The following is a 63045-nucleotide window of genomic DNA, read 5'->3' as shown; positions in this document are numbered from 1 at the left end:
GGCTGCTTACACTCAGGCTCCTTTTCATGGGGGTTTTGGCAGGACAGAGGTCCTTGACTAACCATCTTTGGCCTTGGAGGCCTGGTCTTATTGGTGAAATGGAGACATGGGGTGCTCTGATGGTTACTGTGCTTGTCTTCTGGTGGTGTTTTCTTCTTCTTATCTGGAGAGTGTCTGTGCTTGGAGACCTCTCATCTGGGTATGTTTTTTTTTTTTCATCTAGGGAGTGTTTGAACATTCCAAGCACCTCCTAGTCCTTGAAACTTCAACTAATCTGTCTTTTCTGGCTCTCTGGTTAACTCTTTGAGTCCCTTTTAGTGAGCTTTACTGGCTTTATTCTCCCTCTATCTGCTTATGTCTACCTTTCTAACAAAGTGACTTGCCCAAGGTCACACACTCACTCAGTGATGGAGCTGAATTTACACCCAGGCCACCTGGCTCTGTGAATCCTTGCTCTTAACCACTAGACTATTTAACACAAGCTCCCAAATTACTGTTAGAACCCACACTGGAGTTCACACAAATACTTTCTAACATCCCACCCACTTCATCTAATCTGTCAGCAAGTCCTGTCAGTTCCTCCTTAGAATTTATCCAGCATCTGACCTCTGCTTTCCATGCACACTGCCACCACTGCTGTTCCTGGCAGGGACTACTGCAGTGGCCACTTAACTGCTTCCGCCCTTGCCCCCTCCCCATCTGTCCTCATAGCAGCCAGAGCATCCTGTTCCAACCCAAGTCAGCCCTGGGCCCTTCTCTGCTCACACCCCTGCCATGGCTCCCTCTCTCTCAGAGAAAAAGCCCAAGTCCTCCCCATGGCCAGTGAGGCCCTACAGGACCAGGTAGGTCCCTGTCACCTTCTGACCTCACCTCCTGCCACTGACCCCTTGTTCACTATGCTGGGCCACACAATCTTTTTGCTATTCCTCACACCAAGCAAGCTCCCACCTCAGGGCCTTTGCACTTGCTCGCTTCTCCTTCTGTCTGTAATTCTCTCCCAGATGTCAGGGCAAAGCTGACCAATTTGGAAAGTGAAGAAACAAGGCCCATTTGATTCAGATGTTTGCTACTTACAGAGACAGAAAAAGAATAGCCATAGATGCCAGCTCATATCCCCTGTGCTGGATTACCACCAAAATAAAAGAGGTCAGATGACAGGAGCACCGATGGTGGTACACCATTGTCAAGGAGCTCATTCCCTGCTAAGCAGTTGTACAGCCCCAAGTCAGGGGAAGGGAGGGGGCAGAAAGCCCCCTCATACCTCACCAGAATTTCAGGTGATGAGAAGCTGTCTCATGACAGCCTTTTTGGCAGATGGGGAGTTGAGTGAAGAAAGGCCTCATGGCAGTTCCTCACAAGCCTCTAATGCTGTGTTCCAAGGATTACAGGGTGTTCTGACAATACTTAGATCAGTTTGCCTGCATGAAGCCATGCAAGGCAGGAGCACCAAGGCACAGCTGTGACCTATGTCTCATATCCTCCTTGCTTGCTCTCCATCTGCATCTTAAAAGGTCACCTCGAGTTGCTTTCCCTGGCCACCCTGTATAAAATAGAACATCCCATCCACTCTCTACACACCCTGCTTGCCCACTCCCTAATGTTACATTACACATCAATTTATTACTTGTCTTTAGACCTCACCAATACAGGATTCCTGAGGGAAAGAATTGTTGTATCCATTGCTGTGTCCCTACTGTCTGACACACATAGCAAACACACTCGGCTACATCTAACAACCAGTTTTGGGTGTTTCCCACATCTTGGCTCATTTAAGCTGCCTTCATTATCCCCATTTTAGAGGTTAGATGGTTACGGAGGAAGGCAGGCCCTCTGGGGCTGGGCAACGGTATGGTCCTTCTGTCAGGAGAAGCTAGACCTGGTCTGTGATCACGTGGGAAAGCAGGACTGGGTTCTAGGGCCAGTATCTGAAAAATCTCTCTTTAGGGATGTCAGGTATCAAGAAATGTAAGTTATTACTCATAGAACTATTTCTGGAGGCCCTTGGAGATAACCTACAACTAAGGAGAGGGTTTGCAGGGACAGAGCGGGCCAGCAGAAAACCAGACAGCTTCCCACCTCCCATGCCAATGCAGGGAGCCAACTAACCACACTTGAGTTTACTTTGTATTATGGAACATCTTTCAATAGTATTGATATAACTTTCATGTACCTATTACCCAGATTCAACAATCATACAGCCTTTTCCACACTGCAGGCTCCATCAACATGAGTGGTTTGGGGCAGTCTTTGTTAAAGTACAATAAACTAGGAAATATCAAGGAACTTGGCACGTTTCCTTCAGTAAATCTTTCTTCCACTTACACAAATGGGTGGATTGGACTCCAATGAGAAAAATGTACTTACTATGGATTGCAGTCATAAAGTTTAGAGACTGCAAATTCTGTCCTCAGGTAACTATTGAGCTTTAGAAAGAATAAACTTCCAGAGCCGATGAGTTTTACTTACAGCTTAAAATTGAGTTTAAGTTTGACCCCACAGCATATTAGAAATGCTTATGCAGATCAATTCCATGGGCTAACCATTTAGTCTTAACTTTCTTTGTGCATTCACTGTACGCTGAGCTCCTCCCTACAGGACCTAGGGCAGCTTTCCATAACCAAACACTAACATTTCTGCAATATACTGTATGCATATTCACATTACATGGGAAAATAAGATTATGAAAAGCTTTAGGCCTTGACACTGGGTATGAAAAAAAATTTTTTTAGATCTTTGTGCCCTCTGAATTTTAAGGGGTCATGGCCCTCATGCTAGCTCAGGGAGGGGTGCAGGTGAAGAGGAATGCAGATAGACAGAGACTGTGGTGTTTCTTTGTCTTGATTAACAAATGTAGAAACATTGGCTACTGATCACTATCCAAGATGCTGTTCTTACATATTTCAAGTATTCACAGAAAATTGTTTTAAGGAGTTTCTTGAAAGGAATTCTTCTACCCAAATCCAGAATGTGGGGCAAATGTGTGGGGGTAGTATCAGAGACCTGCCCTGCTCTAAACATGTCGTTTCTTACCCTTAACCTGTGAGGTGCACATGTCCCGCTTTACACATTGAACCTGAGGCAAAGCAAAAAATAAGCTAGGAATCAGGGTCTGAATACTGATTCCAGCCCACATCGGGTGGGACTTTGGATTTATACTGAACCTTGAAATGCACAAGAGATGTATCAAAGTTTTCAGTACAGGCAAGATCCAGGGCCTCAAAATACATGTATTTGCAGGCCAAGGGTCTACAAGCATTGGGACACAGGTTTCTCAATGCACCATTTAATCTGTTTCTGGGGTTGATGGTTTTTTGGGAAACATGCACATGATATTCCAGTCAAACCGAAGCAGAGAACTAATACACGTTAAAACGGGCTTTGAAACTCCCATCTGGTTATTTCATTGCTCAACAATTGTAGTATCAGAAAAAAAAAACTTGAGTCTAGGCCCCTTTCTTTAGAGCAAGGTACTAGGCTTCTCTAGACTGGAGTACCACAAGGCACCTTCCCAAATCCGGAGCGCAGAGCAGGTTGATCAAATTGTCATTCACATATAGAAAGGCTATTTATGGTCTTTGTTGATGTCACTTAGGGTATTGTTTTACTGCAGGAACTTTGTGGTTGATTATGGGACCCTTTCTCAGGCCACACTGGAGGGTCAAAGGGATATTTTTTACTTCCTGAGAGGGCAGAGGTGCTCTCCACCCCAAGGCAGTAATGGTGGTCCTGCCAGCTCCCATTGCATTAGTTCCCATAAGGCCAGCAAAGAATGCCATCTCAGACCAAGTACTCAACTGGTGGGGCTAGCCACAACACCATTACAAGGGTCTGGCACAGTGGGCCAAGCAGGACGTCTGAGAAATTTCCTTAGTTTCCATCCACCTGCCAAAGCAAGTTTCATGAGCATTTGGGTGGGAGGAAGAAGGGTCCATGGGGCCTGACACAACTAGCTGGGAGACCCTGGGAGGCAGGCTGCCAACACTGGGACTTAATACAGGGGCCCATACTGTCCCAGTTCAGGTTGCTGTTAACAGTACCACAGACTGAATGGCTTATAAACCACAAACAGAAATTTCTCACAATTCTGGGGGATGAAGTCCAAGACCAAAGTGCCAGTATGGTTGAGCTGACCTCAATCAATCACCCCAAAAAGGCCTCACCCCCTAATAACCATCATATTAGGGAGGGTTTCAACTTAAGAATTTTGAGGGAATACATTCAGTCCATTAACACATGTCTCATAAATGAGGGACTAAGGCAGGTTAGAATGTCTTAGAACTTACAATCTGGTGGTACTTGCCTCAACATCAACTAGGTAGTAGAAGCCATGAACACAACTGACTACAAATTCCAAACAGAGGGAGATAAAGAACTCAGGAACTAACACCAGCTACAAGTATAAAAACCGACCAACCACTGACACGACTTTGCCAATGGAAGACCTTCAGACCATCACAGATGGAATCCCTGTGACTGAAGGCTTTGCCAACTGTTCTCAGGAACTGTATATACCTATTAAGTGCACTTAATTAACCCTTAACAGCAAAGGTAAAACACCCACAAGGCTATAAGGCACACAAGTTAAATGACGCACTTGAGGTCAAATAACTGGGCAGCAGCAGAGGCTGGATTTGAACCCTGGAATCTGAATCCAGTCTGATTTTACAACCGTTTCCAAACCAGGGTTCTCCCGTGTCCCTCACACCAAGCTGAGTTTAGTACACCTCTCCCACAACCACCATTTCAGGGAAGGAACTGGAACCGGTTTATGGCAAGGTTCACCTTACATTTTCAGAACAAACCTGTGAAGAAGGAACCAACATGATGCTCAGAGAAGCTAAGGAGATTCAAACCAAGCTGCCACTGACCAAGACAATGGGACCAGACCATCTCAGCAAACCCAATTCAGCCATTAAGGGGATTTCACGTGTACCCACGACCCCCAAGCCTCAGGTATATACCTAAACCAATTCCCAACTCAACCAAACTTTGAACTTAAGGTCTCTCCTCAGTTTTAGCAGTCCCTAACCATGCACCTCCCAATTCTTTCCTTAAAGTCTCCCTCCAGATCTATTTTTAATTTGCAAACTTGGTTGAGTAAGAAAAAAGCACTATCAGTATTAGTTTTCAGATTTCAACTTTTTAATCAACTCTATGAAGAACATCCTAAACACTACATGAAACACAACAGAATATTTTTTTCTTCCAGTATTAAAAAAAAATGACATTCACAAATATTTTTAAGCAACTTCTATATAATCAGGGCAGTGATGTTGAGTAAAACACACCTCTAAGTTATTCTTGATGTCTTGTTCGGAAACTGCTTCCTAACCATGATAAACATTGTGTACAGGTTTTTTAAAATGTCCCTAGATACACATTATTAAAAAAACAATCAGTCTGGCAATTTTTTCTTGCCAGAACCAATAATCCTGAGAGCCCAAACTCAAAAATTGGGAAAATGAAAAACACCCAGACTCTACAAATGTCCCAGAATTTGTCTTTCTTTACATGGGAGAAAAAAATTTTTTAAAACACATTAACTTTCCAAAAGGTCTTTAACAAACCACCTTGGGAGCTCAATTCAAAAACAAAGTTGGTGTACTTAAACCAGACGTTTTTCAGTGCAGCTCCAAAAACCTTTATAAATATAGCCATTTGGAAGGACGATCCTGGATCAGAAGTTGTTTTATTCCTTGTGTATCTGAGAACAGTAAGAAGGGGGAGAACTGTGATGTCAGGAAGAAACAGGCTAACAAGGCTCACCTCCTAAGGCTGGTAAGGATTGCTGAGGGCTGGACACCAGGGACACCCCTTCATTTCCACCGGGGCCAGCAGGAGAAAGCGACTGCAGGGAGACAGGCTTCTAGACATCCCTCCCCTACCAAACCGCCAAGCTGTCTAGCCCTGACAGGCACCAGAGAGCTAGGGAGGCCTAGGAATGGTGTCAGGTGGGCCAGGTGAGGAACACAGCAGGGCTGATGGACAGGGGTCTGCTCCATGGTAACATACAAGTCTCACTCACAATTAGGTGCACATGCTCATCTCAGTTGTCGTAATTGTCTCTGTAATTTCCTCCTGAGTAGCGGTCATAACCACCCTGGCTTCTGGGAAAAAAACATACACAGGTGTATTACAGGAATGTATTACATATCCCCTGATGATATTAAAAATTATGTATTTACATATCCTGTCACATTTTATATGCACTGTAACTTTAATGTGCCAAATAGAATATATTAAACATGCACATCATGTAAAAACCAGTTATATGGTACATAACTTACATATAGCAAATTAAATCATATTAAATGTTAATTCAGTTAGCCAACACAGTACAACTTAGATATCATCTACCATGTATTAGAATTATATAATCTTAAAGTCTTTTAACATATTACTGTAATTCAAAATTTTAAGTTTCATACTTATGAACACTTGGGCAGCCAAGCTCTTGAGGAGAGGGAAGCAGTACCACCAGAGTACCTGAGCCCCTTGGTCGACCCACCTGCCACCATAGTCTCTGGACCTTCCATATCCGTATCCATATCCTCCAGGTCGACTGTCATACCTGCCATTCCCATAGCCCTGGTCCCCACCACCTACAGCAGATAAAAAATATTTAAATGGCAGTTGTCCAGGCATAGCTCAGTTAACAGACAGCTCACCCCCACACCCCATGTTCAAAGTTACCACTGCACTTACCTCTAGAGTAGCTGCGACCACGCCCAAGGGGCCCAAAGGCACCCCCTCTGGTTCCACGGGCAGACTTGCCTGCGTGATCAACACGGATCTGGCGACCATCCAGAGACTACGTGTGGGGAGACACAAGGAGGATGGATTGGTGGTCAGATAGGACAGTGGTGAGGGAAGAGTGGGCAGGGCAGGCAGGCATAAAGAGCCCAGAAACTCCTTCTGAGCACCAGATTCTGGGTGCCACGTTCCAAGAACAAGCTCCTTTGACCAGAATGGCTTTAGCAGGAGCTACAGAATCCCACAAAATGACCTGAATCCACCGTGTTCCCCTTGCTACTACTTACATCTTGACTGAACTCAGGCTGAGTTCTCCTCCCCACTCCTCTAAGCTGCCCAACTATCTGGGCTAGATAGACACCTCTCTTGATTTGAGGCTTCAGAGTCCATCCCAGAAGACTCACGAGGTCCTCTCCGGGCCAGGCCCGCAGGTCTGCAGACTCTACTACCTAAGCCCAGGGCAGGTCAACCATCCACAGGTGGCTTCTCGGCCTCATGCAGGACCAGTCGTCGCCTCCCAGGCAGCCTGGCTCTGTCTGCCGCTGCCCTCCACCCCCTAGAACAGAAGGCAGTCACGCTCCTGTGAGTGGGCACTGCAGGCTTGGTAGCCGCGCTGCCCCTAGCAGACACAGAGGGAAAAACAGAAAGAATGGTGGAAGTCGGAGAGGGGCAGGGCCCCTATGCAGGTAAGACGCCTTACCTCTCCATTCATGGCTCTCATTGCATCTGAGGCATGCTCTGGATTGGTGAAGGTGATGAAGCCAAAACCCCGGGATCGCTGAGTCTCCCGGTCCTTGACAACGACCACTGGTGAAGGGAGAACGAGGAGTTAAGAGAAAACCTGAGTGCCAAGGGCTATCAGGTAGAGAATAGACCCCTCCCCGCAGTTTTCAATTCAAAGTTATCAGATTCTCCTTAGGCCTAGGAACAAACATGTAAAGAAGTCTGTGACGGCCTGGGGTCCTGACCTGTCAGTCAACGTTTCTTGAAATTGAAGAGCCTCAGAGGCTTCCTGTCCCACAGAGCCCTCACCATGGGTCTGGCCCACGTCTCACCCTCAGAAATAGGCCCGAAGCTGCTGAAGTGGTTTTCCAGAGCCCGCTCATCGGTGTTGAAGTTGAGCCCTCCCACAAAGAGTTTCCCTTCTTCAGAGGACATGGCAGTGAATTGGAGTCCTGTGGGGGAGAATGGTGGGAAAAAGTGGATGTGGGAAGGACAAAGACGTTGAAGGAGACAAAAGCAAAGGGGGAGACAAGAGTTAACAGACACGAGGAACGAGATAAAACGTAAAAGGCCGAAAAAGCGGGAATCTGCGGGGCCGGCTCACTGAGGAAGCCATTTGAGGGCCGCCATCGCGCATGCCCACATCATCCCTAGCCGCCACGCCCGTCATTTTGTGCTGCCGCGCAGGCCCAGACCGTCCTTGCGTTCCCTCTGCGCCCACAAAACAAAATGGCGGCGGTCACGTGGGGAAAAGGGGCGCCCGCATGCTCTTGGCTGTCGCGTGGTCACTGCGCCACGGACGCGGCCAGCCTCTCCCGGCATTCCTCACATTCGGACAAAACGCGTCAGCTTTCTGCCTACCCAAAGGTTTCGCCTTTGAGCAGGGGGCCCGCCCAACCTGGAGAAACCCGAGCCTATATGTCAGAAGCCGCGCTCGCGCACCGCGCTCTCGGCCGGCGCGGCGCACATCAGAGAGGAAAGGAGTGGTAGCCCCACATCCGTTGCTTACCTGGAAGTTAAGAAGTAAAACAGCCCCACAGACCGCCACCGCCGAGGAGCAGAGAGACTGGGAGGAATGCCGCGCGGGAAGACGCCTGATAAAGCACACGTAGCGGATACGTCACGGAACGTTCCCTGTGCGTGCTGGCGTGCGCATTCATTAGTTGAGGCCAGTGAGGGGCGGGGTGGGAGGAAGGAAGGAACGGCCCACCGAAAGAAGCAATCCGCTCTGCGCGCTTTAGTCTCGTAGGCGGCCTTTGTGATGGTGCTGGGCTCTGATGTCGGTGTCCCTCCGCTGACCCAGCAGTCTTCATTTCACGCACAAACCTTTTCCCTCTTACACCCCTTTTGGTCCCTGACATCACCCTCACTATCCTTGACGTCATTTCCCTTGTTTGTTCTGACGTCTCCCTCACCATCTCAGTCGTCTTCCTCTAGGTCCCTGAAGATAAAATTACCAACCGTCCTCGGACAACCTCCTTCACCTTCTAGTCCTCTAACTTCATATTATAGCTCGAGGGCCTGTTTTATTCCCCCCTCCTCCACTGCCCCCGATACCATCACCCTTCACAGTCCTTAACGTCAGACCCTATGTTTTCTCAGTATCTAATCTTGACCCTTACATTTTCTTCTCTGTGCTCAACATCTAGCCACCTGTCACGGGTCTCTTCCCTGTCGTCATTTCTTCTCATTTCTGACTTCAGCCCTCATCCTTATCTGATAGCCTCCTGAAGCCAGTCTCTTTATTTCCTCACCAGCAGACTGCCTGAGATACCTTCTACAAAACAGGATGCTCCATTCTTCAGAGGGAGTAAATGCCAGTCCATGGAACGATTTTTTGCTGTCACTCAGGGTTGCCGAGCCCTTGATCCACAGAAAGGACTTTCACAGTACACAGTGGACTTACCCAAAGCAAGGAGTGTCTGAACCCACTGCCCACAGTTTGGTCTTGTCAAGCCTTCAGAGTATGCGAGATACCTTTTACAAGTAAATGGATTTGACCAGCTTTGTATTTCTGAGCTTTCCATCAAGAAAGAATGGGGTAGTTTGCCCTCAGAGACTCTAGATTTCTTATCCATAGAATGGACTTGTCCAGCCTTTTAAGGGTCAGCCTCCCAAACACAGACTAGATTTATTAACTTTCAGAGTACAGTATGGTATGCATCCACAAAATGGACTTTTTTTTTGTCTGGCTTTTGCCATATCCAGACCTCCTATGCTCAGGATGGACATGAGTAGATTTCACATTGTCCATATTATACATTAGTCTTAGATAGCCCTCAGAGAATCTGAGCCCCCATGCAAAAAAAAAAAATAGAGGTCCTGGTTTGCCTCTCAAAGTATCTAAGCTGTGATCATATTCCACAGTTCATGACACATGCAAAGCCCCTCATTTTATTTATTCTTTTTTATTCCTGCACCCAACTACCATTCTCTTCCTCCCACAGATAACCACTATATTGGGTTTAATGTGTATCTTTTTGTGTGATTTCATAGAAAATCTGCATTTTTGTCTATGCTTTTAATTGAAGTAAATGGTAGTGTCATTCTGTTTTTCACTTTTCTTTCAACCAACATTATGTTTTTAAGATCCATCTGGGTTGTTATGTGTATATCTAATCTATCCATTGCTTCTAATGGTTGCAATAAACACCAGTATGTGCATCCAGTGCATTATTTTGCCCCTAGGTGCTCCCAACAAGGGACACTTGTGTTGCCTCCAACACCCATTTAGATAAATAATGCCTTGTAAATGCCCCCTTATGAGCCAATGTAAAAAAAATTAGGATGTACACACAGAGAAGAATTGCTGGGTCAGAGGGAATGTACACTACTGTAAGCAATGCCAGATTGTTATCTGAAATGGATGGAGCAACAAATGAACGTGCCTGCATTCCTGTCTCTGCTGACACTTAGCATTATGTAGCTTTCTAAAATTTTCCAGTGTTAACAGGTGTGGTCACACTTCATTAGTTTTTTATTTTTTATTTTAAAAAATTGATGATGTCTTTGAGTACTCTTCATGTGCCTTTTTGATTTTAGGTTTCCTCATAAATTCCTTGTTCATATCCACATTCCTATTGGGCCAATTCCCATATTCCTTTTCTTATTGATTTCCAGGGGTCCCTCACTAGTCTAATTACAAATCTCTTGGGTGTGGGAAGTTGCAGATATCCTTTCCCATTCTGACATTTGTGTGTTATTAACTAAGTAGTATCCTTAGTCGAATAAAGATTCTTAATTTTGATATAATCAATTTTTCTCCCTTATGATCTATGCTTTTAAAGAAATCCGTCTCTTTCCCCAGATCACAAAGATATTCTATATTTTCTCCTATTAACTTTAGAGTATTGCTCTCACATTTAGGTCTTTAATCTATTTAGAGTCCATCCTTGTATGTGGTGTGAGGTGTAGCGATCCAGTTTTATTTTTCTCCATATCATAAGCCAGAGTCCTGTCACTATCTACTGAGCAATCCATCCCATCCTTTCGTATATGCGGTACATTTCTATCATATATTAAGTTCCATAGGTATACAGCTGTGTCTCTGAATCCTTTTATATGTTCTACTGGTCTATTTAGGCCAATATCAGGGTTTTTTTTCTTTAATTAAGAAGGCCTTTAGTATGTCTTGGTATCTAGTGGGACAAGTTCCCATCATAACTTCTTGTTGAAGATTATCTTAGCTATCCATAATCCTTTATTGTTCTAAATTATAATGTTAAGTTTGTTGCAATTCTAAAAAAGAAAGTAATGGATGTTTTATTGGGGTTGCATTGAATTAATAGATTTGGGGAGAAATAACATTTTAATAATATAACCTGTGGAGGTTTTAAAGATATGTTCACTAATTCTTTGATATTGTTCCCTTCAAGAGTTGGAACCTAATTCCTTTGCTCTTGAATGTGGGCTGGACTTAGTGACTCAACTTGTAATGCACAGAATGAGCATGTCACTTCCAAGACTAAGTCATAAAAGGCACTTGTATGGTCAGAAAGGTGCTTTCTGTCCTCTCTCACATATTGCTCTCTGTGTGGGATAGGAGCTGGTATGTCAAGAGTAGCCCTATGGAATAACTGGGGCCTCCTGCCAACAGCTATGTAAGCGGGCCTTCTTGAAAGAGGTGTCAGGCTTTCAAATAAACTGCAACCTCGTCTACAACCTGACTGCAACCTCATGAGAGACTCTGAGCCAGAATCACCCAACTAAGCCACTGCCGGAATTCTGCCCCTCTGAAACTGTGCGAGGTAATAAATACTCATTGTTTTAAGCCAATAATTTTGAGAGTAGTTTGTTACCAATACATAATTAATATATCACCAAAATCTCCCCAGCAAAGAGGATGAATTGTTTCCTTTTATTCAGATCATCTATTTGTCATTAGAGTTTAACATTTTTTCTTATAAAAGTCTTTAGATCCTTTATTTTCTTGTTGGTTATTGCTGGTGTAGAGAAATACTTCTGATTGTTATAGATTGATCTGGAAACCTTGCTGAACTCTCTTATTATTCCTAACAGTTATTCTGGCCATACTGTTGGTTTTTTAAAGTAGTCAGTCATATCATTTGCAAATGTGTTTTATCATTTCCTTCCAAAACTTACACCTCATTTCTTTTTCTTTCATTACAGCATTGGCCAGTTGTATATTAAACAGTAGTATTGAGAATGAACATCCTTGTCCAATTCCTGATCTTAAAAGAAAAATGCATTTAAAATTTACTAGGGCATTTTTGCTGTAAATTTTTGCTACATTATCTTTATCAAGTTAAAGTTCTCTTTGTTTGCAAAGAGTTCTTTTTTTAGAAAATATAAACAGGTACTGAACCTTCTATTTTTTTTCTGCTTTGAGATTATCACATGATGATTCCCCTTTATTAATGTGGTAATTCACTCATTTGTTTTCTAATTTGGATCATGTTTGCATTCCTAGTATAAACCCAACTTACGAACTGAAAACTGCTGAATTCAAGTAGCTAACATTTTATTAGAATTTTTGCATCTGTATTCCTAAGTGAAATAGGTCTATAACTTTATTGTTTTGTGTCTTCTTATCTGATTTTAGAATCAAGACTACCAGCCTCAAAAAGTGAGGTGGGCAGCTTCTGCTCTTTTCCTTTTCCTGGAACAATTTGTATATTTGAGAACTAACAGTTCCTTCAAAGTTTTTGAGAACTACATCTGCAAAACCATCTGATTCTGGGCCTGAAGCCTTTTGTTACAATGAGATGGGGTGTCTTTGACCAATAGTTCAATTTTTTTTAAAGCTTGTTATGTTCAAGTTTTCTTTTTTGCATCAATTTGAGTGCCTTTTAATTTTTCCAAAAACGTGCCTTTCATCTAGGTTTTCAAATGTATTAGTTTACAATATTTAGCCTCATTTTGTCTGTAATTTTCCTTTTTGTTCTTTAATTTTTATTTTGCATTCTTTTAAAGCAGTCTCGACAGAGGTCTATGACTACTATTTTCAAAGAACCAGCTTCTCATTTTGTTATTCTTCATCATTACTTTTTAAAATTCTCTATTGCACTTATTTCCTTTCTTATATTAGTTCCTCCATGACTCATGGAGTAGCAGGTTTGTTCCTCAAATCTTTTTCCAACTTCTTGAGTTGAATGCTTAGATCATTTATTTTTTAACCTTTCTTCTTTCCTGATAAATGTATTTAAACCTGTCTTCTTCTATTTCTGAAGTTCTTTTATAATTCTTTCATCCAAGGGTTATTTAGTAATGTTAGTTTCTAAATTTTTAAAATATTTTTGTTATTGCTAATTTTATGGCATTATGGTCAGAGAATACGCCTAATTAATGTTGATACTTTTGAATTCACTGGGGCTTTCTTTGTGCCCTAACATGGCCTATTTTTATAATTTTAAGTGCGAGCATAAGAGAAGTCTTCTCCATTTGTTAAGTGGTGGTTACATGGGAATGTGATATATATGTATATTATATGTACATATGTATGTATGTAATGATTCTGTATCAAACTTAAAAAATGTATTGTTCAGGGCTCCTTAGCAGTATATGTATTTATAGCAGATATAGCTTCCTTGTCAATGAGTTTATGTCCTTCTTTGTCTTCTGTGATCTTAAATTTTGTTTTGTTAGCTATTAGGATGGCTAGCTCAGCTTTCTTTGGGCTTTTATTAGTCTGCTATATCTTTCCTTTATCCATATTCAATGTTTCTAAATCTGTGTGTGTGTGTGTATGTATCCTGTAGAACCATTTTTTTAACCCAATGATGGTCTCTGTGCTCTAAATATTTTTGTAATTACTATTAAAACTTTTGATATCTCATTTCATATTCTCCATTTACATTATTTTTCTGTTCCTTTTTTCCTACTATTATACTCATACCCCAAATTTCCCTTGGGAACTTTTTGTATCTTTTGTTACTGTTTTACATTCTAATATTATCCCTTATTTATTATACTTATTTTATATTCTTCATCTGTCTGGCCTACTACTACTGCTTCAGATATTGTATGTCATCCAGTGTGGTAGCCAGCCTCCAATATAGCCCCCAAAGATTCCTGCTTCCTGGCGTTCACATCCTGTGTAGCTCCTTTCCATGTTGTACTAGGGTTGGTCTATGTAGCCAAGAAAACACAGCAGAAGTGACCTAATGTCACTTCTGAGGTTAAGTTATAATAGATGCTGCAATTGTGTCTTGGGTCAGTCTCTCCCCTGCTTGCTGGGATCATGTTATGAGAAGCCCCATGGCCCTGAGAGTGGGCCATGTTGGTCGTGGGTCCTTCAGCCAAGTCACACCTTTAGACTGACTGCAGTCCTAGCTGACAACTTGACTGAAAACTCAGGAGAGACCTTGAGGCAAAATCACCTGGCTAAGCTGCTCCCAGATTCCTGACCCTCAGAAACTAAGAAGAGAAATACTTGTTTTAAGCTGTTAAGTTTGGGGGTAATGACAACTGCAATAGATAACTAATACATGCAGTTCATTTTTCTCTGGAGGCAGTTATACTGCCTGGTGTCTAGTTACTTTGGTGGTGAGCTAACATGAGCAGCTCTTCTGGCATATGAAATGGATTGAGGGAAGGGTGAAGGCCAGACTCACTTCTGCACAATCACTGGGAGTTCAACAGGTAAAGGTACGTGTGGGGAGATGAGCCAGAGGGTGGGCACTTCCAGGCACCACCAAAGCAGAGCTGTCACTCCCATCTGCTGTCACACCACCTGATGGTTCTTCTGGAAGGGGTTTTATCTTTAAAGCCAAAGAGGAGGCCACCTCCCCAGTTGTCACCACCAGCCTGGTATCTGCTGTGGGACAGAATTGCCTCTGGCTGCTCATTTCCTCCCCTCAACAGGATTCTTGCTGCCCTAATATTCAGCCCCCAGACACCTGTACCAGTGATTCTGGATGATTTCTGCAGTGAGAGAACAGACAAAGACCTTCCCAAGGCAACATGGGGGAGAGGCAAGGAGCAGAATTTAAACCTCTAACCTATCCTGTACTTGCTGCCTCCAGCCATCTGTTACTCAAAACAAGAGCAGTTAAAGACAGACTTCCATTTCCCTATAGATCTTCATAGCTGTGCTGAAGTTTCTGGAATTCATGTTTCCCTCTCTAGTTTCTCTAGAGTTGCTTTCAGGCACGGGAATCAGTGCCCTGCACAGTTTGCCATCTCAGAAGGAATCAGAAGCCCCAGGTGTCCTTGGGGACTACTAGAGCTTTCTGCCCTTCAGGGTACCTGAGCCTCCCATTCACAGAAGGTACTCTTCTGGCTCTCAGAGGTCCCAAGCTGCCTTACAGACTTCTCTGGTCCCTCAGGTATCTGAGCTCATTAATCACAGAAGGCACCCAGAGGGTATCAACTGGCTGAGGGCCGGCAGCCCCAGATTATGAATGGCTGTCAGGGAGGTGTCTGAACCCCTTATCCACCCTTAGACCCACAATCTTGGAGCTCCCTAGACACAGAATGGTCTTGTCCTGCTCTTCCAGCGACTGAACCCTCATCTGAGGAATGGTCAGCTTCCCCTTCAATACTGGGGGGTGATAGGAACATTTTGAGAGTTATCTCCTGCTTTATATGGCATTCTTGGGTGAGACAGGTAAGAGGATGGCTGTCTTGATGCCTCTCCTCTCTGTGCACACTGCCTAGTGCAGCAACTTCTGGCCAGCCAGGCCACAGCCTGAAGGACCCCAGTCACCCCACTCATTGTCTGCCACACCCTTTATGGAGAATTGCACCAGGTCTGTGAGAGAATCTGCCTTCTGAGAAGGTAAGTGGGAAAAAGGACCTTCTTTTTATCACTACCTTCCAAATAAGCAGGTAACTTAGGGCCTGAGCTTTATTGCTGCTTGATTTGTTTGTCCATGTTCATGGGAAGGAGAAAGCAAATAAATAGTTTCTATTGCTAAAACAGTTAAGAAAGGTATCCATGAGCTGGAAACCGAGTTTAGGGCTTAGAGCCCTAGGCATGGCAAGGCCACAGTCTCTCAAGCTGGCCCCAAAGCAAGTGACAAGAATATGAGCCGTAGACCCCTGTCCAGGACTGCCAGCATGACTGCATAAGACTCACAGGGAAGCATCTGGATCCTAGAAATGGTGGCATTTGGAACACCAGAGGTGGCTGGCCCAACATATCTAAGTAGTCTCTACTTGCCAGTTTGTGTAATGAATCTTTTCCTTTTTGAGTCAGGAACCCCCTCTCATCCCTCATTCAGGGACCTGTCCTGAAAACATTCACAGCCATAATCCAGACACTTCCAGGCAGACAGATGTACCACAAAAGAGCCTCAGGCCTTCCTCAAGTAGTCCTTGACCTGGGCTCATCTAGAACTGATTCTCAGCATCCAGTCTCCTGTTATGGGAAGCAGGAGCCACCCTCCATCAAGTGAGAAGTGAGGTACCAGCCCTGCCACATAAAGAGCCCTTGGCGACTCCATCTACAACCAAAACCAGGGAGAGGACAGAGAAATACACGGACCACAGAGACCTTCATGTGTGCAAAGTTCAGTTGTTAAAAACATACAACATAAACAGAAAGAGGCTGTGGCCTCCATGGGGCAGTGCTGAAGCAGAGCTCCATACTCTCAGACCTGGGGAGAAAGGGCCCTATGCCCCGACAGGTCTAGGGCTGACAGGCAGGGAGGTGGTGGAATGTCATGTGTAGGTCCTCATGGCAAAGAACGGAGATCTGCTGGGGCTGATGGTGGGCTGGAGGGAGCCTAATCAAGATGGGGCTGTAGCCTCGGCTCCCTCCTCTGAATCCCACACTTCTGACTGCAGGTAATCGGCAAAGAGAGACTTGGCCCGGCGCAGGACGCGCCCTAGGTGGTGTTTTCGCACAAGGCGGTCAAAGTGCATGGCCAGCTCATTGTAATCCAGCCCATTTCGCATGATGTGGTCGCGGTGTTCCAACAGGATGGCGAGGCAGAGGAAGAGCATGAATGGGTTCCCCCGGCCAAACTCCTGGGGTGGTGGCAGGCCTAGTTGGGGTGGGGGTGGTGGGGACTTCCCAGGGTCTTGTGGGGAGCACACCTCTGGCATCAAGGGGGACCCTGCAGCCATGTCACCAGCAGGGGAGGCCTCCTGGGAGGATGGTGGAGATGAAGAAGATGGGGAATCAGGGCGGGAAGAGGAGGTGAGCAGGGGATCTGGGGAGTTCAGCAAGGGCTCAGAAAGGGACTTGGAGCTTATGAGGGCAGCTGGGTGGGAGAGCCGGACCAGAAGGTCCGTCCTGGGGCCCATGTTATCCCTGAGTTGCTGGAGGTCATCCAGACTGGCTTGTCTCAGGAGACGCCCCCCGCCACCAGGCCCCTTGCTGGTTGTGGCCAAACGGTTAATAGCATCATCGAAAGCACTGCCTCCTCCACCAGCAGGCCTCAGCATGTGCCTTTGTTGTATAGGCCGCCCCCTGTGGCCACCAAAGCCAGTGTCTGCCACTTGGCTGGGGGGTCCAATGAGCTCTACCTCATGTTCAGGAGGATCAGGGGGCAGTGAACTCCAGGTGACCTCAAGCATGCGGAGGGCATCATCAAAGGCAAACTCGCGCTTGAGCTCAAGCAGCAGCCAGCGGTAACAGAAGAAGAGGTCGTCGGCACCAGCTTCTTGCAGGTAGTGATAGAAGTTGGGGTCAGCATGTCGCAGCAGCAGCTTGAGGTGGGCAAACTTGGTGGCCATGGCACGTCCATCAGGATGGAAGTTTGCAGCCAGGCGCTTCATGATGCCACAAAAGCAGACGAAGGCATGGCCTTCATGGTCCATGACAGCAAGGATGGGTGAGGCAAGGTCGCTCATGCCCTGGCAGTAGGACACCTGGGGGTGGGTAACAGCATAGGTGGTAAGCAGGTCGTGCAATGCCCGCAGGTGGGGGCCATCCTCAGGCCCTGCATAGTAGGGGTGAGCCCGGTCCGTACGCAGCACATCCTTAAGGACTGTGCTGCGGATGAATTCCAGGTCTTCGGGGCTGGCTCGCTGGGCCCACTCACTCTTGAGCTGTTCATACTCACGACTCTTGCGTTTCATGTAATCCATCCGCTCACGGCCAGTTAGCCCATCTGGGTACACGTTCAGCAGGTACCGCCACACCACCTGGTTGGGGCAAAAGGGATGAGGCTGAGGTTTTACATATGAGCCACCATACCCCAGTGTATCCCTGTCACCACCCACCCACCTGCTTTGGGCCTCTGTCTTCCTTCAGGAAAATCCATGTTCCCACCTCTGCCACCTCTGCCACCTAGCCCCTCCTGAGGAGAGCATGCTGCCCTGGAATTCCTCCATGCCATCCCACAACGGTGTGGTTCACTGCACCATGAGTTAAACATGACTGTGGGAGTGATGGATCTGGTGATGGCTGAGGAGGCTCACCTTTCTCAGGGAGGGCTCGACACCACCATGATAGATCCGCAGGCGCAACTCCTCAGGGCGGGAAAGCTGGCCCTCATGGTTCAGGTACATGTGAAACTCAGCATCGCTCAGGGGTGGCTTGAAGGGCTTGACATCTTCCCCATATGACCAGCTTAGCACCTGCTGGACCTTTGACAGTGTGCGGCCCACCTGTGAAGGAAGGAGGGCCGGAAGCCACTGATCAGCTGAGCAGTCTAGCAGCAGGTGCCAACGAGCATGCTCAGATTTGGGGTGGTCAGGTTGGCCCTGCTTTCCAACCCCATCTGGGCCCCAGGCGTCCCTGAAACCACCTGAGAGAGGATGGACTGTGTGAAGGGCAGGGCAGCTGTCGTCAGCGATGACCGTTTCTCAGCCAGTAGCATGTCAGAGCCAATGACATCCTTGGGGCTGATTATGTCCCAGTCTTCCAGCAGGGGGCCTGGGCACACAGAATGATGTGACATGAGAATGGGGATAGAAACCCCAGACCAATGGGCCAGATTCCTCTCCTACCAAAGCCAGGCCACCCACAGCGCAATGAGCAAAACTACCCCAACCCCCTTCCAATGTCATCCAAATCATGCAAAAAAACCCCCAAAAAACCAACCATGAATGATTCTTCTGTGATAACTGTCTCACAAAATGGCTGGACAGACTCTACCAGAAATATTTTAATGATATAAAGTAATATATATTGAACACTTACTATGTACCAGGGACTGTGACAAGGGCTTAACTTTAAATAAAGAGAACATGAGACAACACTTCCATAGTGCTAAGTGCCAGGAAGTGTTCTGAGCCTTCTGCAGATATTAACTCATTTAACATTCGTATCCATCCTATAAGTTAACACCATTATTATCACCACTCTTTCTGTGACAAAATAGGCACAGTCAGGAGAAGACAGCTGCCTAAGGCCTCACAGCTAGTGAGTGAAAGAACTGAAATTTGATGCCTGGGCCCAAAGCTTGAGAGCCCAAACTCTTAATCTTATAGTCACACTAGTCCCCCTCCCATAATCAGTATTGATTACCACAATTATTCCCATTTTACAGAAAACAACAAAAAGCTGGAAACAATTAGTAAGTTGAACAATTAGTAAGGTACCAAGATTCTACAGCCCATAACTGGTAGGGCTGGGATCTGAACCTTACTTTTTAACTTCACTCCTGAGCCCAGAGTTCAGAGGAAGTAAATGTGAAACAGGTATGTCATGTATGTTAGACAGAGGAAACAATGCTATGCTTGACTTTATCCAGTTCTGGCCCTTGGAATATCAGAAGTCTCACCCTTCTCTCTTTTTACTCCCTATCACATCCTTTCTTCGCATCTCCAGTGTGATGTGGTGGCTGAAGTGGCAGTGGCCAACTTAAGGTAAACTGGGGAGACTTAAGAAATGCCAGCCCTGGCCCCAAAGATCTGCTAAGCTGACAACAGCAGTGTCCAGTGGCTTTCAAGCTCTGTTATATGATAACAAACCATTTGCGGGCAAATACAGTGCCTAAGCAGCTGTGAACTCCATGGAGTTCACTGTACCTTCTACCACAAGAGCTGACGGGGAAGCAAACCCTAGGGCTACATTTGGATGTTACTACCTCTCCTTGGATGGCTCACAGCACACCACAAACCTAAGAGGTCCAAAAGCGGAGCCCAAGACCCACTCTAGACATGGCTGCCCCCTCTGCTCCTCAAGTGGGTGAACAGTGTCTGTGTCTGTTTAGTTGCTTAAGCCAGAAACCTGACAGACATCCTTGCCACCTCCCATTCTCACCTCCTAGGGCCAGAATGTCACTAAGCCTCGTAGCTTTTGCATGCAGGACATACTTCAATTCTACCTCTTCTCTCCACCTTATCACCCTGTCTGCACCATGACATCGCTCACCTGAGACTGCCACCTAACCAGTCCCTGCTTCCCCTTTGCCTCTTTCCACTCTCTCTCAACAGCTACCAGAGTGGTCTAAAACATTAAAACACTTACCAGGTCAAATGAAGAAGGTCACACTATTGAACAGGTCAAACAAAGAAGGTCAATGAATGATCTGCAAGACCAAATAGAAGAACCCCTTTTCAAGGCACAGAGCTAAAAGCTTGATGATTTGAGTAAAAAGGTAGAGAGAACTGTAGGGCAATTCCAAGAGACCTAATATGCAAATACTGGAAATGCAGGGGGAGAAAGGGATCAGGTGGAGACTTATAATCACACAGGTATGAGTAAAAATGTCCCTGAGAAGAATAAATAGCTCACCAAGTCTTAAATAAGATTTATCAACAAACAGCACATACAACAGGCCTCCTGCCCCACTCTATTCACATGGTGGTCAAAAGCTCAAATTCTAAAAATGAAGAAAAACTCTTGCTAGTTTCCAAAGACAAAAGAGCAGGTACATACAACTGAAGGGAGGTCAGACTGGTGATGGACTTCTGTTCCACAATGCTCAAAGCAAGAAGGCAGTGGCTCATGGCATTCATAGGGCACTGAGAAGAAATGCCAGACATCCAAGGGCTCCATACCCAGCCAAGACAGTACAAATCTATCATGGCCAAAGAAAGATTTTTGGATCATTACAGTCCCTCTAACTCATGCACCTTATTGGAGGAAAGCAAAGAAGTTCTCTAAACAAATGACTACTGAATGACTGTACGGGCTCAAGGTGGGGGAAGGCAAAAGGGAGGGTAAATGGTGAGAGGCCACAGTTTTTAATATATAAAGCTAAAAATAACATGACAAAGATACTGTGATTTGGAGTTTGAAACATTAAATATTAGATAAGGACTCCTGAAACATAAGCAATTTACTATAAAGAAAAGATGATAGCCTGAAACTTAAAAAGAGAAAACAGCAAAGGAAACCATCAACAAGATGAAAAGGCAACCTACTGAATGAGAGAAAAAAATTGCAAATAATATACCCGTTAAGGGGTTAATATCTAAAATCTATAAAGAGCTCATACAACACCAAGAAAATCTGATTAAAGAATGGGCAGAGGACCTGAATAGACATTTTTCCAAAGGAGACATACAGATAGCCATCAGACACACGAGAAGATTTTTTCACATTGCCAATCATCAGGGAAATGCACATCAAAACCGCAGTGAGATATCATCTCACACGTCTTAGATTGGCTAGCATCAAAAAGACAAAAAATAACAAGTATTGGGGAGGATTTGGAGAAAAGGGAACCCTCCTACACTGTTGATGGGAATGTAAACTGGTACAGCCACTGTGGAAAGCAGTATGGCAGTTCCACAAAAAACTAAAATTAGAAATTCTGTACAACCCAATAATTCCACTTCTAGGAATCTACCCGAAGAAAACAAAATCCCTGATTTGAAAGATATATGTACCTCTACGTTTATAGCCACATTATGTACAATAGCCAAGTTATGGAAGCAACCTAAGTATCCATAAATATATGAATGGGTAAAGAAGATGTGCTTTAGAAATCTATTCTATTGTGTATATATATACACAATAAATATTATTCAGCCATAAAAAAAGAAATCCTGCCATTTGCAACAACATGGGTGGACCTAGAGGGTATTATGCTAAGTAAAATAAGCCAGGCAGAGAAAGACAAATACTGTATGATTGCACTTATTTGTGGAATATAAAAACAAAGCACAACAAAATGAACAAAATAGCACTAGACTCACAGACACTGAGAAGTGACTGGTGGTTGCCATGGGGGATGGGCTGGGGTGGGTAGATGGGGAAGGTCAGGGGTAAAGGGGCACAAAAATTCTCAATCATAATGTGGGTTGGTCACGAGGATGGTAGTAGCATGAATATAGTCAATGATTCTGTAACATCTTCCTATGTTGACAGATAGTAACTGCTTTAATGGGGGTGAGGATTTAATAATATGAGGTAACTGTTGAACCACTGTGTTGTATACTTGAAACCAATATACAATTGAATATCAACAATACTTCAATTAAATAAAAAAGAATTACAAGTGTTCCAAAGCTTCCATTTTAAGGGCCAGGGAGGATGAGAAAGACTGGTGGGAAAAAAGCAGTCTAAAGATTTCACTGTCAGCTGTATAAAAAAGCATAAATCCAGCTACGGAATTTTTTTTTTATGAAACACACTGAAAACCAGGTGACAAAGCAAGGTTGGAAACTGAAGAAATCTAAAGATATACCTAGCAGACACAAACATAAGGTGAGTGAGTGTACCCATGTGAATGTCAGAAAAAGCACTGCTCAACGCCAAAGACATTACAGAAGACAGACATTCTGTATTGATTTTGAAAAGAAACAAAGAACCCATTAATAAAATGAGCAAAAGGATTTCTAAAGCACAAACTCACCTAGTGGCACAACGTGCTCTGATGTGAGACTATAGATAGTCTTTATGTAACCCACTAAGTGTGATTCTACACTCATTTCTCTGTAGAACCATCCAAGCACTTAATTATGGGGTGCTATCCCAGGCCCCACTTGTAGCATTACATAACATATGCTGTATGTACTACACTTCCTTGTTATGAAATTGTCAAACTTGCCAAACCCTAAATTAATATATAAACTCTGTGCAATGCCAATCAGAAATCTAATGGAGTTTTTCCTGGTACTGGATAAAATCATTTTAAGGTTCATATGAAAGAATTCACATTTAAGAATAGTTAAGAAAAAGAAGAACCAAGAATAAGAACAGTGGGAGGACAGCAGTGCTTGCCTTATTAAAATTTACCACAAAAGCCACTGATAAAAATATGCTGTTAGCATAGCAATAGACAAGAGCCAATTGGTGGAATGCAACAGAAAGCCCAGAAATAAGCCCAAGTACCATATGGGGACTCAGTATATGACAAAAGTGGCATTTTAAATCAGTGTAGAGAAGGTGATTATTTAATAAATGATGCTAGTATAATTGACTATTTATCTGGAATTTTTTAAGGTCTACTAAAGCTAGGTCTACTTACCATAATGTTCATAGAGTAGAGATTTACATATGTAAAAAAGACAATAAGCATATTAGAAGAAAATGCAGGAGAATACTTGCATAAGCCTGTGCATGAGGAAGGTGTTCTAAAGTAAGAGAAGAAACTCAGGACTCATAAAGGCCTGTATACGAATTTTAACTTTTGACAGGATTAACAAAGACACCATAAACAAGGCCATAATACAAAAAATAAGCTGGGAAAAATATTTGCGATTCATATGACCGAAAGAGGATTCATATCACAAATCTACAAACTGGTTGAAGGTCTAGGCTTTGTCATGTTCTACCTGTAGAGGTGACTGAAACTGACTTCTTCCCAGAAAGAAGGACTGGGTCCCCCAAGTGGTCACATCATGCCTGTTGCTTTCACAGTCATAAACAGGATCATAAGAATGCCATTAATAATATTTGTTACAGCTCCATCTACTGGATACTTACTAATGCAGAGTATGATACCATTTGTGCATACATACAAATGGTAATATGCTTATGTGTCACTGTATGTGGGTAAATTTGTGTATGTGTGTGTATATGTGAGAATAAATAAAGGAACTGCATAGTTACACATCAAACTAATCAAAGTGGAAATCAAAGTTCCTACAGGGCAAAAGGTAGAGAATCAAGTTTATGCATAGTGGTTCCAGGAGACCTCAGCATTATTTGAAATGTTTTCATTTTTAAATAAAGAGAATGTATTTACTGGATAATTAAAAATGAGTTTCTTTTAAAAACGCAAGTCCAATCAAATTCCCATCAGGATTTTAATGGAATGAAAAATTAATTCAATTATATGAAAAGAATAGTAAGTGTACAAGAATATTCAAGACAAATTTTAAAAAAGGAAGACATTAAAACATCATAAAGCTATGTGATTAAAACAACATGGAACTGGCTTAGGATTTAACAAAGAGATCAGTGTAAGAGAATCAGGAGTTCAGAAACAAACCTGTGTATATGCAGGAATTTGGTAAATACACTAAGAGTAGAAGAACTAACTCATCAATAACTGGAAAGGTGATTCTCCTCAAAAAGATAACTTCTAAAAGTCTTTTTGCCAAACTGATGTTTCTCTGCTTTATTTGCATTCCTCTCAGCTCTGATACACCTGGAGTTTCTTCACATGTTTATTAGCCAAGCAGATTTTATTTATGTACTAAAATAGTGCTACTGTATCTGTTTTACAGGTGAGGGAACCAAGGCTTGTGGAATTAGTTAAGTGACTGACATAAGCACGTAGGGCTACTCATTGGCAGAGGTTCTTGTGTCTTTCCGTTTGTCTCTCTGCCTGTCTGTCATTCTTTCTGACTCTAGCTTCTCTTTCCTTGCCTCTTTTTCTCTTGTCATTTTTTCTCAATGCTGCCAATCTTAACAAGTCCAAAATTCTGTAGTGTCAAATGGTTAAGAGCAAGGACTCTGGAGCCAGTTCAGCCACCACCTGGGTTCAAATGCTGCTCCTCCATTTACTGTTTGTGTGACATGGACAAGTCCTGTTCCCTCTCTGAGCCTCAGTTTCTTCATCTATAACATGGGGATAAAAATTATCCCGAACCTATAGGATTGTTTTGACAATTCAGTGAATAAACAATATGTGTGTAGAATGGCTCCAAGTGTTCAACCCATGTCGGCTATTTATATGTTATGATGATGATGATAAAATGCCTCAGTCATTCCAAGTGGGCACATGAGTTCCTTGAGGCTATGAACCATGTTTTCCACTCTACAACTTTTTATTTAAAAAAATTTCAAATCTGCAATAAAATTACAAGATGAATATATTGAATACCCATACATCTTTTATTTAGCTCCCCTAACTGTTCACATCTTGCCTCATTTACTTCATCTCACACTCTCTATATAAATACATATAATTGTTCACTGAATTATTTGCAGACATCGTGACACTTCAGCCCTTGATACTCAAATGTGTTTTTTCCAAGAAAAAAGGCATTGTCCAGATAAATTATGACACGGTCCCAAAAATATGATTACGGACCATACATTAGGTAATTATACCAGTGTCGGATTTCCTGGACGTGGTAATGGTATCATGGTTATTGAAGGACAATGCCCTTGTTCTTGGGAAAAACACATTTGAGTATCAAGGGCTGAAGTGTCACGATGTCTGCAAATAATTCCGAGAACAATTATATGTATTTATATAGAGAGTGCGAGATGAAGTAAATGAGGTGAAGAAATGAGCCAGGATGTGGACCTAGGATACCTTGCTCCCTAGCTTACTGTAAAGGTGTGTATTGCAAGGGATGGGAGTCATCCTATGGGGAAGGGGTGGGTCCCATAGCAGTGCCCCTGGGGCACCAGGTACTCACTGTCCTCAGTGGGCCGAATGTCTACACGCAACTGCAGGTAAGGTTTGGAGGCAGTGGTGAAGGCTGTGCTGAGGTCCCAGTCTGACAGGAGGGAGAGGTAAGCTTCCTGCCCCAGGCGATCCCAGCCCAGGTAGCTAATGGCAAAGTTCTTCTTCCTGGACAGAGGAGGTATGGCAGCACTTAGTGTCCCAGGGCCCTGGAAGCCCCAAGGACACTTTCCAAAAGAAGTAGGGGAAGACAGTGCTGAAAACAGCTTACTACTATGTGCTGAATACTGTGCCATAGACTGCAGGCAGCCTGAGGTCTGATCATTTATCTCTGCTTTGTTACATAAACACAGAAACAGAAACACACCTGCTTATATCTGGAAGTCACAGTGGAAAATGTTGGTCCCTTCTAGGGAGGGTAACAGGGTAGCTGAGGGATAAAAGTGGGAAGCAGCCTTCTCACTGCACAAAAAACAAAGTAACCTGTATATGTAGTATTTTTCACAAAATATTTTTATGCAAGAAGTCAAATAATAACTAAGAATTTGTTTTTCAGATACATTTGTGCAACTATGCAAAGTATGTTGTGTGATAACTGTGGAAATATCTTACCTATCCATCCCTTTTGTACTTTTACTTTATTTACCATGTACACGTATTCTTGCAAAATAACAATCACAACAAAATAATCACCATACTTGACCCCAAGAGACACCACCTTTCATCTAACAGGATGGCAAATTTTCCCAGGTTTTCTAGTAACCAGTGTATGAGGGTGTGAGAGGGAAACAGGCATTTTTTTATGCTGCTGGTGAGATGGTGAATTGGCAAAACCTTTCTGTAGAGCATTTTGGAAACACTCATTAATTCTAAAAAGCATACAATCTTTAACCCAGCAATACCACTGCTAGGGATTTATCCTGTGACTAGATTTCCCCAAATATTTCAAGATATGCATATGTGGCTGTTCACTGTTCATTACTGTTTATAAGAATAAAACAACAAAAACTCTACCAAACAACAACAAAAAAGCCAAACAACCACTATTGAGGTTGCTGGCCCATTGGTTGATCCCCAGCATGTGTTACCCGTTCAGGTCAAAGGCTCGGATGAGGATGTGCTGTAACACATCGAGCGAGGTGATCTGGGGGTCAACAGCGAAAGAGCGGAACTCAGGTGGCAAGAAGCTCTCACATTTCTAGGGAGAGAAGACAGGGTAAGCCATCAGGGGCCATATCACCATGCTGAAGCGGAGTGAGCACTAGGAGGCAAGGTCAGAGAAGTGGCGGAGGCTGGGTTGAGATGGGAGTTCTGGGCCACCATGAGGACTTTGGTTTTTGCTCTGAATGAGGAAGGTTCTGAGCAGGGGAGGGATGTGGTTTGACTTAGGATTTAACAGGATCCTTCTGGTTGCTCTGTGAAGAATGGACTGTTGGTGGGGGAGGCAAGGGAGGAAGAATCGGTCCAGTGAAAAGAAGGCTACGGTAACAGTCTAGGCACCCAATCCTTCTATATCCCCTCAAGGATGGTTGCCAGGATCACCTTGTCCAGTCTGGCCCCTATTAAATCAGTCCTCCACGCTGCAACCAACCTTGTTCATCTATCTACAACATCCAGTGCTTAAATCTCTTCAAAGGCAACCCCAGGGTCCTCAGCAGGTGGGCCTATAGGACCCCAGCCAGCCTCTCTCCAGTCAGTTTTTTTGAACTTTACACTCTGGTACTACCAAACGGCTGGAAGTTACTTTGAACACATCCTGCCTCTAGGCATTTGTCTGTGCTGATGCCCATCTGGAACATCCTTCCCACTTTCTTTCACTGGCTTACTCACAGCTCAGGCATCATCTCTTTTCTGAACTCCCAGACCTTCACCTTAGTGGTTTCTCTGTTACACTGAGGTGATCTGGTTACTTCTCTCCAGAATCTACCCTCTTCTTATAACCGCAGTGCCCCTACCCTAGTTGGAGCCACCATCACTGCTTTGCAACTACTGCAACAGCTTTCTTACTCAGAGTACACACCAAAGGCCCTTCACAATCTGTCCCCTTCTTACCTCTCTGATTCACCTCCTACCACTCTTCCTCTCACTCTCTGGGATCCAGCAATATGGGAACCTCAGGGCACATGCCAAACTCATTCCACCTCCCAGCCTTTGCCCTTGCTGTTCCCCTGCTTCCACTCCCAACCCCTCCCCACCATATGCAGGTGGCTGCCTCCTTTATTCAGGCCTAGTAACTCCCTAGTTCAGAACTTTTTTTCTTACTTCCTCATGATATTCACCAGTGTCCGAAGTATCTCATTTATTTAACTGTTTGTCTCCCCCAGGAGCATGTCAGCTTATTCAGGGCGGGGACCTGCACAAAAGTGTACTCTTAACACATATGTTAACTGATTTCAGCACCTCCTTTTCAGACAGCAGCAGTCCCCGTCATTCTTCAGGGCCCCACTCAACTATTAAGTCCCCCCAAACCTACAGCCCCTCCTCTCTATCCGTAATCTACCCATATCCATTCCACAGCCCTACTCCTCCATTTTCAGTCCCCACGCCCTCAGGCCCTGCCCCGCATTCCCAGGTCCAGCCTGTCCCCCAGCCCCCATCACTCTTCCCTCACCCCTCAGGAAACACCCCAAATCTCAGGTCCCGTCCTCCAATCTAGGACAGCCACGACCTTCCCCTCCACCGATCGGCCGCCTGCCTCACCTTGACTCGGACCCGTACCACCTCTCGCTCCTCCTCTTCAATCGCCGCCGCCAGGGCTCCCTCACCAGGCGGGGGCGCTCCAGAGCCGGTCAAGTCGGAACACCCAGAGGCCGTCGCCATCACGCCGCCACCTGTTTCAGGGTGAAGGTTGACAGTAGCCCCCCCCAAACACTGCGGGAACCCCAGAATGCGCGCGCTAGCAGCCCCACCTTGCGCCTGGGCGCAGGCGCAAGAGGGCGCCACGCGACCCTGCCCCCTTCGCACCCTTTCCACCTGGCAGAGGGCGGCTGTCGCCTCTGCGCATGCGCACCTAACGCTGTTGCCAGGAGCTCCGCCCCCCAAAGCCGAGCCCTTTGCCTCACTTGAGCCGGTGCGCAGGCGCTCACTGAGGCCCCGCCTCCCCTAGTCCGCGGTTTGGTTGAGCAGTTTACTTCCGGATTCACCTAGGTGTGTATTAAAGTGAGGACTTCTTCCTATAAGAGAAGTGGACGGGGAAAGGAAGCTGCTGCGCGATGACGTTAGGCCCCACACCACACCACACCCCAAGTTGCCTTACGCCTTTGCTGACACATGATATCATCTATTTCAATGGCCTGCGACCCTTGCTTCAAATTAATCCGCTGAACGGAAAGAATCTTTTTCCCGGAATCTCTTAAAAAGTAGTTTACACGTTGTGAAAATTCGTGAAGCTGTACACTTAGGAATTTTGCAGTTTCTGTCTGCATGTTATACGTAAATCTAACAAAAAAAGCCATTTTTTTATGCTCTCTGGAGGTCCGAGCTTTTTAAAGTTTGCCTTCATTTTATTTAATCCTCACAACACGTTCAGGTTCGGTACTTTTATCAAATGGTTTGTGTCCACTATATACTGGCTGAATGATTGAACATTACCTTAGACGACTTTGAGAAATCTGGAGCGTCATAAAATGCAAAAGGCATGCTCCTCACTTCATAGCACAACATACAAATGTAATATCTAACAAAGGAGTCCTGTAAAATGCCTGGACTTCAGCTATTGTTGCAGTGTTGTGTAGATGCTAGAAACTAACTTTTAAGATAAGCCTGCAGTTCTATTTTGGTGTGTTTTAAACTAATTTTGCCTTGGTATTAATATTAAATAGACACCTACTTTTTGGAAGGTATAAATAATGGGGAATTTTTTTGAAAGCCAAAGAGGGCTTTTGTCTTGTCTGCTGGAGTCAAAAACACTTCTTAAAGCATTGCCAGATTTTCTGATGCGAACTGAGTTTGAATGTGCTTCTCATTAAAATTATCATAGGGTGGGATGAGCAACACACTAGCTGGAGCTTGCAGTCTATGCTGAGGGCACTGGATCACAGGCTTCAGACAGGAGTATGATGTGGTCAGATGCCTCTGTCTTGGTTGTGGAGAGAGCCTTAGATGGAAAGATACTGGAATCAAGATAAAAAAGGAGGTCCTTGCCATAGTCCTGGGGAGAATTTCTTTCATTTGTTTATTTATTCTTCCATTCAGCAAACACAGTGTATGCCAGTCTACATATATTGATTTACTCTCCATAAAAACCCTATAAGGGAAAAGGGCTGGGGAGGGTGGGTGGGAAAGGAGGGAGAAGGGAATTAAGGGGTATTATGATCAACACACGTAATATAAGGGGGGCATGGGCAAGGCAGTATAGAACAGAGAAGACAAGCAGTGACTATAGCATCTTACTATGCTGGACAGTGACTGTAATGGGGTATGTGGTGGGGACTTGATAATAGGGGGGAATGTAGTAACCACAATGTTGCTCATGTGAAACCTTCCTAAGATTGTGTACCAATGATGCCTTAATAAAGAAAAAACCTATGAGGTAGGTACTATTATTAGCATTCTACAGATCAGAGCACTGAAGGTCAGGGAGAAACATGCTCATGGTCAAAGGGGTAGATAGTAAGCAGCACAGAGTAGACAGTGCAACAAATGAAAGTGGGGGTCCCGGGGTGTTTGAGGAAGAGCAAGGAGGCCAGCATATCTTAAGTAAACAATGAGGAAGTAATGGATGTAGGGTGAGAAAATAATGTATGGTTTTGGCCTCAGTAGTGAGGCATTCCTCAAAAAGCTATACTATAGGCTCTAGCAGAGAACTAGGATTCGAACCAAAGTCCTGCTCTGCACAGGTCACCTGGAGCCAGTCTGTAGGTATCTGCCATTTTATTATTCATCCTTTGTCATCTCAAAATTCCTCAAGTATCCATTTGTTTTACAACTGAAAATCTATGTACTAGTTTAATGAGAGAGACTGTGGGATGCCTGATGGGGTCTGTTGAGGGATATCTGTGGGGTGAGTGATGGGAATCTGTGGGTACAGGATAGGTGGTCTGTAGGATGAGTAATGAAAAATCAGTAGGGTAATTGGAGATCTGTGGGGTGAGTGACGGGGCTTTGTGAGGTAAGTGATGGATGCTGCAAGGTGAGTTATGGGGAATTTATAGGGTTTGGAGGACCTGTAGGGTGACGAGAGGCCTATGGGGTAAATGATGCATGTGGGGAGAGTAATAATGTCTATTGGGGGGGTACATGATTAGGGGGTCTATAGGGTGAGTCATGGGGTTTTAGGGTGTGGTGATAGGGTCTATGAAATGAATGAAAGGCTGTGGGGAGAGTTTTGGGTGTCAAGGACTAATGGTAGGGTCTCTGGGGTAAGTGAAGAGTGAGTCAGGTCAGTGATGGGGTGGTCTTTAGAGTATGTAATGGGGGGCATTGTGAGGTGAGTGATGAGGGATTTGTGGAGTTAGTGAAGGGGGTCTGATCAGTGAACTGAGGCACTTGAAAATTGAGAAAACTCTTGGCCTGTCCATATTGCTAAAATGAAAGTGTGTTCTGGAGAAAATACCAAGGGTGTGGGCAGATCACTCCTTAAGAGATTATGGGTGTGACTCATGGGCCTAATCTGCTATCTACAGAATCTGTGGAGTCAGTGATAGGGGTTTGAAGTCACAGATTAGAGGTCTATGTGATGATGATGGGGGGGGGGTCTATGGCTGAGAGAATGGTGGTCTGTGGAATGAATGAGTGGAGGGATCTGTGGGGTCAGTCATGGGGTATCTCTGGGTTAATAATTAAATCTCTCTCAGTGTTAGGGTCAGTATCTTTTATTTCCTGATTTTTAAAACTGCCACCATCATGGACCTCCTAGGACTCTTATACCTTTGTTCCAACAGCTTCTGGGAGTAGCTTCACACAGCTCCTTTCTTACCCCTCTGGCCCTTTTGGTGTCCACCCATCAGCCCAGGGTTGGACAAATCAATTTTCTTTGTCCCTCCAACCTGTGGGGGCAAGGATTAGACTTTTCTGGCATGTGCAGAGTTCCTCATCCACCAGTCTTCAAACTCATTCCATCACCTATTAATTCTGCCTTTTCTTGGTTTTTGTGGCATTGGCATCCTGCACGCTCTGGGCATGAGTGAGCTGCTTCACAGAATCGAGCACAAGGATTCCGGGCAGCACCAGCCACAGGCCATTCATGAAGACAAAGTAAAACCAGAAGTAAAGTGGGTGGCCCAGCTCCCCATGCTGGAATCCGTCACGTTGCTCTGTCAGGAAATAGAGCACATCCCCATAGATCTGACCTGTGGGAGGTAGAAGGGGAAGGGGGAAAGCCTGTGAGGATGAGTAGCTATTCCATGGCATTTTCTAAGTCATTATTCATGGTCTCAGAGCTCAGGATCCCCAAATTCACAGAGCTGAAAATTCTGAAATTATACAGCTGAACATTTGAGAAATTAGGAAAGTGAGAATTCCAGAAGTCAGATGCTGACAGCTTCTGAACTCGAGAGTTCGTATCTCCAGAGTTTGAGGAAGCTCAAAATCTTTTGGTTCACGACAGATAGGGAATCAAGGACTAAAGAAAACTCACATTTCTAGGACTGAAGAAAGCTAACAAGGTAAGAACACAAGAGGGCTAAATCTGCTGGAGGGAGCTCAGCATCCTGACCCTGACCCTGGAAGACCCGGAGCTTCCGAACATCATGGGCCACCTCATGTAACCTTCACAGGAGACTTTATGGTGGAAGAGGAGGAGAAATGAACCCTCCCTGTGTGAGAATGCAGGTCCAGAGGGACATGATGGGTCCAGAACCTCAGGGAGTTTGCCATTCAGTCTGAGTCTTGGATGGGCACAGTTGAGATGCCACCTGCATGGATGCCCGTGTCTGTAGATCCCCCAGCAACCCCTCCAGCACTCAGTGTGGGCCTCTCCTCACCCACAGAGACCACAAGCTGTAGGACAAAGCGGAAGGGCTGATGGCGGAGGAAGGCAATCACCACCCACAGGCTGAGTGGTCCCCACAGGCAAGCTGTGATGGTCTCCATGCATACTGTAAAGTTGTCATTCCTGTGGGACAAAGGATGGAGGGACACTGGCATCACTGTATTATACCCATAGGGTACCCCATCAATGCTTCCTGACTAACCACTCCCCCAAACCAATGAAGGTCACCCTTGACAGAGGCAGACACTTACAGGATGTATCGGCTGTCTCCCTTGGCATACTCTTTCCCTGAGGAAGACAAGAGACATACATGAAGAATAAAGGCAGGTAAAGGAACTCAGACTTTTGAGAGCTGAGGGCTCTCAAAGAAGGCAGGCTTTATGACCTTTCGATGCCCCAGTTTCCTCACCTGTGAAATGGAATAGCCCTTTGGATTCTAGAGTTAATAGATATGCATACAAGATAATGTGTACAAACCTGACACAGAACAGTAAGTGTTGTTATTATTGTCTGGTATTCAATAAATGGCTGTGGAATAAAAGGAGGCAGGTGTAGATGATGGAGTGAGTGAAGTAGCCAATGAGAGAGAACATGCATGAAGGTGAACAGATGAGTGAGTTAGTGAGCAGAGAATCAATAATAAAAAGACAGATCACCCACTATAAAAAAAGGAAGGAGAATGGAATCGATTCTTCACAAAAGAGTATTTCCAAATAGTCAATAAACACATGAAAGGTGCTCAAACTTTCATTCATTAAGAAAAAGCAAATTAATGCCATAATGAGGTATCACTCACATCCACTCACACAAGGACTAAAATCTAAGTAACAGTGACCATACCATGTGTCATTGAGGATGTGGAGAAACTGAACTCCCATACACTGCTGGGGGACATTTTTAAAAATGGTGCAGCCATTTTTAAAAACAGCTTGGTAGTTTTTCATAAATGAACACACACCAACCATTCTACTCCTCCAGATTTACCCAAGAGAAATGAAAGCAGATCTCCATACAAAGACTGTATAAGAATGTTCGTAACAGCTTTATTCATGAGGCCAAAAAATGAGTATTGCTTAGAACAGCAAGATTGGGAGAAGATGCCCATCAAGATTGGACAAGTCAAATAATTCTGTAACAACTATGTTTTGAAAGCTCTTTATGAACCGAAGAGGAGTGACCTTGTTAAAAAAAGCAAAGTTCAGAAGTGTATACAGTATGTTAATACTTGATTATACAAAAGGGCAAAAAATGATAATAATAGAGTTATATGACATCTACTACCTGCCAAACACTGTTCTAAGTACTTTACACACATTTGGGTATTATTATCCCTCTTTCACAACTATGCCAACTGAGGCTTATATAATTTATGTGTAAATAAATGCTGGAAGGAAACATTAAGCAATGATTAACAGTGGTTAATAATTTGGGATAATAGATGAAGGTAGATTTTTCACTGCATACCTCTTTAAATGGTTTGTTTTCTGGCTCATGTGAATATGTATGTGACAAAGTTAAATAAAACTTTAAATTAATGGAACAATTGTTAGTAGGTGAGTAAGCATCTAAGCCAATTCCTGCCCAGAAAATTCCCTCCCACAGCATATCAAAGACCTCAGGACTTACAGAGTTGGGACAAAAAGGCTTGGTCTCCAAGAAGGTCCTGGTGGTAGAGGCTGAACCAGCCCTCAATCACCAAGTGAATGAACCCACACACTGCAAACCAGCACAGAGACAGTCGCCGCCAAGTTCCCAGTGGGATGACTGCAGCACGACTTGACAACAGCCATGTGGTCACGACTAAGACCCCTGAGACAGAGAAGAGGCCAGCCAGGAGATGCCAGGTCGGGCAGTCATTAGCTATAAAGTTGTCCAACCTCAGATGCCGAGGCCAGTATGGGTGTGAGGGGCTGGTGTTGGTAGTCATATCTTTGTAGGCTGGTGGCTGTATGAATAAATAGAAAGGAGAAGAAAGGGAGAGAAAAATCTGAATAAAAAGCACAGAATAAGACCATAAAATCAAACCCAAATAGTTTATCATAAAAATTAAGTGGACTAAATTCATGTTAATAAGCAGACCGTAAGACTGGATTAAAATTAATTATATGCTGTTTTAAAAACATGACTGTAGGTGCCACAGAGAGACTGAAAGCTTGTTACAGCCAGCCAGGAGCCATACGATGTGGTAAACACAGAAACCAGACCAGGTCCCCACCATCATTGGTTCCACTCTCGTCGGGGATACACAGGGGCCAGGTCTGGTTCCAGTCCTAGGCGAGGCACAGTGACGACGATGCAACCCACTGCAGGAGTCAGCATCTTGCATAATACGACGCAAAGCTACTCCCTCCCCGTACTCCTGTAAACCGCAGGACAAAAAAGACACGACTAATCAGAACTACGACCGTCAGGTTCAGGGTGTAGAGAGCCAAGCTCTTCCCGCAGTCGCAAAAAAGGCCGCAAAACTTAAAAAAAGAAAGTGGAAGGCAGAGATCTCGTGTGCAGCGCTACTGAGGAAAAGGAGAGTCAGATACAGAGACCACCAATCAGAATACCCTCTAGTCCAGCTGCCCAATGAGAAGGCAGACTTCCTGTCGTCCAGACGACAGCGCGGCAGCCGGGTCTCGCGCAGGCGCATGGGGGAGATAGCGGGGTTGGGGTGCGGGTGGTAGCGGGTGTTGGGGTGGGCGTGGGGGAAGGGTCTCGCGCAGGCGCGCCAAGGGCTGGCCATTTAGCAGTTGAGAGCTAGGGAATGGAGTGGCGGGTCGGAGGACACTTACCCAAGGCACGGTCGCAGCCACCTCTCCCCACAGGGTCCTGTCTCTAGGATAGCTCCCGAACTCCGTGAAATCCCTGGTTCAGACTCATCCCCTCACAGATTCCTCGCCGAGCTGGCCAATTGAGGGGCTGGGAAGGCGACCACTGCCGCTCCCGACCAATAGGAGCTCTCTGTTGTATCACCGGCCCCCTCACGCGATGTGCCATTCTCGCGGTTGGCTGAGACCGAGTCAGGAGGGCGGTGAAAGCTGGGATAGGCCGAGCTTGGTGGGGCGTTTTCAGTCCGAAGCCAATCTGTCGGTAGTCTCCGTTTCAGTTTACGTTTCCCCTTATCAATTAATCGTATCGGAAATCAGGCATTATCCTGGTATTATCCTTCTCACCTGTGAAATCAGCATTGTGTTGTGTCCTCTCACCTTTTCCCTCGTTTTCTAGGCAGAGCAACCAATGAGTTCCCGGACCAACCTTCAATCCTAATGCCTAAATGGGCAAGGAAACTGTTAGTACGACAGGCAGATCACATCATGCATATTATGCCTCTGCCCTCTCCCTCGGCGATTAGAACAGCTCAGGGGTCATCCTCACCTCTCCCAACTTCGAATCAGAACTAAACAAAACTCAGGTCCCTCAGCCTAACTGGCCAGTCGGCATAGAGACCCTCCATCTCCCTGTGCCAACTCTAAAGAGCCAATCAGAACTCCATAACTCTAAGCCAGTGGGCACCCAGACCTATCCTAGATCTCCTATCCAACCAGAACCCACAACCCTCAGTCCTAAAGACCAGTAAGCATCACCTCTTCATCTACCTTGCTTTTCCCTCCTCTCTGTCCCGTCAGATCAAACAGAGTGAGGATCCCTCAATTTTCCAGCTAATTATTATCAGGCCTCCCCTACATCCAACTATCCAGTATGTCCTGGCCTAATTCAAATTAAGCAATGCCCTCTTTGGCCTCATCCTCCAATCATGAGCAATAATAAATTAACAATTAAGCAATCAGCCTGCTTCCTCTTCATGGTTTCTAGCTTCCAAACCTTTATCCATGCTGTGCCCCCTTCCTCACTTCTATTCCCCACTGAACAGTGAAGAAAGAGCCTTTTGTGTATTTCCTACTTTTATTTGACACAAACTGTATATAAAAGGGAGAAGGAAGCAGGGAGGCCCTGGATCTCCCCTTTCTGCTTCCCCAAGCATCCCCTATCCCTAGGCCCCAGCAGGACCACCCACTTCCCGCCTTGCGGTGGGGTGGGGACTGACAAGCATGGAAAGTGTGTGTGTGTGTGTGTGTAGGGGTACCGGAGGGGATCAAAGACGGAGAGGGGTTAAGAATTAGAGGGCCTTCCCTCATCCCCCATCAGAGCTGGCACCCTGAGGAGGGGTCTTGAGGGAGCTGTGAGGGTCCACAGATGTGCCTCAGCCTATGAGACGGTAGAAGATCCAGCATCCGAAAGTGACCCAGTGACTGGCCCAGCTGAGCTCTGACCACTTGTGGACAGTGTATGCCATGCCATAGCCCTGTGGGAGAGAAAGAGGTGATGGTGCCACTCTGCAAGGACAAAGAAGGTCTCAGGAAAACCCATCCTTTGCTCAAGGACATTTCTGTGACTCCACAGTAGCTCTAGGTGAGGCTCCAGAGAAGAGACTGGGCACAGATGAAAGGTAAGCAGACTTAGAGTTTTTTTGTGTGTGTGTTTTTTTCTATAAAAATAATTTTAAAAAAAGACAAGGCAATTCCCCTCTCTGACCTGTACTCTTGCCTAATGTATAAAGAGCTCCTAGAAACTGATTTTTAAAAAGACAGAAATTGGCAAAGGAGTTGAATAGGCCATTCTCAGTAAAGGAAAAATAAAACAAAAACAATGGCTCTTAAACATATGAAAAGATACTCAGCTTAACTCATAATCTTCCTCCTCTCAAACTAGCAAACATGTTCAGGAAGCCTGAGAGGCCCTCCATTGGCAGGGTGACAGGCACATTCACACACCAATGGTGGGAGGGCAAAAACGGAACTTCTCCATTGCGACTATCAAGATCGGATCCTAAAGTTCTGTTCTGCATCTGTATGAATCCACACGGGATTACTTGCTGCAGTGTTATTTGCGGTAGGAAAGGACTGGAAATCACCTGGGTGATTTCACTGATAAGGGAAAAACTACACTGTGTCACATCCTCCCAATGAAAATAATGAATGAGGACACTATATACCAATGTGGAAGATTTTCAAGAATCATTATGTGAAAAAAGTAATATGCGGAACAGTGTCATTCACATGTTACCTTTAGGGTAAAAACCAAGGGGGAGGGAATTAAAATATGTTTTTATATGTGCTTATTATGCTTACATTTTACAAGGATTTTTTAATTGAATGAAGAAAAGTGGTTACTTGTAAGGGTCAGAGGGTAGATGGTAGGAGACTTTTCTCTGAATATCCTGAATATCATTTGGTTTTTAAATCATGGGATATGCATTACGAATTTTTAAATGTTTTAATAAAAATAAAAACAAAACCTTTACTGAAAAGAAGCAAACTCCAGATTTTGCACATGCAACCTGAATAAAAAATTTAAATTGTTTTTAATGATAAAAATGATGTAAAGTTTTATCTTTAATTAAAAATTTAACTGAAGGAGAAATAAAATCTAGATGCTGCAAGAGCCATATGTATAAACATTATTTTTAAAACTGGTTTTCATGTCAAAAGGAGTAAAATCTGGTATGTGCAGACTCCACGTCTATAAAAATAGTACCTTCATTTTAATATACATTTTTAAAGTAGAATCCAGAATTCTCACAATCTGAGTTTAAAAAAAAATTAAATAAGAAACCTTGCAAATTCTACCTAAACAAAACCATGATAAAATAACTTAATTTTTTAAAAAGTAAAAACTGGACTTTTCACTCCATCTCTATAAAATAAATGTTATAATTAAAATAAACATATTTTGCACACTTCACCCAAATAAGACTCAACAGTGCAAATCAACCAGAGGGACAATGAGAAAGAAGGACCTAGGAGCAATGGTTACATAAGCTAAAAACACACGATTCAAGGTTCTCATGTCTTAGTCTCCCCACCTTTGTCCTCATGACTCCCATGAGCAAGTAACACATCCCCGGATAACCTCCAGCCCAGGGCCCCACCTCACCTGCTCTTCTGTGGTGTCGTCCACATCAACATCAAAAAGGGAGCCCAGGTAGGCCAGGTGGAAGATGGCTAGGGCCCCAAAGAGCAGATTTAAGGCTCGCACCCCCAGGCCCTGTGGGGGAAAATGGATACACTTGGCAGCCAGACTTATACACTGTCTCCCAGCCCCACCTGGGCTGGGGAGCCCAGAAAGACACATAAGGCGCAGTGGGTCCCAGGAATGAGGATGTCCAGGGTACCCTCCCCACCTGCCCAGGAAAGAAATGATTCCAGTCCTCCTATGGTTTTTAAACCACGTGATATGCATTAACTATTTTTAAATGTTTTAATAAAAATAAAACAAAAGCTTTATTTAAAAAGAAGCAAAACTCAGATTTTGCATCCTCAACCTGAATAAAAATGTAAAATTGTTTTTAATGATAAAAAGAAAAGAAAAGAAAATTTTATTTATTTGACATATACCTCCTCAAGACAATACGTCCTCAGGGTCTCCTTACTGTTCCTCAAAGGTGCCAGGTATGCTCCTGCCTCAAGGCCTTTGCACTAGCTGTTCCCTCCATCTCTTATACTCCGCCCCCACATTTTTGCATTGATTGCTCTTACACCTTCATCAGGTCTTTGCTCAAATGTCACCTCCCCTGGCTAGTTTATTTTAAATTGCAAACCCCTCCCAACACTCCTTTTATTTATACCTCCTCAAGGGGTATCCAAGGATGAGGGTACTGTTAGCATGAGGGCATCCATGTTGGGGGAGATGCAAGTATTCAGGCTGAAGAGGAAGAATGGTGGGGCTTTGAGTCAGGGGTTTATGGTGATAAACATCAGTTGTCAGGTGGGAGACAAATTTGAGGTTGGCCATACTTATTAGTGCAAACAGAATGAAAAAATCAATCCCAAACAAACAAATCCCCACCATGTCCCACCACTCTCCCCCTCATTCACTCTGCTCAAGCCACACTGGCTTCTGCACTGTTCCTCAAATATTCCAGGCCATCTCCCATCTTTGGACCTTTACACTGTTCCCTTTGCCTGGAATGCTTCCTTCCCTCACCTCCTTCAGTTAAAGAACTCAAAAAGTCACTTCCCTATTTAAAATGGAAACCACTCATCCCTACTTCCCCTCCCCTTTCCCTTATGTATTTTCTCCTTGGCATTAATCACAATCTAACAAATTATTACACTTTACTGATTTTTTATTTATTGTCTCCCTTGTTAAAATGTTTGTGCCAGAGGGCTGGGACTTTGGTTTGTTTTGTTTATCACTGTCTCCAGCACCTAGAACAGTGCCTGGTCCCAGCAGGTGCTCAATAAATGTTCACTGGGGGAAACTAATTCCAGGTGTGTATACAGCAGAGGCTTGACAAATACTTGTTAGAAAAATGAATGCCAGTGAATAGAGGTGAGGCTACAGGGAAGGCTCAGGCACTAGAAAAGGAAGCTGAGCATCCTGAGACAGATATAAGATGGAGACACAAGTAATATTTTTGAGGGGGAGTGTTGGGCATGAAGTTGCCCAGGCTGAACCCTCACCAAGCGATGCTGGTGTGAACATTCTGGTGGGCACCGTTTCGACAAGACGCAGGCGCTGAGGATCCGAGCCAGGCGTTTCCGGAGGACTGGGGTGGATGGGGGAGGTAAGTCCGGTGGGGGGAAGGTTAGTCTCAGGGGATGGTGTTTCCAGCCCCTGACCAACCTTCCATCCTGTTTGCTGGGCTGGGTTATGCACTCACCATGCTCCACGTAAGTGATAAATGCCAGGGACAGCAGCACCGCAGCTAGGTGGAAGCTGAAGCCCTGGGGTGGGGGGCAATGAGGTGAGTTTGGAGGTCCTGCCAACACCCCCCCCCAGCTTCCACCCTTATCCCTCTGCACCCTGCTCACGTGCAGGAGGGCACTGGCTGCATAGGTCACCAGCACGGCTGAGAAGGTCCCCAGGTGGAGAGCATTCTTAAAAACATCTGGTGGGGGGAGATGCAGGTCAAGAGTCTCCTGAGATCCCCCCTGCCCTTCCTGGGGGGGTGCATAGGGCAGAGTAAGGATACCCACAACCTGTTGGAGCCCCCAATATAAAGTCTTTATAAAGGATACCCACCTTTATAAGAATACCCACAAGCTGTGGGAGCCCCCAGTATAAAGTCACATATCCAAAACTTAGCTCCTGATCTTCTCTCTAACCTGTTCCTCCCATAGCCTTCCCAAGTTCAGCCAGTGTCACCTGACCCTTCCAGTTCTTGTGGGCAAAAACCTGAAAATCACTGCTGATCTGCCTCCCCCACTCCCACAACCCAGTTCTCAGCAAGTCCTGTCAGTTCCCCCTTAGAATTTATCCAGCATCTGACCTCTGCTCTCCACACACACTGCCACCACTGCCGCCATCTATGGCAGGGACTACTGCAGTGGCCACCTCACTGCTTCTGCCCTTGCCCCCTCCCTTTCTGTCATCACAGCAGCCAGAGCATCCTGTTCCAACCCAAGTCAGCCCTGGGCCCTCCTCTGCTCAGACCCCTGCCGAGGCTCTATCTCTCTCGGAGAAAAAGCCCAAGTCCTTCCCATGGCCAGTGAGGCTCTACAGGACCAGGTCCCTGTCACCTCTCTGATCTCACTTCCTGCCACTGGCCCCTCATTCACTCTGCTCCAGCCACTGGTCTCCTCACTGTCCCTTCAAGTGCTAAGTGTGCTCCTGCCTCAGGGCCTTTGCACTGGTGCTATCCCCACTGCTTCTGTTACACTGCTCTCCCACACATCTGCATTGCTTGCTGTCTCTCCATCTTCAGGTCTTTGCTCAAATGTCACTTCCTCTGGCTACTTTAAAATTGCAACCCCCTCCAACACTACTAGATCATCTTTACCTGCTTTATTTTTTTTTATCATAGCACTTATCAATAAGTGAACTATTGTGCAATTTTTTTTCTTCTGATTACTGGCTCTTTCCACAAAAATGCCAGCTTCACATGGGCAGGGATTTGGGGTGTTTTTTTCTGGTCTTTACAGTATCTTCAGTGCCTAGCACACAGTAGGTTTTTCAGTAAATGTTTGCTGTGTGACTATGGTGAAAGGGCTTAGGCTGAATGTTTGAAAAGGTGCCCCCAACTTTCTTGGAGTGGTGACTTGGTGACTCACAGTTATTTAGCCAATAAGACATGGGCAGGTTCCAGCTTGTAACAACTTCTACCATGGACCGGGGCAGCTCCACATTCCATGGCTTGGATACTGTCAGGTCCCTGTGGGCAAAAGAGTCATGAAAATTCATTTGGGATCTTTACCCACCTGACTGCCACACTTTTGTCTTGGCTGTTCCTTCCCCCAGAAGGACCGCCCCCCTCCCTGCAGCTCCTCTAGGCAGCACCCTGTGGGAGAGGAGTCCCCTCAGCCCTCCCCACCATTCCAGGTGGTCCTTCTCCTCGGTGAAGCCAGCCCCTGCCAATGTGGCTGTGGCCTCCGAAAGAAAGCCCACGAAATAGTTGCTGAAGTGGAAGGAGACAGCACTCTCGTAGGCTCGCAGCCACCTGAGGAGAAAGGAGAAGGGACAGAGGCATCGTGCCCAGGCTCTAGTATTGAACCCCACCACGTGTCAGCAGCCCCAGCCCCACTCTGTAGACTCACCTTACCATGGTGCCCCTAGGGCCCCCAGGGGTCAGGAAGGCAGCAGAGAAGAAAGGAAAAAGTCAGAGAGGCCCTGGAGGCTGGCTTGAGTTGTTCGTAGACATGACAGACAGAAACATGTCGGCAAAAGAGGTGCACTGTGGTAGTCACACACATACATACACTGTCAGTTACTTTCATGTGGCACAGATATGCGAGCTGCCCTATAATATGACACTGTCCTGCAGCCGTACATGGCCAGACATCCAGACCCAGCCACCATCAGAAATCCAACCTTCCAGCCCTCCACTCTGACACAGCCATGTGGCCAGATATAAATTCTATCAGACTCCCAGCCTCACAGCTCTCTAACCTGACTCAGTGACCACAGACACACAAAAATCCTTTAGTTAGGCACAGAGACCATCAAGCACCCTGCTGTGTACACATGCATAATTCTATACTCAAGACAGACATCCTGTCAGTTGTACAATCAGACATGGTCAAAACCAGGCAGCGTCCTGCCCTGGAAAAGGCATAGGTTCTAGAATCTGGCCTGGCATTAACACTTTTGGCTGCTTAGCTGGGTGAAACTGGGCAAATCGCTCCACCTTTCAGAGCCTCATTCATCATCAGACAATCAGTGGCCAGTGAGTGGGGGTGGGGGTTATACAATCAAACAGTTGGATGAAATCCTGAAGTCACACTAGAGGTGGATGGTTGGTGCTGGGGACAGAAAGAGGCACAGCCAGCTAGATGACACTGAGAAGGCAGGCAGACTCCATCATATGGGCCCAAACACGCTACAGCCAGACCCAGTCCCAGGCAGAGTTACAGACAAGCCAGACTTATCTCATCCAATGACAGCCACATGCCCCACTGTTGACAATGGCATAGCTAGACAGCCAGAACTCCAGTCCCACACAGGGAGTCAGTGGCTGAGAGCCAAACATCTCATACACACCCCTAGGCAGAGTTGCACACAAGTTGGCACCACCAACCAATACATACTTGTCACTCTCCACTACAGTCATACAGCTAGAAAACAGTCAAACAGTGGAACACACAGACAGCCAGACACAGTATGTGTCAGAGTATCTCAGTTATACACACAGTCACAGAGCCATTCTTGGTCAAACAACAGTCACAGACTGACACTCAGTCATTATTTAGCCACAGGGTAGACAGTCAGTCTCAGACTTACAGTCAGTCACAGGCCACCCCCACTTCCTCCAGTCATCCCCACTTGCCCTCAGCACCTGCCCTCATTTACCTGGCTTTGCGTTTCTTGCTGTAGTAACAGAAGACAGACAGAAGTATTAAGAGACAAGCTCAGAGCTGGGGAGACCCCAGGTCCCTATCCAACCCCCTCACTGCTGGGCAGAGGCCCTGAAGGTTGTGCTCACTTGCGAAGGAGGCGGTCACCATCAAGGGGAATGAAGTACGGGAAGAGGTAAGGGCCCACACAGGTTGACAGGACAAGGCACAGCAGGGCCAGTGCCAGGCTCCAGGCCACCTTCCGCAGCCATTGGCAGCTCTGTGGGGACCAAGGCTCTGTGAACATGCCCTTTCATGGCTCCCGCATTCCCTGCCACCTGTCCACCCAGGACCTCACCAGTGCGCGGCCCTGGACAGCCTGCAGGTAGCTGTGGAAGGATATCCAGGGCCCAAAGACGATGGTGCCCACGAAGTAGAGGTAGCCCATGAACTCCACAGGTGAGGGCACTGAACCCACCTCGCCCCGGTCCAGGTCGAAGCCCAGAGACACCGCCTTCATGGCCACGATCATCTGGGCCCCTATGTATGGTGCCCATGGTCAAGTGAATGGGCGGAGAGCAGATCAGTATGGGTGATGGGGGAGCACCAGGTGAGAGGTGGCAGGACAAAAGGAGTACAAGGGCAGACAGGTGGGCACAGGTCAGACAGGCAGGTGAGCAGGTGGGACCAGGAGATGCCCTTCCTCAAGAGTCAGGCACATACGTGAGATGGGACAGATGGGCGGTGGAGAGAGTCATGGCAGAGAAAGACACAGACATTAAGGAAGTCTGAGGCCTGCAGGTCTAGTGGGTTGAGCAGAGGAGGAAGAGAAGTGAGGAAGGAAAGACAAGGTTGGGGAATTAGGAGGTGTGGAATCGGGCAGGAGGGCTAGGGTGGGTGAGAGGGCCAGGGCTGCCTACCTCGCATCTTGTGCCATGTCACAGTGTCCACCATGTGCATCTCACTGAGGAAAAATGGTGGTGGTCTTGGCCCCGCGACTCCCATGGCCTCATAGACCACAAAAGGAGAAACCAAGGAGCAGAAAGGGTTATACCTTCCCTGTCCTGTACAACCTCATGGAGGAATAATTCTCCAAGACTACCTGCTCCAGGGGGGAAGCCAAGCCCAGCCTGTCTTGTACAGCCTTTAGAAAGAACAAGTCTCCCAGATTCCTTCTTCTGGGAACACTCCACACCTCCCTGTTCTGGACAGCCTCACAAGGAGCAGCTTGTGAGCCCACCCACCCTTCTGCCAACAGTAGAGGGATGAGGACTCACACCCGTACCCCATGAGTAGGTAGATGAGGATGGTGACAGAGAGGAAGACGCCTCGATGGGAGGAATGTCGACAGAGGAACAGCACGAGGTAGCACAGGAGGCTGAGCAGCACAACCCAAACCATGTGCAGCTGGAAGAAGTGGTAGAGGCTGAAGAACCCACCTGCCACAGTGCTTGCATGCTTCAGGTAGGATGGCATCTCTTTGGGAGAGAGAGAGAAAAAGAAGGGAAGTTAGGCGGGCTGATAGGAAGGAAGGGCAACCTGGCAGAGGGCACAGCCTGGGCAAAGGCCTAGGGGTTGGAATGTGGGATGGAGGAGGCCCAAAGCAAGTGTTGGAGAGTTGGAGAAGTGGCAGGGCTTGGGTTTACAAAAAAGAAACATCTATAAATGACATTTTGGGAACCCTAAAGGAAATCTGAATATCAACTTATATTGGATAATATTATTGCATCCAGATTAAATTTCTTGAGGAGTGATGGTTGAGGCTGTGGTTGTTGGGAGATGTCCTTGTTCTTGGGGGACACACACTGAAGGATTTGGGGTGAAGTGTCAGCAGGTTATTCAAGTGATTCAGAAAGATGATAGGTAGGTAGGTCAAAGATAGATAGATAGATAGAAAGGTAATTGGAGAGAGATGGGTAGATAGGTAGATGGGTAGACTGATAGGTAGGTAGGTAGATAGATAATAGATATACAGTTGGGTATATTTATTGATTGGTAGATGGGTAGGTAGGTAGAGCTAACATGGCAAAATGTTGACAGAGAATCTGGTAATTCATATATGGATGTTCATTGTGCTTTTCCTTCAACTTTTTGGTAACTTTGAAATATTCAAAATGATAAACCAGGGGGAAAAAAACACCCTTTTAAAATAAAAGGAAAAGAAAGTATAGAACCTTTAAATCTCAGATTACCAAAATTCTCAGCATCCTATAGGAACCTTGGGAACTTGGAATCTTATCATTTGGATATAGGCTTGCTGTGATTGTGGAAACATTCCAGAATCCTAGAATCCAAAAATCTCATCATGCCCTGTTTCTAGAAATTGAAAATAACAGAATTTTGGAAGCCTAGAATGTGAGAATTTCAACTTCTCAGAATCCTTAAACCCTGTAAGTTGGTATTTTGGGATTCTATAACCCTATGATATCAGCATTCCAGAATCTTATAACCTCAGGATATAGACATTTCAGAATCCCAAGATCCAAAAACTCAATTTTCCAAAATCCCAGAACCTAGGAATACTGAAAGGCATGGCTTGGCATGGTGTGGCATGGATGGTTGGGTGCAGGACCTGGTGTGGGGGAATGGCACTTAGCCTGGTGGGATGTGGTGGGCTGGACATGTTGGAGCCTGTCTTGGCATGGCAAGATGTGGCAGGATAAGGTGTGGCTTGATATGGATGAATGTGGTAGGTGTCATATGGCCTGGTGTGGTAGCACATGGTGTGGTAGGCACTTACCAAGCCTCCAGAGGAGGCGGCAGGCGAGGCAGATAGCAAGGAGCAGCCAGATCTGGTCAAGGCCCTGCTGGGCAGTAGGCAGGAGACAGCCCTGCAGTAGTTGCTGGAAAAATTCCTGGCGGCTGAAGGTGGCCATTGTGGACCCCCACGGATGGATGGACAGATGGAGAGACCTGCCAAAGGGTGGGCACAGAGGGAGCTGGGATGTCCATCGGGCAGACCATGCTCAAGGGATGAACTTCAGCATTCAGATTTAAATTTGGGGCTGTCCAACCCACATAGAGACAGGTACTTGGGGCTTGGGGGAGGGTGTGAGTGCCCGGTACATCACACAGGCCATCAACTGTGTGTGGGGGGGTGTCCTGGGTGCACACATACAACCCATGATCTGCAGTGAATGAAGGACCTGTGTCTGTTGTATGCTGTGAATGGTCCGGGTCCGGTGGTGACTGAATGGTGTACATTCTGGGCCCGTATATCAAATGGGGGAGCTCCTTGGTTTCCAAGGTAGAGTCACTCTGTGTGGATGGCACAGAGAAAGATCCTGTGGCACTTGGCGGCCGTGTGCATTTCTCCTTGTACGGATGTGAGGGGTGTCCTGTATCCCCCACGCGCCCCATCTCACTCCCATCCGGCCGCTCACGGCCACCAACAAAACTCTGCCCTGGCCCGGGGGCTGCAGGGAGGTAGAGGTGGTAGTCGGGGACAGAGCAGGAGGGGGAGTCGGAAAGGTGATGGAGAGGCGGCCCCCAGGACACGCGCTGCAGACCCGCGCCAGGAGGCCGGCTCAGAATGGGAGCGGGGGAGCCGCACGCGCACTTCTGGCGACCTACCTGGCAGGAAGGAAGCCGCGGTCCTGAGGGCCGGGGACGCACCAACGCCGCCACCGTCGCCGCCTCCTCCGGACAGCCTCCCCGCAGGTCGCAAGGCCGGGACCAGCTGTGGCTCCCAGAGCAGGGCGGAGAGCGGGCCCTTTAAATCTCGGGGAGGTCCGGCCGGCCAGCTTGGCCAATGGGAGGACGTGAGCGGGGCGGAGACAGAGGAGGAGGAGGGGAGCGGGAGGATCGAGGGAAGGAGGAGCAGGAGGATGAGAGGAGCTGGCGCTGGAGGACGTCGGCGCGCTGAGCGTTGGCGTCCTCACCTTTCCGGCCTCTTGGTGTTCAGCCCCTGAAAGTTAGCGGTTGGAGGTCTTCTTCTGGCCTTCCGAGAACAAATTTATGGGTCGTCAAATTCCTAATCCTTGGAAGCTGTGATGGAAAAGATGGGGAGGGAGGAGGGAGAGCCCGACCCCTCACCAAGCTGCCCACCCGTGGAAGTCCTCTCGACACTGTCGTGCCCCCCATTTCACAGAGGGGAAAATAAAGTGAGGTCACTCCTTCCCCCTCCTTTGAGGGAACTAAAGGAATTTCTAGCCCTTTCCACCCTCCACTCCCTCCCCGCCCGGGACGGGCCAGAAACATTTATAAATATTGACTGTGTCACCTAGGAGCACGAATTGGGCGCTTGTGCTTCCCCTAGGGACTCCTTGTGAGCACTTGGCTTGTTGAAAACTGATTTGCCTGCTGAATTTCCCCACTGTCCTCACCCCTGTAATGCGGGTGATCCCAGCATAGTCGATGTTCCCTGTGAATGGGGAGGCTAGTACGGAGCATCAGGAGCGTACACAAAGCATTTAAGAGTGTTCCCAGCAATGAGGATTTATGCAGTACCTGCTGTCTGCCTCCCCTACCCTTCTGTCTCTAGGCTGAGGAAGGGACTATTCTCCCAAAGGAGCATTTATTGGGCACATACTGCATGCTTAGCTACGTGATGGAAGGGAGAAGGAAACCCAGGTCAAGCTGGACCCTACGGTGATCTGAGGAGCTAAGAAAAACAGGTTCTAATCAGATTAATGCCTGCCTGTATGGAGCTGGTAAATCATGCACACTCATCCGGCTTCAGTGTTCCTTTCTGTTAAACAAAAGAGTGGGATTAGCAGTTCTTTGCTCGGAAATACCAATATCAATTGGGAAATGTATGTCTTCTCTCTTAAAAAAAACGTTAACAGGAAGTTAGAGTTTCAACTCATAAATTAATATTCATGTATTACACATGGAAAATATTTAACACAGTGAGAATATATACAATGAATAATTACAGTGATGAGATACACAAATATTAATTCCTTTCCCTAACAGCAGAATACAGGCCATAATTTTATGAATTAAACTTCATTCTATTTTTTTTCTTAGTTTTCAGAGGTACTCAAGTAGAGTCAACGACTCACAGACATTCCAGAAATATTTCCCCTAAGTGCAAGACCTGACATTTAAAACTGGAAGATCCTCACTATGCATGACCTTGAATGTCACAGACTTGATTGTTTCCATCTAGTATTTTGATGTGTGTGACAAGGAACTAGTATCTAGATTCTAGGACAGATAAAGGACATGTACACACCTCCAAGAAAAGGACAAACAATACACAAGAAAATGGACAGTGGACATGAATAGGTAATTCACAGCAGAAGACTCATGAAATGGCCAATATGTATAATATATGAAAAGTCAATCTCTTTAGTTATCAGGGATGCAAAATTAAAACAACGATTAGATATCATTTCACATCTACTAGGTGTGGCACTGGAGCTCAGTAGAGGGTGGGCACTCAGTAAATATCTGTCAAATTTTATGGCCTTTGTGGTAATTCTGGATTATGGTTTCCGGGGCATCTTAAATGGTCTTCCCATAATTAAAGAGATGCAATTAAAACAAGAGATCCTATTTTTCACTTACTAGATTGGCAAAAAAAAATAGCCAAGCCTTATAATAATAACCTATTTACTCTCTGTCCATCTCTCTCTGTATATCTCTATCGTAATTTTTCCTCAACTACTTGATAGGAGTTGCAGACATGATTCACTTTCAACTAAATATTTCAGTGTCAGTTTTCTAAGAACAAGGACATCTGCTTGCATTCCAACCAGCTGAGTATGAGGGTTCCAGCTTCTCCACATTTTCATTAACACTTGTTGTTATCTGACTTTTTTATTCTAGCCATCCTCGTGGGTGTACCTGTAATATCCTTTTTCAGGTAAAGGACATCCTAGGTCATGAGATGCATTCTGTTATCAGGTCTTTTTAGTCCCTCTCAGTCTGTAACAGTGTTTTGGTTCTTGCCTTAAATCTCACAGTCTTGATGTTTTTGAAGCTCACATGCCAGTTCTTTGGAAGAATGTCCTTCAATTTGGATTCATCTGATGTTTCCTCAGAATTTGAGTTGGCTTATGCGTTTTTGGCAGGAATTCCACGGAAGTGACACAATACACTGTGTTCTCAGTGTATTGGGAAGCACAAAGTATTGCTTAATTCTAAAATTGTTGGTGTTCGCTTTGATCACTTAATTAAGTGGTGTATTTCAGGTTTCTCCAGGGAAATGTACCATTTTCCCTTTGTAAGTAATAAGTATGTTATAAGGCCATACTTTGAGACTATGTAACTCTATTTACCTTCAAACTTCCACCTACTGGTTTGGCATACACTGGTGATTCTTGCCTGAAGCAATTACCACTGTGATGTGGGCAAAAATGATTTCCTTGTATAAATATAGCAGGGGTTTTACTGTAAAGAAGAATTTTCCCTTCTTCCCTACTTATTTATTTATTTATTCATTTGTTTATTTGTTTCAGTATAGAACTCATGGATTCTTCTTATTTATTTATCTATCATTAATGTACAATTACATGAGCAATATTATGGTTACTAGACTCCCCCCATTTTCAAGTCCCCACTACATGCACCATTAGTCACTGTCCATCAGCGTAGTAAGATGCTATAGAGTCACTATTTGTCTTCTCTGTGTTATACTGCCTTCCCCATGCACTCCCCTACATTATGTCTGCTAATCAATGCCCCTTTCCCCCACTTATCCTTCCGTTCCCACCGATCATCCCCAGTCCCTTTCCCTTTGGTAACTGTTAGTCAATTCTTGGGTTCTGTGAGTCTGCTGCTGTTTTGTTCCTTCAGTTTTTCTTTGTTCTTATACTTCACAGATGAGTGAAATCATTTGATACTTGTCTTTCTCTGCCTGGCTTATTTCACTGAGCATAACACCCTCTAGCTCCATCCATGCTGTTGCAAATGGTAGGATTTGTTTTCTTCTTATGGATGAATAATATTCCATTGTGTATATGTACCACATCTTCTTTATCCATTCATCTACTGATGAACCCTTAGGTTGCTTCCATTTCTTGGCTATTGTAAATAGTGCTGCGATAAGCATAGGGGTAGATATGTCTTTTTGAAACTGGGCTGCTACATTCTTAGGGTAAATTCCAAGGAGTGGAATTCCTGGGTCAAATGGTATTTCTACTTTGAGTTTTTTGAGGAAACTCCATAGTGCTTTCCACAATGGCTGAACTAATTTACATTCCCACTAGCAGTGTAGTTGGGTTCCCCTTTCTCCACATCCATGCCAACATTTGTTGTTGTCTTTTGGATGGTGGCCATCCTTACTGGTGTGAGGTGATATCTCATTGTGGTTTTAATTTGCATTTCTCTGATGATTAGCGATGTGGAGCATCTTTTCATGTGCCTGTTAGCCACCTGAATTTCTTCTTTGGTGAAGTATCTGTTCAGATCCTCTACCCATTTTGTAATTGAATTATTTGCTTTTTGTTTGTTGAGGTGTGTGAGCTCTTTGTATATTTTGGATGTCAACCCCTTATCGGATATGTCATTTGTGAATATATTCTCCCATACTGTAGGATGCCTTTTCTTTCTATTGGTGGTGTCCTTTGCTGTACAGAAGCTTTTTAGTTTGATATAGTCCCAATTGTTCATTTTTGCTTTTGTTTCCCTTGCCCGGGGAGATATCTTCATGAAGAAGTTGTTCGTATTTATGTCCAAGAGATTTTTGCCTATGTTTTCTTCTAAGAGGTTTCTGGTTTAATGAGTTACAATCGTGTCTTTGATCCATTTTGAATTTACTTTTGTGTATGGAGTTAGACACTAATCCAGTTTCATTCTCTTACATGTAGCTGTCCAGTTTAGCCAACACCAGCTGTTGAAGAGAATGTCATTTCCCCATTGTATATCCAAGGCTCCTTTATTCTATATTAATAGACCATGTATGGATGGTTAATATCTGGACTCTCTATTCTGTTCCATTGGTCTATGTGTCTGTTCTTGTGTCAGTAACAAATTGTCTTGATTACTGTGGCTTTGTAGTAGAGCTTCAAGTCGGGGAGCAAAATCTCCCCCGCTTTATTCTTCCTTCTCAGGATTGCTTTGGCAATTCGGGGTCTTCTGTGGTTCTATGTACATTTAGGAACTATTTGCTGTGGTTCATTGAAGAATGCTATTAGTATTTTGATAGGGATTGGATTCAATCTGTAGATTGCTTTAGGAAGGATGGCCATTTTGACAATATTAATTCTTCCTAGCCAAGAGCATGGGATGAGTTTCCATTTGTTAGTATCCTCTTTAATTTCTCTTAAGAGTGTCTTGTAGTTTTCAGGGCATAGGTCTTTCACTTCCTTGGTTAGGTTTATTCCTAGGTATTTTATTCTTTTTGATGCAACTGAGAATGGAATTGTTTTCCTGATTTCTCTTTCTGCTAGTTCATCATTAGTGTATAGGAAACCAACAGATATCTGTGTATTAATTTTGTATCCTGCAGCTTTGCTGAATTCAGATATTCATTCTAGTAGTTTTCGAGTGGAGTCTTTAGGGTTTTTTACATACGGTATCATGTCATCTGCAAATAGTGAGAGTTTGACATCTTCTTTACCAAACTGGATGCCTTGTATCTCTTTGTTTTGTCTGATTGCCATGGCTAGGACCTCCAGTACTATGTTGAATGACAGTGGGCATCCCTGTCTTGTTCCCGATCTTAGGTGGAAAGCTTTCAGCTTCTCGCTGTTAAGTATGATGTTGGCTGTGGGTTCATCATATATGGCCTTTATTATGTTGAGGTACTTGCCCTCTGTTCCCATTTTGGTTGAGAGTTTTTATCATGAATGGATGTTGAATTTTGTTGAATGATTTTTTAGCGTCTGTGGAGATGATCATGTGGTTTCTGTCCTTCTTTTTGTTGATGTGGTGGATGATGTTGATGGATTTTCAAATGGTGTACCATCCTTGCATCCCTGGGATGAATCCCACTTGATCATGGTGTATGATCCTCTTGATGTATTTTTGAATTTGGTTTGCTAATATTTTGTTGCGTATTTTTGCATCTATGTTCATCAGGGATATTGGTCTATAATTTTCTTTTTTGGTGGGGTCTTTGCCTGGTTTTGGTATTAGAGTGATGCTGACTTCATAGAATGAGTTTGGAAGTATTCCCTCCTCTTCTATTTTTTGGAAAACTTTAAGGAGAATGGGTATTGTGTTTTCTCTATATGTCTCATAAAATTCAGCTGCGAATCTGTCTGGCTCGGGAGTATTGCTCTTGGGTTGTTTTTTGATTACCACTTCAATTTCATTGCTGGTAATTGGTCTGTTTAGATTTTCTGTTTCTTCCTTGGTCAGTCTTGGAAGGTTGTATTTTTCTAGGAAGTTGTCCATTTCTTCTGGGTTTCCAGCTTGTTAGCATATAGATTGTCATAGTATTCTCTAATAATTCTTTGTATTTCTGTGGGGTCCATTGTGATTTTTCCTTTCCCATTTCTGATTCTGCTGATGTGTCTAGATTCTCTTTTTCTCTTAATAAGTCTGCCTAGGGACTTACCTATTTTGTTTATGTTCTCAAAGAACCAGCTCTTGGTTTCATTGATTTTTTTCTATTGTTTTACTCTTCTCAATTTTATTTATTTCTTCTCTGATTTTTATTATGTCCCTCCTTCTGCTGACTTTAGACCTCATTTGTTCTTCTTTTTCCAATTTCAATAATTGTGACTTTAGACTATTCATTTGGGATTGTTCTTCCTTCTTTAAATAGGCCTGGACTGCTATATACTTTCCTCTTACAACTGCCTTTGCTGCGTCCCACAGAAGTTGGGGCTTTGTGCTGTTGTTGTCATTTGTCTCCATATATTGCTTGATCTCTATTTTAATTTGGTCATTGATTCTTTGCTTATTTAAGAGTGTGTTGTTAAGCCTCCATGTGCTTGTGAGCCTTTTTTTTTCTTTGTAAAATTTATTTCTAGTTTTATACCTTTGTGGTCTGAGAAGTTGGTTGATAGAATTTCAATCTTTTTTTATTTACTGGTGCTCTTTTTGTGGCCTAGTATGTGGTCTATTCTGGAAAATGTTCCATGTGCACTTGAGAAGAATGTGTATCCTGTTGCTTTTGGGTGTAGAGTTCTGTAGATATCTGTTAGGTCCATCTGTTCTCATGTGTTGTTCAGTGCTTCTGTGTCCTTACTTATTTTCTTTTTGGTGGATCTGTCCTTTGGAGTGAGTGGTGCGTTGAAGTCTACTAGAGCGAATGCATTGCATTCTATTTTCTCCTTTAATTCTGTTAGCATTTGTTTCACATATGTTGGTGTTCCTGTATTGGGTGCATGTATATTTATAATGGTTATATGCTCTTGTTGGACTGAGCCCTTTATCATTATGTAATGTCCTTCTTTATCTCTTGTTACTTTCTTTGTTTTCAAGTCTATTTTGTCTGATACAAGTACTGCAACACCTGTTTTTTCTCCCTATTGTTTGCCTGAAATACCTGTTTCCGTCCCTTCACTTTTAGTCTGTGTATGTCTTTGGGTTTGAGGTGAGTCTCTTGTAAGCAGCATATAGATGGGTCTTGCTTTTTTATCCATTCTATTACTCTGTGTCTTTTGTTTGGTGCATTCCATCTATTTACATTTAGGGTGATTATTGAAAGATATGTACTTATTGCCATTGCCGGCTTTAGATTCATGGTTACCAAAGGTTCAAGGGTAGCTTCTTTACTATCTAACCATCAAACTTAACTCTCTTATTAAGCTATTATAGATACAGTCTGGTGATTATTTCTCTCCCTTCTTATTCCTCATCCTCCATTCTTTATATATTAGGTGTTTTATTCTGTAATTTTTTGTGTTTCCTTTGACTGGTTTTGTGAATAGTTGATTTTATTTTTTGCCTTTAGTTAGTATTTGGTTTGTCTGCTTTCTTTGGTGTGATTTTAGTTTCTCTGTTGACATCTATTTAGCCTTAGAAATGCTTTCTTCTAGAGCCGTCCCTTTAAAATATCCTATAGAGGTGGTTTGTGGGAGGCAAATTCCCTCAACTTTTGCTTGTCTGGGAATTGTTTAATCCCTCCTTCATATTTGAATGATAATCGTGCTGGATACAGTATTCTTGGTTCTAGGCCCTTCTGTTTCATTGCATTAAATATATCATGCCATTCTCTTCTGGCCTGTAAGGTTTCTGTTGAGAAGTCTGATGACAGCCTGATGGGTTTTCCTTTGTAGGTGACCTTTTTTCTCTCTCTGAATGCCCTTAATACTGTGTCCTTGTCTTTGATCTTTGCCATTTTAATTATTATGTGTCTTGGTGTTGTCCTCCTTGGGTCCCTTGTGTTGGGAGATCTGTGTGCTTCTATGGTCTGAGAGACTATTTCTTCCCTCAGTTTGGGGATGTATTCAGCAATTATTTCTCCAAAGACGCTTTCTTTCCCTTTTTCTCTCTCTTCTTCTTCTGGTACTCCTATAATGCCAATATTGTTCCGTTTGGATTGGTTACACAGTTCTGTTAATATTCTTTCATTCCTGGAGATCCTTTTATCTCTCTCTGCCTCAGCCTCTCTGTATTCCTGTTTTCTGATTTCTTTTCCATTAATGACCTCTCGCACCTCATCCAGTCTGCTCTTAAGTCCTTCCAGAGATTGGTTTATTTCTGTATTCTCCCTCCTGACTTGATCCCTTAGCTCTTGCATACTTCTCTGCAGGTCCATCAGCATGGTTGTGACCTTTATTTTGAATTCTTTTTCAGGAAGATTGGTTAAATCTATCTCCCCAGGCCCTCTCTCAGGGGTTGTCTGGGTAATTCTGGAATGGACCAAATTCTTCTGCCTTTTTATGGCGATAGATGTAGTTGTATGCAGGTAGCACATGTGTCAGCTTGGAGAACATAGTCTCTTCCTTCTCGCTGGTCGCCTTGCTCTTCTCCGCTGCCTGTGTCTGTTACTCGCACACCTGGAGCAGCATTTGTCTTCATCCCCTGAGCTGCCGTGGGCGGTGCCACTGTCGGGGTAGCCCAGAGCCCTGCCGGGAGAGGCAGGTGCCCCATGTGTGCTCTCCTGGAAGAACAGCGCTCCTTCTCGCCTTGCTCTGGCTTCCTCTGCCTGCTCTGAGCAGCTGTGAGCCAGCGGTGGCCCCCGGGACTGGCCTGGGCGGCTGCACAATGGAATGGGGCTCTGGGTGGTTGCTGTGGGCGTGGCCACTCTCCGGCTACTCCACTGCTGTGGGCGGAGCCAGGCCGGGCTGAGGGGAATGAATGGCAGGCTGCTTATTGCCCTGAGGGGCTTCAGAGCTGCTTTGCCACCCAGGGGATTGGGGCTCCTGAAGTTCCTCAGGATTCCCAGCCTGCTGGTCTGAGTGTGCCAGGACAATTCCATCCAGCTGTGAAGCCCCTGTCCTTTTAAGACTTTCAAAAAGCACTCGCTTTTCTTTTGTCCCAGGGGAGCTGGCTGAGCATACCCACTTGCAGATTTTCCTTTTCCATTTCCCTAATATTCATCACACCATGCAATGTGTATCTGTGCTCCCACTGCAGATTATTAGGAATGTTTATATAGCAGTCCTGCACTTCCACTCCCTCCCCACTCTGACTCCTTTCCTCCAGCCAATGAGCTGGGGTCGGGGGAGTGCTCGGGTCCCACAGGGGCCTTGCTTATGTCTTACCCTCTTCATGAGATGCTGAGTTCTCACAGATGTAGATGTAGCCTGGCTGTTGTACTGTATCCTCTGGTCTCTCTTTTAGGAATAGTTGTATTTGTTGTATTTTCAAAAAACATGTATGGTTTGGGAGGAGATTTCCACTGCCCTACTCATGGTACCATCTTGGCTCTCCTCAATGATCTTTTTTATATATTTTTGAATTCAGTTTGCTAATATTTTGTTGAGTATTTTTGCATCTATTTTTATCAGGGATATTGGTCTATAATTTTCATTTTTTGTGGTGTGTTTGCCTGGTTTTGGTAGTAGAGTGATGCTGGCCTCATAGAATGAGTTTGGAAGTATTCCCTCCTCTTCTACTTTCTGGATAACTTTAAGGAGGATGGGTATTTGGTCTTCATTAAATGTTTGATGAGATTCAGTGGTGAAGCCATCTGGTCCAAGGGTTTTTTCTTAGGTAGTTTTTTGATTACCAATTGAATTTTGTTGCTGGTAATTGTTCTGTTCAGATTTTCTGTTTCTTTCTCTGTTAGCCTTGGAAGTTTGTATTTTTCTGGAAAGTTGCCCATTTCTTCTAGGTTACCCAGTTTGTTGGCATATAATTTTTCATAGTATTCTCTAATAATTCTTTATATTTCTGTGGTGTCTGTAGTGATTTTTCCTTTCTCATTTTTGATTCTGTTTATGTGTGTAGACTCACTTTTTTTCTTGATAAGTCTAGCTAGGGGCTTATCTATTTTATTTATTTTCTCAAAGTACCAGCTCCTGCTTTCATTGATTCTTTCTATTGTTTTATTCTTCTCAGTTTTATTTATTTCTACTCTAATCTTTATTATGTCCCTACATCTACTGACTTTGGGGCTCATTTGTTCTTCTTTTTCTAGTTTAGTTAATTGTGAGGTTAGACTGTTCATATGAGATTGTTCTTCTTTCCTGAGGTAGGCCAGTTTTGCAATGTACTTCCCTCTCAGCATGGCCTTCACTGCATCCCACAGATTTGGTGGTGTTGAATTATGGTTGTCATTTATCTCCATATATTGCTTGATCTCTGTTTTTATTTGGTTATAGATCCATTGGTTATTTAGGTGCATGTTGTTAAGCCTCCATGTGTTTGTGGGCTTTTTCATTTTCTTCACGTAATTTATTTCTAATTTCATACCTTTGTGGTCTGAGAAGATAGTTGGTACAATTTCAATCTTTTTGAATTTACTGAGGCTCTCTTTGTGGCCTAGTATGTGGTCTATTCTTGAAAATGTTCCATGTGCACTTGAGAAGAATGTGTATACTGCTGATTTTGGGTGTAGAGTTCCATGAACGTCTCTTAGGTCCATCTGTTCTAATGTGTTGTTCAATGCCTCTGTGTCCTTACTTATTTTCTGTCTGGTTTATCTGTCCTTTGGAGTGAGTGGTGTGTTGAAGTCTCCTAGAATGAATGCACTTCATTCTATTTCCCCTTTTAATTCTGTTAATATTTGTCTCACATATGTAGGTGCTCCTGTGTTGGGTGCATAAGTATTTATAATGGTATGTCTATTGTTACTTTCTTTGTGTTGAAGTCTATTTTGTCTGATACAAGTACTGCAACACCTGCTTTTTTCTCCCTATTAGTTGTATGAAATATATTTTCCCATCCCTTCACTTTTAGTCTGTGTATGTCTTTGGGTTTGAAGTGGGTCTCTTGTAGGCAGCTTATAGTTGGGTCTTGTTTTTTTATCCATTCAGTGACTCCATGTCTTTTGATTGGTGCATTCAGACCATTTATATTTAGGGTGATTATCGATAGGCATATACTTATTGCCATTGTAGGCTTTAGATTCATGGTTACCAAAGGTTCAAGGGTAAGTTCCTTATTATCTAAGAGTCTAACATAACTCACTTAGTATGCTGTTACAAACACAATCTAAAGGTTCTTTTTTTCCCCCTTCTTTTCTTCCTCTTCTGTTCTTTATATATTAGGCATCATATTCTGTACTCTTTGTCTATCCCTTTTTATTACCTCTGGTGACAGCTAGGAACCTTAGGAACACTTCCATCTAGAGAAGTCCCTCCAAAATAGACTGTAGAAATGGTTTGTGGGAGGTACATTCTCTCAGCTTTTGTTTATCTGGACATTGTTTAATCCCTCCTTCAAATTTAAATGATAATCTTGCCGGTTAGAGTATTCTTGGTTCGAGGCCCTTCTGCTTCATTGTATTAAATATATCATGCCACTTCTTTCTGGCCTGTAAGGTCTGTGCTGAGAGTATTGATGATAGCCTGATGGGTTTTCCTTTGTTTGTGATCTTATTTCTCTCTCTGGCTGCTTTTAATAGTCTGTCCTTATCCTTCATCTTTGCCATTCTAATTACTATATGTCTTTATGTTGTCCTTTTTGGGTCCCTTGTGTTGGGAGATCTGTGCACCTCCATGGGCTGAGAGACTCTTTCCCCAGATTGGGGGAGTTTTAAGCAATTACTTCCTCAAAGACACTTTCTATCCCTTTTTCTCTCTCTTCGTCTTCTGGTACCCCTATAATATGAATATTGTTCTGTTTAGATTGGTCACACATTTCTCTCAGTATCCTTTCATTCCTTGAGATCCTTTTTTTCTCTCTGTGCCTCAGCTTCTTTGTACTCCTCTAATTTCTATTTCATTTATTGTCTCCTCCCCTATATCTATCTGCTTTTAATACTCTCCATTGTGTTCCTCAATGATTGGATCTCTGTCCTAAATTCGTTCCTGAGTTCTGTAATATTTTTCTATACTTCTGTGAGCATGATTGCGATTTTATTTTGAAATCTCTTTCAGGAAGATCTATTAGTTCAGTCTCACTCCTCCCTTTTTCTGGGGTTGTTGAGATTTTTCTTCAAACCAGGTTCCTTTGACATTTGATATTTGTGTGTGGTGCTCTCTAGTGTCCAGAAGCTCTACTCTCTGGAGCTGCTCAGCTTCTGGAGCAATGTCAGGGGTTGTAGGGGAGTGGTGGTTGTGCCTGGGGGGAGGAAAGAGCTGTTTCCTGCTTCCCGGCTACAATGCTTGTCTCTACTGCCAGAACCAGTGGGCCGAACACACAGGTGTAAGCCTCTATGCTCTGCATTTGTAGCTGCTGTAAGCAGGGCTTCCCTCTGGCTGGCCTGATGCCAGGGCAGGGTTTGCCAGTTTGCGAGCTGGGTGTGGGCTGTCTGGGAGGAAGGTGCAGCAGGCTGCATATCATGGTGGGGGGCCTTGGAACTGCATAGCAAGCCAGGGGGCTGGAGCACCTGAGGATCATGAAACTTCCCAACCTGCTGGGCAGAGTGCACCCAGATAATTCTGTTTAACTGTCCTTTCTCCTGGGCAGTAAGCTCTGTGCAATCCATGCCCCTTAAGCAGCCCTCTTGCTTTTAGGAAGTCTCTCAGACTGCCCACCCAGATCAGCCAGATATGGATCCCTGTTTTCCTCAAGCAGCTGGAATCACAGTCTCTCCAGGTATTCTGCCTGTTAGCTTTCCAACCCCACTAATCACCAGAGCACCATGCAGTATAGGATCATGTTCCCAGAGCAGATCCCCAGGGCTGGGCGTTCAGCAGTCCCAGGCCTCCACTTCCTCCCCACTCTGTTTCTCTTCCTCCTGCTGGTGAACTGAGGTGGGGGAAGGGCTTGGGTCCCATGGGTCATGGCTTTGGTATGTTACCCTCTTCTGTGAGGTCAGTTCTTTTCTCCAGGTGTATGCAGTCTGGTGCAGCCTTCTTTCCTGTTGCTCTTTCAGGATTGGTTGTATTAACTATATTTTTGTATTATATGAGGTTTTAAGAGGAGTTCTCTGTCTTACCTCTCATGCCGCCATCTTTGATCCTCTGCTTGCATTTAGGATTAATTGCATACATTCTTTGGTTTCTCTTTTGTAATATGTCTGCTGCAAAGGACTGGACCAGAGGGCCACCCTGCTTCCTCAGGGCTCTTTCCAGGACTCAGCTTTGGCAGGCTCTGCAGGCTGGAACTAGTGGCGGCGCAGAGACCTGACTCCTCCATCCTGGGACCCGACAGCACATTACTGACAGCCGTGCACTTCCTGTTTTCTATCTGGTTAATTTGAAGGCTGTTCCTCTGGCGTCAGAGCATGCCAGTGCCACAGACAGGAGTCAAATCCAAGAATCACAAGGAACCCCTCAGGCCCCTGAGTCTATCTGCTTGGCCCTAAAGAGTTCCCCAGGTAGGCCTCAGGAGTGACCTGGACCAAAATCTCCTTCTCACTTGTCAGGAAACTTAGGCACCTGGGTTCTCGGCCCACTGCCCTTCAACTTGCTGGGCAACGTCCTGTGATGTGGAGGAGAGCCTCTTTCCTCTAATTGCCTGCTGTGTTTTGACCCCAAAAGCAGGGCCGGGGCTGGGAGAGCTTCAGCTTCTGGTTGTAGGTAGCTGCAAAGGTCCTTAGCAGTTCCTAGCTCCAAAGTGCCCATTGTACAGATGGAGAAACCAAGGCCCTAAAAGATGTCTTCTACCAGAGTACCCCACAGTTACTGTGGGGGATTCACCTTGCCTTGTGTTCCTTCTCCTTTGTCCTCTGGACCCCAGAGACAGCAAGGGGTGCCAGAGAGAGCAAGCCAGGCATGCCTTCACGAGCCAGGGATCTGAGTCACTGAACCATCAGCCAAGAAGCACTTGCGGGGTGTCTCAGCTAAGAATGCAGCAACTGGGTCCTGCTAGGCCAGAATCTGGAAGGGGTCCCAAACAGCCTTTCCAAAATGGCTGCTACTGGAAGTTTTGCAAAGTAAGCAGATCTAATGACTGACAGCTGGTATTTATTGAGTGCTTTTTCTGTACCAGATCATTTGAAGAGCTTCACATCCATTATCTCATTTAATGTTCTCCAGACCACTGTAGGGCAGGAACCATAATTACTTGCATTTTATTGATAAGAAAGCTGAGGCCCAGCAGTTGAAACAACTCACCCGAGAATAAAGCCTTTCCCACAAGTGTCACCAGCATAGCACCCAAGATGGCAATGAGCATTTCAGCACCTGTGTGTCCTGAGTGAACCCATCCAGACTGCCACAGGCCTGGGGGTAGGAAGCTGGTTGTGTCTTAGATATGAATCAGGGCACAACACAGAGGGTGGGAACCAACAGGGGGATCCTCACCCCAGAGGGTCATCCCACATCCCCAGGGGAAAAGGTGTGTCACAGTACACCCACTCCCCCCACATTTTATCCCCATGCAGAGAGAAGCAGTCTCCCTCTAGGAGCAGGGCAGAGTCCCAAATGGGTTTGATTTAGCTTTGTCTCCCAGCCCCAGGTCTCTCCACTTCCCTCTTGGTGACCTCATCTGTACTAGGAGCTGGTAGATGCAGTTCAAGGATAATTTCCGAAATGGTAATATCATGACTTACACAAATACAAAGTGAATTCATGTCAAAGATTTTTCTTAGGTCTTTTATTAATGAGAGAACTGGTAAGACGTTACAACCAGCTCAAAGGAAAATCTGCAGACTAGACATATGCAGGTCACCAGGGATACTGGATTGAATTTGCCAGTGGAAGCACTAGAATATTTGGAATCAGCTTTTCAAAAGGGCAGAAATCCATTGTATTTCAGCAGGAAAATATTCGTTTGTATGTTTGTGAGTGGGAATCATCAGCCTCGCACATGTTAACTCCTGTCTTTATGAGTTTCAAGATGGCTCAACCAGAGCCAAAGGTGCTGCCTGCTGCAGATCAGATAAGCCATAAAGATCTATTTGCGCCATAAGAAGAAAACAAATCCTACCATTTGCAACAACATGGACGAAGCTAGAGGGTATTATGCTCAGTGAAATAAGCCAGGTGGAGAAAGACCAGTACCAAATGATTTCACTCATATGTGGAGTATAAGAACAAAGAAAAACTGAAGGAACAATACAGCAGCAGAATCACAGAACCCAAGAATAGACTAACAGTTACCAAAGGGAAAGGGACTGGGCAGGAGGGGTGGGAAGCGAGGCATAAGGGCAGAGAAAAAGAAAGGGGGCCTTACGATTAGCATGAATAATGTGGGGGGGGTGCATAGGGAGGGATGTGCAACACAGAGAAGACAAGTAGTGATTTTACAGCATCTTACTACGCTGATGGACAGTGATTGTAATGGGGTTTGTTGGGGGGACTTGGTGAAGGGGGGAGTCTAGTAACCATAATGTTCTTCATGTAATTGTAGATTAATGATAATAAAATGAAAAAAAAAAGATCCATTTGAAGACACCAGCGTTCCACTGAAAGGACACCTGGGAATAGTTCTGTACATTTAAAAGCCTTTTATGGTTTTTCCTGACAAGGTATGGGGCTGGACTAGACAACGGCTGGGACCTTTTCCAGCTCAGTGGCTTCCCTGGGCTGAGGTATGCCCTGGCCTCGGGGCTCTGTCCACCTTCCCATTAATCTCCTGACTTCTTTGCCTTTAAAGACCTGGACACTGCGGGGTGCCAGTAGCTCACAAAGTACCTCTGTGAACTTCAGGAAAGGATGCCCTTCCTCCTGAAGGACACAGCTAAGCCAGGCTGCATTTTTGTCCCACTGTCCTCTTTGGCCACGTGTCTCTTTGGTCAGGGCAGAGCCTGCACAGACGGGCAGAGTGGCTTCCCATTGCCTGACAATGCACAATCAGTAGTGGTGACCCCCTGGGGGGTCTGGAAGAAAGCCATTGGCTTCGGGTTGAGGCGAGGGCATAAGAAGGTCCTGACCCTCCTGTGCCTGAGGGGCTTTTTTGTGGGGTGAAGCTGGGAAGGGCTGGGTGCCAAGATTGGAGGGGGAGACATCCCTGCCCTCTCTAAACCTGCTCTTCATCTGGACCAGACTTGGAATTCAGAAGGAGCAGTCACACCTTGTCCAAGAAGAGCCAGGAGGAGGTTTGGGAGTCCCTGTACCTCCCCTGCCATGCCCAGGTGGGTTGAGAGGGACTGGGGCTAGTGGTGCTGGTGCCCCCCACCCCAGCCCAGGGTTGCAGCCCCACCAGGCCTGGCCTCTCTTCTGCTGACAGGCCAGTGGGCATGGCTCCTCCAGCCCATTCCCAAGTCTTGCCCCTGGGAGCAGGGTGTGAGGACCCAGAGGTGGCAGCGGAACAGGACGGTGGCCCAATCTTGGGGAGCACCCATTCTCCCTATTCACTACCAATGAGCTTCTCCTTTATGCAAAATGCTTGTCTGGGCTGCAGACAGGCATGCTATTTGACAGCAAAGAATACTGAGGCCCAGAAAGAGCAGGCAGTTGACCCTAGGCCCCAGTGGCCCCAGGAA

The 63045-nt window shown here is 45.0% G+C and overlaps 4 protein-coding genes across 10 annotated transcripts; all 4 read right to left on the bottom strand.

Annotated features, from left to right (window-relative positions):
- Nucleotides 1-5124: 5124 nt before the first annotated feature.
- Nucleotides 5125-8634, bottom strand: RBM3 (RNA binding motif protein 3). 2 transcript variants are annotated; one of them, XM_036917204.2, is made up of 7 exons: nucleotides 8486-8634; nucleotides 7809-7928; nucleotides 7454-7560; nucleotides 6706-6811; nucleotides 6509-6602; nucleotides 6026-6107; nucleotides 5125-5704 (listed from the first exon to the last, which is right to left on the bottom strand). In XM_036917204.2, exons 2-6 carry the CDS (start codon nucleotides 7909-7911, stop codon nucleotides 6047-6049), a joined length of 471 nt encoding a protein of 156 aa, XP_036773099.1. In that variant the 5' UTR covers nucleotides 7912-7928; nucleotides 8486-8634; the 3' UTR covers nucleotides 5125-5704; nucleotides 6026-6046. The 2 variants fall into 2 exon arrangements, with proteins under 2 accessions (XP_036773099.1, XP_036773100.1); XM_036917205.2 differs by having other exon boundaries at nucleotides 6026-6104.
- A 7803-nt stretch (nucleotides 8635-16437) lies between these two features.
- On the bottom strand, nucleotides 16438-28584 carry TBC1D25 (TBC1 domain family member 25). 2 transcript variants are annotated; one of them, XM_036917206.2, is made up of 6 exons: nucleotides 28287-28584; nucleotides 26675-26784; nucleotides 25600-25754; nucleotides 18636-18763; nucleotides 18307-18495; nucleotides 16438-18030 (listed from the first exon to the last, which is right to left on the bottom strand). In XM_036917206.2, the coding sequence occupies exons 1-6, from the start codon at nucleotides 28404-28406 to the stop codon at nucleotides 16669-16671; spliced, it is 2064 nt and encodes a 687-aa protein (XP_036773101.2). In that variant the 5' UTR covers nucleotides 28407-28584; the 3' UTR covers nucleotides 16438-16668. The 2 variants fall into 2 exon arrangements, with proteins under 2 accessions (XP_036773101.2, XP_036773102.2); XM_036917207.2 differs by lacking the exons at nucleotides 26675-26784; nucleotides 28287-28584 and adding an exon at nucleotides 26609-26667.
- Nucleotides 28585-31383: 2799 nt separating this feature from the next.
- On the bottom strand, nucleotides 31384-34865 carry EBP (EBP cholestenol delta-isomerase). Its single transcript, XM_036917217.2, has 5 exons — nucleotides 34733-34865; nucleotides 34144-34462; nucleotides 32769-32805; nucleotides 32510-32640; nucleotides 31384-31876 (listed from the first exon to the last, which is right to left on the bottom strand). Exons 1-5 carry the CDS (start codon nucleotides 34841-34843, stop codon nucleotides 31653-31655), a joined length of 822 nt encoding a protein of 273 aa, XP_036773112.2. The 5' UTR covers nucleotides 34844-34865; the 3' UTR covers nucleotides 31384-31652.
- A 594-nt stretch (nucleotides 34866-35459) lies between these two features.
- PORCN (porcupine O-acyltransferase) lies at nucleotides 35460-47012 on the bottom strand. Of its 5 annotated transcripts, none has more exons than XM_036917209.2 (16): nucleotides 46851-47005; nucleotides 46018-46190; nucleotides 44563-44755; nucleotides 44198-44241; nucleotides 43636-43817; nucleotides 43427-43557; nucleotides 43294-43311; nucleotides 42042-42056; nucleotides 41819-41944; nucleotides 41559-41659; nucleotides 40320-40396; nucleotides 40169-40232; nucleotides 39969-40054; nucleotides 38440-38550; nucleotides 35679-36808; nucleotides 35460-35589 (listed from the first exon to the last, which is right to left on the bottom strand). In XM_036917209.2, exons 2-15 carry the CDS (start codon nucleotides 46151-46153, stop codon nucleotides 36707-36709), a joined length of 1386 nt encoding a protein of 461 aa, XP_036773104.2. In that variant the 5' UTR covers nucleotides 46154-46190; nucleotides 46851-47005; the 3' UTR covers nucleotides 35460-35589; nucleotides 35679-36706. The 5 variants fall into 5 exon arrangements, with proteins under 5 accessions (XP_036773104.2, XP_036773106.2, XP_036773107.2 ...); XM_036917211.2 differs by having other exon boundaries at nucleotides 35491-35623; nucleotides 35712-36808; XM_036917212.2 differs by lacking the exon at nucleotides 35460-35589 and adding an exon at nucleotides 46424-46535 and having other exon boundaries at nucleotides 35755-36808; nucleotides 46851-47012.
- Nucleotides 47013-63045: the final 16033 nt, after the last annotated feature.

Source organism: Manis pentadactyla, chromosome X (genome assembly GCF_030020395.1).
Source record: "Manis pentadactyla isolate mManPen7 chromosome X, mManPen7.hap1, whole genome shotgun sequence".
In the NCBI taxonomy this organism is placed as follows: domain Eukaryota; kingdom Metazoa; phylum Chordata; class Mammalia; order Pholidota; family Manidae; genus Manis; species Manis pentadactyla.
The sequence above is the reverse complement of the archived record's forward strand: the minus strand, read 5'-3'. Positions and strand labels throughout refer to the sequence as shown.

Bases quoted from the DNA above. Each gene is read 5' to 3' on its own strand.
- RBM3 (XM_036917204.2), bottom strand. From the start codon at position 7,911: ATGTCCTCTGAAGAAGGGAAACTCTTTGTGGGAGGGCTCAACTTCAAC. The intron at 6,812-7,453 runs GTAAGGCGTCTT...CCCCACACGTAG, and splicing joins TGAGAGCCATGAATGGAGAG to TCTCTGGATGGTCGCCAGAT. The intron at 6,108-6,508 runs GTGGGTCGACCA...TTTTTTTCCCAG, and splicing joins TCCAGAGACTATGGTGGCAG to AAGCCAGGGTGGTTATGACC.
- TBC1D25 (XM_036917206.2), bottom strand. From the start codon at position 28,406: ATGGCGACGGCCTCTGGGTGTTCCGACTTGACCGGCTCTGGAGCGCCC. The intron at 25,755-26,674 runs GTAACACATGCT...TCCTCTGTCCAG, and splicing joins CGAGCCTTTGACCTGAACGG to GAAGAAGAACTTTGCCATTA. The intron at 18,031-18,306 runs GTGAGCCTCCTC...TGCCCCAACCAG, and splicing joins TCGAGCCCTCCCTGAGAAAG to GTGGTGTGGCGGTACCTGCT.
- EBP (XM_036917217.2), bottom strand. From the start codon at position 34,843: ATGCAAGATGCTGACTCCTGCAGTGGGTTGCATCGTCGTCACTGTGCC. The intron at 34,463-34,732 runs GTGGGGACCTGG...TTATTCATACAG, and splicing joins CGAGAGTGGAACCAATGATG to CCACCAGCCTACAAAGATAT. The intron at 31,877-32,509 runs GTGAGGAGAGGC...TACCTCCCACAG, and splicing joins ACAGCTTGTGGTCTCTGTGG to GTCAGATCTATGGGGATGTG.
- PORCN (XM_036917212.2), bottom strand. From the start codon at position 46,153: ATGGCCACCTTCAGCCGCCAGGAATTTTTCCAGCAACTACTGCAGGGC. The intron at 44,756-46,017 runs GTAAGTGCCTAC...TCTCTCCCAAAG, and splicing joins CCGCCTCCTCTGGAGGCTTG to AGATGCCATCCTACCTGAAG. The intron at 40,397-41,558 runs GTGAGTCACCAA...TCCCCCCACCAG, and splicing joins GTCTTATTGGCTAAATAACT to ATGTTTTTAAGAATGCTCTC.